This window comes from Prinia subflava, chromosome 1 (assembly GCF_021018805.1).
Source record: "Prinia subflava isolate CZ2003 ecotype Zambia chromosome 1, Cam_Psub_1.2, whole genome shotgun sequence".
NCBI classification, from domain to species: domain Eukaryota; kingdom Metazoa; phylum Chordata; class Aves; order Passeriformes; family Cisticolidae; genus Prinia; species Prinia subflava.
The window spans coordinates 146067416-146138377 of record NC_086247.1 but is presented as its reverse complement, the minus strand read 5'-3'; the positions used below and the strand labels follow the sequence as shown (position 1 = coordinate 146138377).

The window sequence follows — 70962 nt, the reverse complement described above, 5'->3', positions numbered from 1 at the left end:
CCTTTATGAGTCCTTGGTATTCGACAGCATTCTCTTTGCTCCCAGGGATCTGACAGGCTTTGTTCCAAGATATTTTCAATATTTAGAACATCGAAGAGATATTTAAAATATCAATTATCTTGTTTGGGTAAGTAGCCATTAAACATGCAGAGTAACTTGCTTGAACTGCAAGTCTGCAGGCTAAAAGTGCCTCGCATTTTATATGACATTCTTCATCCGTGCTTTTCAAATCATTTTACAAGTACTAATGAATAAAGTTTATTAACAATCCAGCAGAGGAGACAAGAACTGTTATCCTCTTTCCATGGCATGGAAATTGGGAGATATTTGTGTGTAATCTCGTTTGTGCTTGCTAGATGCCAAATGAACTCAAGTTCCTTTGCACCTCTCCAGCATGATAAAAATTCATTAAAATCATTCAATACATGCTTTAAACTCTGCCATGATGAGACCCTCGTTAAATGAGAATCAGATCCAACATCAGGTTCTGGCATCACTGTGACAGCCAGTCTGTGCTCCCGTTAATGACATGAGCATTGACCTCAGGCCCAGATTCCATCATATTTGGGAACAACAGAATAAAGGCCACAATTTTGACTTAAAAACCTTTGTTGGATTTTTTTTTTAATCTAGTGATTTTTCAGACTTCTATTCTGTGGATTTTGGGTGCACTCAAACTGTGTTTTTTTTATTCTCCTAATCTGATCTAAGTAATCAGGGGGTTGCAGCATTGCAAAAATTTTAAGACCAAAAATACCCCAACCCTCTAAGGGCCATTCTTAGCATCATTAAGTGAAATGTTGCAGCCCAGCATCTGCAAACATCTGCATGTGCTCAAGGTGATGCACTTACTGAATCTGTAAGAAAGACAATGTGAGGGGAGGGCACCTGCCCTTCTTCCCTGTGGGGTATGAATTTACCCTGCCACAGGTACTTTCTTGCCCAAACCCCAAACTGGCAGACTGAGACAGAGCTTGAAGTGATTATCCAAATTCAGAGTGTTCACCACAGTGATGCCTTTTCTTGCTCAGAAGCACACGTATTTCAGTTGCTAATTGTAGCCCCAATTATTCTCTCTCATCCCGTAGGGGAATAAACCAGCAAAGCAGTTGACCTACTAGTACATACACCCGGGAGGACCTTTCCCACGCAGGGTCTCCTCCAGTTTGGGATTTGGAGGGGACACTCAGGTCCCCACAGGTGTTAACTGCTCCCCAGGGGTCTCTCCTTGCAGAGCTCCAGCCGAGGGAGTTACACTCCTCACGTCAGTAGGTGCAGGATTTGTCCCAAGTGAAGGACAACTGTCACTTTATTAAATAGTGACATCAATGTTCGTCTGCCTGGCTGTGCCTCAGTTCACAGCTCTGCACTCAGAAACCAGAGCATCTCCTGATCAGGGAGACCACTTTCTGTAACCTCATCCCACACACTTTTTGCAGGCAGCAATACATCCCAGTGAGACTATTACACAAATAGGATGTTAAAATCTTATCTCAGATCTTGCTCAAACACGAGATTTTTGCAATCATAAATGCTAAAAATACCTCTCACATGTAAGAGCGATAACTGCAAGCAGGATTCAGGCTTGCCTGAAATTGCTGCAGTCCAGGCAGTTCATAGTTAACACATAACTCTCTTGACAAACAGCTCAGATGACAACATACCTATAATTATAGTTGTATCTGATCACGTCGCCTGGGGAAGGAGGAAGGTGATACTGCAAACGCAGAGGGGCTGCATCCTACTCGCTGTCTCCCAGCCAGAGCTCCAGACTCCCTTGGACCTCTCCAGGAATTACTGTTGGCTAGTCAGTCCTGGGAAGGGATCTGTGAGGGATGCTGGGCACTCACCTGTGCCTGCCTGGTTTTGGGAGCTGTGTGGAACCCACTCAGCGTGATGCTGGCAAATTAGAGCAGCCTGAAAACGCAGACAGGTCATAGAAGCAGGGTGGGCTTGAGCTTGCGTCTTCTGTCCCTGGGAGGTTTGCAGGGCTGGCAGATGGGAAGCCAAGCACTGACACCGTCGTCACTGCTGGCGTGGTGTCACTTGTGTGCCAGCTCCCCAGGGTGGGCCAGCGACCGTGGCTGTGCAAGGGACAGAGAGGCCAGCACATGACAGGGGGGATGGAGAGAGGCCACAGGGCAGGGGAGGCAGAGGGCTCTGTGTCCTCCCTTCTCAGGGTTCATCCTGCCAAGAGCCACCTTCCTGTGGAGTTGCCACATCAGCATCAGCCTGGGCCACCTCTTGGCTTGCCAACAGAGGTAATGCCCTTTGTACCCAGTCCTCAGTTTGGCAGTCTCTTTGCACCCTATGTGATGCACCCTTTGCACCCTAAATATGAGAAAACCCTGACACGACAGACCCAGCTGGGCAGGTTTCTGCCTGTCCCTTTTTTTCCCCAGGATGAGCACTTATCCCCATCAAATAAAACCAGATTGCATGCCCACTTTTTCAGGATGACTACTACCTCTAGCACGGAGTGAGCACTGGTACCCTCTATTTACACTGCTAGCAGAGAGATAAGGCTTCTCCTTGAATTTGCTCTAAATACTCACTAGATTCCCAGGACTAATATTTCCAGGATGAATATTCTTATACGATTTTGCAGCCTTCTTTTTTTGGCTGAGATAGCGATGTTCCCTAATGTGTAAATTTTCCTGTTTTTTCCCTATGCATAAACCTTAAACTCTATCAATAACTAATTGTTTCATGTGTCTCAGACAAAGTGTAATCAACAGAGAGAATGGTGGGGAAGTGTGAAATGACAGAGTGACATTCTATGCTTAAATAAGCAAACTACACCCAAATCAAACAATGGCTCGAAAATGTTTCCATAATAAGGGTGCATAAATTACCTCCTTTACTTGGAAAGCTCTTACTTGCATCTTACCAGCCACATTTGTAGTATTCACAAGAGCTGATACACTCCGATCATGATAGACATGCCTCTGTTACAGTAATTATAAAATGCTTTGTGAAAATATCATTGTGTCTACAGAGCTACTGAAGTTGTACTGGCTCCTTGGTGTTTGTTTATTGCCTCTGTGAATTTAAAAATATCATTAAAAAGAGCAAGAAGAGATACATTTGAAAGGAGACAGACCACTTTTTGATATTTATTCTCTGCAAGGGGAAAAAAGAAAATGTATCTCGGATTGTGCCAATGTGTGATGTTCACCATCTGGATAATGTAAAGGGGGTGTGATTCCTTGAAAAAAGAGGGGCAATAATTCCAGGTTGGTTGAAAACATTTTAAGAATTGATGATTTCTTGTGTAAGAGCTCAATCACAGGTGCATATATCCCTATGTACCAGAAGGGTCTGGGGGAAAGGAGGGTTTGTGTGAGAGGGCCAGAGGCACCCAGGGCTGGGTGCTGCAGGTGCTGCTGCCTCTGGCTCCACACAACCCCTCTGGACCCCGTGGAGGCAAGAGGATTGCTCCTCTCGCTTGCTCTCACCTCACAGTTTGAAAAGGGATTGCTAGGCAGTGCTTTTCTTTATTTTTGGCATCCTACAACTTGAAAAATAGCAACTTTTATTTTTATCTTTAAAGGAAAATCCTAAAATCTAAATCTAAAAGGAAAATGTGCAGTTTAACCAAAAGCAGAGCACTTACAATTATTTATTCAGTCTATAGATCTCATATATATATCATCATTTTATATATTTCCCCCCCTCAAACATTCTGTTTTAGTTGAATACATCTAATGAGGTAAAGCTGTAAGTAGTCATAATTCTTTCAGGGCTGACGAAACCCTGGGAAATAATTGTACTAATAAATGAAAGAGAAAACACAGTAATAAAAGAGATATGATTTGCTTTTAATTTTGTGGCTGCATTTATCATTACACCAAGGCAATATAAAGTATCTGACCTGAACATGATTTTGGTCCTTCTTACAATTGCTGGATTAATTAAAGAGACCATGTTAACTTTATTTCAATAGTGTAGAATCTCGGAGTATAAGTATTTTCAAAATTAAAATCAGTCAACATAAGTAAAAACCTTGAACAAATCTGAAATGCCTTAAAGGATTGCTCTGAATTTATTTTAACACACAGTGTAAGAGGAAAATGTATACTGCTATTTTTATTATAAAAGTGGATGTAGAGGAAGTTTGGAGAGAAATTGTCCACAAGCAGTGAAGTGCAAAGTGTGAAACATTAAATATACTCTTAGGAAAAAAAAAAAATAAAAGCCCAGTTTTAACAAGGCAAGAGGGTATGAATGCATGAACAGCATCAGCTCTATTTCAAATTAACCATAGCAAGCCCTTCCACGTACCTGGAAAACCTGATCCGAACGCTGAGATTTTGTATGTTAATTTATACTGCAGAGTTCTTAACATCTGACATTGGCTGTAACATTACAAGTTGTGCTATGACTTTATTAAGGGATGATTTCCAAAGCCCTAAAGAATACTTATTATGTTGTAATATATATTTCTGAAGAGGATTAGGTCTTTGATGCTAAAACCTAGACGTTTTAAAAGCGAGTTTACTGAAATGAAAAAGATTACATACATTCCTTTGTGTTGCACCAGGTAGAGCTTTTCCACCTTCATTTCAACTTCGTCTCGCAAACCTCAGTGGTATCACAACCGAGAAATGCATTTAAAATCCCTCAGAGTTTCATTACTGAAATGGGATATTCTAGAAAAGGACCCGGGGCTTGTGCTGAACCACAAACTGAATAGCTAACAATGGGAAAAAAATGGAGAAAAATACAAAAAATCCCATCCTGCAATGTGTTGATGTTAATATCAGACTGAGCAGCAGCTGGATTTCAAGGGCTGTGTCTGATTTTGGATGCCAGTCTTTTAAAAGGATTGAAAAAGTTGAATGAAGAGCAAGAACAATGAAAAAGTTTAGAAAACTTGACCTGTGAGAAAAGACTGATGAAACTGGGTTTCCTTAATTTAGGAAAGAGAGGACGAGTAATGGTTTTCCAGGATGTAAAAGGTTGTTGCAGAGAAAAACACCATCAGTTGTTCTCCAGATCCACTGGGGGTAGAATGAGAAATAATCAGCTTAATTTGCAGAAAAAAAAATGTAGGTTAGATATTAGCTAAAATGTCAAACTATAAAGAGAGTTAAGTACCTGGGAGTACTGTAAAAATCTGGCACTGGAGGTTTTTGAGGCTGGGTCAGAGGAGCAGTGGGGAATGCTCCAGGCTCAGGACCTGCCTCAGATGGGATTTTCAGACCAAGGGCATGTTGTCATTTTGCTTGAAATAGCCCATTTTTCTGTTTTAAACATAAGAAAAAACACTTTTCTTTTGGCATTCTTCCCTCAAATCATTGACATTTCAGCTCTCAGGTTAGTCCTTATTTTAAGATATACATTTATGTGTGTGTATATATAAATATATATATAAATAAATATATAAATATATATATATATAATATATATATATAAATATATATAAAAATACAGCTTTTAAATAGGAAAACTGAATGATTACCTTCTGCAAAAGCAGAAAGCTTCTTTTTTTCCCTTCTTGCAACCCTTGGCACTCTCATCTCCGGTACATGTTCCCCAGAGCCCAGCAGCCAAATCAAACTTGCCTTTCCCTGTGGGATGGCTCATAGATCTCTTGGTCCTCAGCACTGAAGTTTGCTGTATCCCTAAGGTCACTTGATGAGGAAATATTGGATATTGGTTGATACTGCCTTTCTCCTGCAGGGAAAATTCAACTTTTTGTTATTATGATAAAATTTATTTTCTCAGACGGGAACTTTCTCAGACACCCGTTTGAAAAAGTGCCATGAGTATGAGTCCCTTTACTTGGGGTTTTGCATCAAAAAGGAATGAAATCTTATTTTTTCTATGGAAAGGGGAAGGGAAAGGAGAAGGCGAGAGGGAAAGGGAAAGGGAAAGGGAAAGGGAAAGGGAAAGGGAAAGGGAAAGGGAAAGGGAAAGGGAAAGGGAAAGGGAAAGGGAAAGGGAAAGGGAAAGGGAAAGGGAAAGGGAAAGGGAAAGGGAAAGGGAAAGGGAAAGGGAAAGGGAAAGGGAAAGGTTTTTCTTTTTGAGAATTTGTAAAAAAAGTAAATCACACTTGGACAACCAAAGCATTTATTAATGTACATCACAAAGGCATTAAGCACAGATATCGATAAGAGACTGAGAAATCTAGAATGAGACTTTTACACTTTTAGCCTGACCCTACAGACAGTAGCTGCCATGCTCTGAAAGGGTTGTCAAGCATTGGCAAAGGCTGTCCAGTGCAGTGGTGAAGTCCCCATCTGTGAGGTATTTGTAAGACACTTAGATATGGCACTTGGGGACATGGTTAGTGATGGCCTTGGTGGTACTGAGGTAGTGGCTGGACTCAATAATCTCAGAAGTTTCTTTCAAGCTAAACCAATCTATGACTCTATTTTTTATTGGTAGTTGCAATGAGCACCAGACTTTGTGGGTGTCTCATGCAGGAATGCAAGGTCTCAGTGGGAGGGACCCTCATGAGATCATGGCCAATGGCTTAGGACAGGAGATCCTTCAGAGAAAGAATCCTGGTCCTTCCACTGAATCTGTCTTTTCTATTAAACTGGGTAAGATATAGAAAGTCAAGAAGAAGCTCTCCTTAGCCAGGGATCAGGTTTGATGGGGCTCCTCTGGGGGGATGCAGCTGCTGATTGCAGATCCACCAGTGCAGGCTCAGCCTCTTGCCTTGTATTGTCACCAGTTTTCGTGTTACAGAGACAAATGTCTTTGTCTTTATCAGGGCTGCTGGAAACTTGTATAAATCTTAAATGTATTTTAAATTTATGAGATGAAAAAAAAAAGGAGGGGGATGTGAATGGAGCACATTTGCACAGTAGCTCAACTTGAGAAGAAGTGTGTAAATCTGTACTCTTTTCATCCAGCTCTGTTCTCCTCTCAAAGAAAATCCCCAGTGAAATACTATTCAAAAAAAAAGAGTCACTTTCAAACACAGGAGATGACAGTGCTTTTAAAGCAGCATCTACATGCCCCAAATCCAGGGAAACCTTAAAGACAAAGCATGAATCTGTGTTCAAGCACTTTCAGACATGGAATAAAACTGGATGTGATGGAAAAGTTGCTTGCCAGGCACTGTGCACCAAACAAGCCCTGACTGTATCCTGGCTATTAAACCAAACAATTCATTTGCACATTGAAAAAGAACATAGATCTGCAAGAACTGGAACAAACATCCACAGGTGCTATTGGAAGTGAGGGTGCTGTGTTTAAGTGAGGTTTTACCACTTCACAGCCAGATCACCTCAAGGCACTCAACACTGTCAGGTTCTTCCCCAGCACAGGGGAGTTTGTGTCTGTGTACAGGATATTTCCCCACAGCTCCTACCTTTAAATTGTGTGTTTCACCATTTCTGTTGACCAGGTTCATCAAAGGATAACTTAGGATATAAGAAGCGTTTTAGAAAGGAAAATCTCTGTTTGCCCCAGCAGCAGAAAATCCCTGTTTAGAAACACACCCCATCACTTTGTCTTATTGATCCCCAATGTTGCCAATATTTGCAAAATTTCTGTAATAGATGTTCTCTCACTGTAACAAAGAGCTCTTATCATGACCCTTTCTTATTTAGTATTTCTCCACAACAAATTATTTTTTCTATAGAAAGAGAGTTAAAATAAGCTCCTCTTACTCTCTGCAAACCTTTGTATCAACTCCCAAAGATTCTTCCATTTACCTGGGTTCCCTGGCCCAGCTCCTCTTCCTGTTCCCCACCTTCTGTGAAGCACCCTTTCTCCACTTTCTCACCTTGACAAACACACTCACACATCACTGGGGAAAGAAAATAAGAAAAAGAAGAGAAAGGAAAAAAAATCAGGAAAATTTAAACAGGCACAAGAGTACCAATTTCCAGATTTTCCATTGTGTTGGTACTAGAACTGCAAAGATTTTTGTTTTCCATCCCTCTTTACTCCCCTGAGCATCCCTCTATCCCTCTGTTTGCATAGTGTCTCTCCCACTCCCATTCTCATTTCCATCTTTTTCTTTGACTTGCTGTTACCCAGGAGCTTCCCCCCATCTCTCCATGGTAGCTCACAGGCTGATCAGACACACAGGGAAAGGTTTGGCTGTGCCCAGCCTGTGTCTCTTCTGCCTGCCTCCTTCCCTGGGCTCAAAGGGTGTCCACCAAGCCATGACTTGGGTTTTAACCTCCCTTCCCTGGAACATTTATTGGCACCTGATTTAGCACCCCAAAACTGGGGCTTCAAAGGAGAAAGGGACATAACCTCAGCTCAGATATTTGATTTTTTTCTTCTTCTCTTTTCTGCTCCCTTCTCTCCATGCACACCTCAAGTGGGTCTGGCAGCCACGAATTGCTCCAGCCACTTTGTTGCATTCCCACTCCTTCACCAGATGCTGATGCTGTGGGCCATGAACATGCCCAGTTTGGTGTAGAAACAAGGAAGAAATGGTGAAAGACAGACCCAGCTTTACCATCACACACTCCAGCTTGTGGGGGTAAGCACCTTCTGGCGTGAGCTCTGCGTCTGTATTATTCTGCCGTTTCATAACTCAATCCTGCCAGCCTCTGAACTATTTTTATTGCTCTCCTCTGAATAATTTTCAATCTGTCACTATCTTTCAGGTAATACGGTGCCCATAATTAAATACTGCAGGCACTACGGCACCAGAGCCATATGCAGACGGACTATTACCTCCTTGTGCTGTGATGTCTTCAGCCCCAAATCAAATTGGCCTTTTTTTGCTGCCATATCTCAAGGCAAACTCATGTCTAATTTAGTCCACACTATCATCTCTAGATCTCTCACAGCATTACGGCTTCTCAGGGTTTTATCGCTGATTGAATATCTGGGTCTTAGATTATTTTTCCACAAATGTCGTAACTTCTATTTTCTGTGTTGAATCTCATTTTATTCTCCACTCATTTTCCCTGCCTTTTCAGATTCCTTTACATTATTTTTGCTTTCATACTTGGGATTTTCCAATCCACGCAGCTTAGTTCAGTTTGCATATTACATCCACAAAACATTCACTTTATCCTCTAGGTCAGTGAAACAGTTGGTAAACAAGCTCCCCATTCAGAGAATCATTTCAGCACATGCTTATAACCTTTAGGAGCCAACAGGTATGGGATGAAGCACCTGTTGGAACACTCATTAGTTTGGTAAGAGGGAGAGCAGCCTTCATATTTGATGTTCAGCAGGTTTCTGCTGTAGGGGAGGTGAGGGAGGGACAGGTGACATGGGGCAAAGGATGCAGCCAATGTTGCTGGTGAAGCAAACCCATCACAGGCTGCATCCACACATCCTCAGCTGCGTGGTCAGGGCCTGTGTCAGGGTTCTGCCCTGGTGAGATGCCACCAGAGGCTGCCCCAGATCAGCTCCTGGCCATTCCCCTGCTCTTTCTGCTGAGAGACGTTCGAAGCCACGTCAATCTGAATTAATGTTGGGAGTGAGACGCTGGGTGACAGCAGTGACTGTTTTATTAAAATCCAAGGACCCAACTGAGCACTCCTGAACTGTGCTCACATGAATAATCCCACGGATTTTGAGCATCAGACCTGAATTCACAAATTTTCTATTTCTAAAAAAGGGAACTCAGTGTTTGGCGGTCAAAATTTGCTTTATGTAAATCCATGCTGTTTCTTTTCCCTGTTAACCTCCAAATTCTCAATCCCACCGAAGTCAATTGAAAGATGCACTTTGGCTCTCAACCTCTTCAGATCTGGCTTCAAGGATTTATCTGCCTGGAGAAAAATATCTGGAATATCTACAGTGAAATAAAATCATTCCCAGCATCCAAAATACATTATTTGGATAATCTGATCTAAAGTAAAAAAGCATTTGTTTCTGGGAAACTCCATTCAGAAAAGATGTTGGTTATTTGGAAACAAAGCCTCATTATTTGGGGATATAGCACAGGGAGGTACTCCAGAATAGCTATTTCTTAGTCTGACTCTTTTTTTTTCAGGGATGCAGGGTGGTAGATGGTGACAGAGTGGCTTATTCTGGCCAAATTCCCTACACAGACAAGCTCAAACTGATGTTTGTTTTATGTTTGTCCTTTTACTTGAATTAGTGCAGTAGATCTGTTATCTTTTCTAGAAAAACACGACTATACCTGGCATCATAACATTTTCCTCCTAATTTTCCTACGGCTCTGCAGCTTTTCATTAAGAAAAGCAAATAAAGTGGCAGTGCTTTAGGAAATTTGTTAATTCCCTTAGTGTTGAAGAAATCCAGGTTAGGTAGTTTATATATACAGCCACATTTTGTAGACTCAGACTGAATTGCCTTTTTAATTCTGCTTGTCTTTAAGAAATTCCATTTCAGATCCTGTAGATATTTGGGTAAACAGGTTTGTTGTAGGATTACTTTGGAAAACCCAGTTTTAAGTAAAATTTAAGAATATTTGAGTGAAAAAAGCGATGATGTGATGCTGGAGAAGGCTGGCTGATGGAAAGCTGGTTCCTGATGGGGAGGCTTCCATCCCCTGGCTCAGGGAAGATGAACACAGACTCTGACCTCTCCATCCACTCAGATGAACCCACTTGGCCCTTGGAGGAGCAAATGCTCACAGTGAACAACTTGGCATCAACATGCACCTCACAAATAGTTTTCATAAAACATCATACAAGAGTATTTAATAACTGACATCTCAGAAAGCTGTAATACCCTTCCAGACAGCCCATGACCAAAAAGGAGGAAAAAAAATGAACAGGTAATTTGCTACATGTTTTTCCAGTGTTTTTACCTTTGTCTGCTTATTTGTTTTATTAAGTTTCCTGACCTTCCTATAAAAATTGCATCAATTAATGTTATTCTTATTAAGAATAATCTATTTTTAAAAAGTTCATCAGTCCAGCCATTTTTTGATTCACCCTCAATTTAATCCCCTTCTAATTAATTAATAGGCCTGCTGTCTCTCTAGAATGTTTTTTTCCTTTTGATATAAATTTTAAAACGCTTTTAAAGTTCTTTGGTTTGCTTTAAATACTTCCCCCCTTGCCTTATCCTTATTATTTCCCCTATAATCCCTAACTGAATTTGAGTATGCTTGTTTGATTCCTTCTCCTGCCCCCTCTTGCTTTCTAATTTTGACTACAGCTTTTTTCTTTTTTTTTCTTTTTTTTTTAATTAAAAAAATTAAAGCCTCAGATCTTTGCATAGTCCCTTATGAAGCCACATTGGCCTCTTCTTGTTCTCTCTGTTCCTCATTTTGAGAGGAGCAGGAGTCTCTTGCAGCTTAATTATGGTTTCTTGCAGGAGTCCCCCTGCTTCCCCTTGCACTGGTGGCTGTACAGTATTCCTCCTTCTCCTCCTCCTCCTCCTCTTTTCTCTCCTCCTCCTCCTTCTCCTCTGCAGACTTTTGTTAAATACAGTATGCACAGCACATACCAACCTTTGAGATCCACCAGATTTCTCCCTCATTGGTATATAAAAATACCTGCCTAAAGATTCACACCCAGGCAGGGATTTTCCTGTCCTTTGCCTTCTTTCTGGAATTAAATCCACTTCCAGAAGGACCACAGGATGCTGCTCCTTTTGTTAGCTTCAGCGTCCTTTTTTTAAAAAAATTGTTTTCCAGCAACTGTGGCTTCAAGGTCACAACTGATCTATGGCCAATGTTTTGGCACAATTCATACATTTCACCTGAATACAGCTGAAACAAGGGCCAGATTCTGTGCAGGGGTAAATCTCTGCAGCCTTTTACTCCCTTAGACCCGTTTTCTGCAGGCAGCAGATGCAGCTCAAAGTTCCTCGAGACACTTGGGAGCGATTTCAAAGCCCTTCTAATTTTCCTGATAATATTGGCACTCCTGGGTGCTGATTTCCTGGTAGCTTAATTTTTTTTTCCTTCTATATATATAAACCTGCCAATGTTGATAGCTTGAGTTTCTGGAATCAACTCTCAGTCCTCATGAAGCTATTTTAATTAGAATGGGAGGGCTCTGTTAACTAAAAGTGGAAGAAATATTGATATGAGGATGCTCTGAAATGTGCTCAGCCTAGCGAGCATCTTGTAACTCCTTGTGAATGCTGAACTACAAGAAATTTTAGACAGAGTTCAGGGTGGGTAACTTTTTCTCTCTTTTTTTCCCCCCCCTGTCTTTTCTCCTCTAACTTTTCCTTCCTTTTTATACTCCCCCCTCCCACCTTTTTTTGTTTTTTCCTCCTTCTTCCCTTTCCCCTCCATCATCTACTATTACCACCTAAAATCTTTTGTTCTCACATCTGTAACACAGCCCTCTCCAGCCACCCTTTTCCCAGTAAACCCAGAAGGTTTGCAGCACCTTCCCCCTCCCCTGAGCCCCCATTCGGTGCCTTACACTCCTGTCCTATTTGTCCACATCCACTTGGGTTTAGCCGCTCGCTCTTTCTCCGTGCCGAGCCCTCGGCCCGGTTCCCCCGGAGCTGCCCGCGGCCCCTGGCTGGCTGTGCAGCCGGGATGGGAGCGGGGAGCCGGGCTGAGCCTTTCCTCCCGTCCCGGCGATCGCTGTCGCTGCCTTTTCCCCTCCACGCTCCGCTGCCTTTCCCCTCTCTGCTGCCTCGCTTGGCTCTCACAGCCACAGCCCCGCACGGCGCTGCCTCTCTTCCCCTGCAGGGACACTTCGCCTCTGCCTCTGCGGCAGATTTTTGGCCATTTGGGGTTGGGTTTTTTGCCATCTACTGTCTGGCTGGGCTTTTTTTATTTTTTATTTTTTATTTTTTTTTCCCAGAGTGAGCGTTGTTGTGCAGGCTGCCCCAATATTGATTCCCAGTCCTCCCGGACTCTTATTTTATTTCATTCAATGTTGGCACCATATGGCAGCTATGGCAACTGAATACATAACCCTATTCAGTTTCTGACTCCAGCCTGGTCTGTTAAAGGGCTTCAAGTTCTGATCTGGAGGGAAAAAAAAGTGATTCCTATAGCACATAGTGGTAGAGAAGTTCAGACAACACTTTGCTGCCTTTAGAGTTCTCCTTTTCTGGTATGACAAATGAAAAAATAAAAACATAGACATATTTTACAGGGTTCCAAATAGGGCAAAGATATATGCTATTGAAAGAGTAACAGGTTAGTTTGAATCAATAAAACAGTTAATAGCATGTATAAAATCACAGTGTGTGTAGGGCCCATGAGCAACATATTTGTGGTTATTTTCGTTTCACTTTATTTGCAGAGAAAGCTGTAACCCACTGCTTCTCAGGAAGCCAGCTGCTAATAAAGAACATGGCTAATAAAGGCCAGAAATAAATGTCTGAGGGAAATATTTAAAAGCATGCCAGTGACTTAGGGACATATGTCAGTTGGGACACATCATTTATTTAGGCATTTTCAGAAATTGCAAGTGGAGCGAGCACTCGCTCACATGAGTAGTTTTACTTGTGCACTGCCTTTGAATTCAAGTTAAGGTTACTCATGTGCATAACTCTCCTCAGGACTGGGCCCTACGGCTGTTCCTTCCTCCTGAAAAGATACTGAGGGAACTAATTTTTCTGATGATTAATCTCAAACGCTGCACCTGCAGTGCCTGCTTTCACTTGAATGAGGAGAGATTGATTTATCTAGCTATCTTTCTGTCTGTCTCGTTATCCATCTCCCGTAGCATCGCAGTACCTCGGAAAATGATGACGAACTTATCTTCCCAACAGCCATGTGGGGCAGGACGGAATTATCTCCACTTGCCAGATGGGGAGATCGAGGTAGGAATCAGCAAAGTGACATGCCTGAGGTCATGTAAGAAGTTAGTGTCAGAGGCAGGCAGTGCAAAGAGCTTCCTGGACTCCCAGACCCGTGCCGTAATTCCCGTGCCATCCAACAGTTTTTTAGATCCCTGGCAAAGAATTAACAAATCCTGCTGCTTGAACCCAGCTCCACTTCCTGGAGGAGCAAACCTCGCTGTGGTACAGCACTGCTGATATCCTGCACTGCTGCTTGAGCAGAGAGCTGCCAAACACACCTGCCCTGGCAAGGGAGCTGCAGGGGGATAGGAGAAAGAAGCAGCTTTTCCTATGCTTTAAGAATACATAAAATATCACTATCAGAGTTTGGATAAAAAGTAGAAATCTCCTGATGTTTCTCCTGCCATCCCTGTGGTGCAGGACTCCAGCTGGCAGGAGCAGTGGGGAGAGTGAGTATGGGGGGCTGGTCAGGGGGAGCCCAGGGGCATGGGCAGAGCAGGGTTGGGGTCTCCTTTGGGTGGGCGAATATGTGAGGGGCCAGTTGGGTGCTCCCACTGGTGCCTTTTTCCCAACCTGGAAATGAAACTCGAGATTATTTTAGAGAGGAGGTAACAGAAAAGGGGATAATTTTAGAGAGGAGGTAATAGAAAAGGGGATTTTTATTTGAAAGCCTTCAAAGGCAGTTACGGAAAGATGTCAACAAACCCTGCCCCTTCCAGGGGTGAATACAGTTTTATAGGTTTTAGGAAATTATCATAATTAATAAAAAGCACCAATTAGGAGGACAAATGGTGATGTAATTCTCCCCCAGGTCAAGCCCCTTCTCTAGGGTCCCTCCCTCAGCATTGGCTGTACTTTGTCCATGGAAATGTATCTTGAAGAGTTGTTCTTGGCATTGGTAGAACCAAGGTTTTTCTAGCCAGGAAGAAGCAAGACAGGATAAGGACCTTGTACGTACCCCCCAGAGCTTGGAGTTCTGGAATTTTTTTGTCGTTCTGCCTAAGGAAAGGCCATTGAAAAGTACTGGGGAAACTAGGCACTAATACAATACAGAGCTACAAATATATGTGTGAAGAATACAGGAAACATATAAAAGAAAAAAAGGCAAAACCCAAACAGCATCACCACCACTTGATGAATAAATGGCAATCCAGTCCTGGCCGTGCTGCATGGAGAGAGAGCCCTTGATGCAATGTTTTTGCAGGAATATTTCAACATTTGTGGGTGTAATTCCCTGGCAGTACTGAGGGCTTTTCACACAGACATGCAAGTCCATCCATCTTCCAAGGTGAACCTTGGTAGATGTGGTACACCTGGAGGAACTTGTGCTTTTTGTCTGACTCCAAATCACAGCTCAAATGCAGGTTCCTCTTAGGTATAACTCAGTCTCTGACATCCCTGGTGCTTCCCATCCTGCTCTGTGAGTCCCAACCAGCTGCAGTGCAGATCTGACCTGCTCCAGACAGCACCTGACTTCATGGTGATGCCACCAGGAGCATGCCATGAGAGAGGTCATCTGACAAACTCTCAGGAGTGCCACTGTCAGAGGAGGGGACATTTTTACAGGTATTTTTAAAGGCAGACACCAGTCAGAGCACTGAGCCCAGAGCAGTGACACTGAAGTTTCAGGGTTGACAAAATGAACTCCTACAGCTGAAAGCAAAACAGCATTAAGTGATGTTCCAAAAGCACCAGTTTTAACTGACTTTTATCCTGTTCCAGAGCCCAGTAGCATCTCCTACTTTCAGCACCAGGACACTGCAGTGCCCACCAGCTGGTGGTGGTGGCACTGTGACACTTGGACATGTCTTATCCAGGTGCCAATGAGGCTGCTGGGGACAGCACAGCCCACAGAAAACCAGCCTCATTCTCCTGCCCCAGCCCCAGGCATGTCCAAGGGGATATCTCTGCTGAAGGCACTAACTTTTCCAGGCATGTCAGCTCCATTGCTTTCAACAGTGCTACAAGCATGGAGGACCTCACCTTTCTTTTTTCTTAATGTGTGTCTAATGTGCAGTCGATGGGGATAGTTATCCTGTCAGGGGCCTGGCGTGAGCGGGGCCTGATAGGCCCTGGCAGCCAGCAATAGCTCTTCTCACTCCGCTTTGTAGTGTGCACCCAAGAATTACAAACCTGGGCCCAATACAAATAAATAATTAAGTGCATTTCCCGGGGCAAGAAAATGAAGACTTGGAGCTGTGGCCAGAATGAATAAGTACGAGACCTCCAGGCCTGCGGTGCACGCGTGACTGACAGTGGGTTTCTTGCAGCCATCACATCAAAGGCTCCAGGAAACCGCTGTGCTGGGTGTCACTGAGAGGAGAGGAGAGGTCCTCCAGAGGGGGACACCCTGCAGGACAGGTGGGGGCTGTAAAGCAGTCCATAGTGCTTGGAAAATAGTGAAAACTTTACAGGAAAATTTGCTGTTCTTCAGGCGGCGCCATCAGTTCTAGCATGGTGGTCTTTGAGTGAAGAGGAGGGTAAGGGCCTTCCTCTCCCCAGCATCAAAGGTGGAGGGTGGGCTGCAAAAACCAGATGTACAGATGGTACAAACCAGATGTACCCCAAGGGAGAAGAGAATTGTCATCTGTGTCCCCAAAAAGCTCCTGGCTCCCTCCAGGGCTGGGTCTCCTCCCATCTGCCACCTTCCACCTACTCTTCCTGTTCCACTCCTGTTGGGACTCAGGGTGTTCTTATCTCCTCAGAAACATTGCTACAAGCCTTAAGAAGAGAAGGACCTCTAATCCCCAGCGCTAAAGATCTTCCCATCATGTGGGATGCTGGGGGTGTCTGGAACTGCCCCTTGATACTTGGGAGGTGTGCTGGGAAAATGGGTCAACACAAAAGCCATCCTTTTCTGGACTATATTTGGGATGTCTCCTAAATGTACTTCCAATATATAAAGCATGGAGATGGTTTGGCATGGGCAGCAAGAATGCTTTACACACATCTCTGTGCTCAGGTTTCTCCCACAGAGGGAAGGAGCCAAAATTAGGCTCCCCAAAAATTCATCCATTCCTGCAGCCAGGCTATTTTGGGGCCAGCTAGAGTCTCTCTAGAGGTCTCTCCATTTTGGAACACGTCACCTTTGGGGCGAGGTCTGAATGCTGCAGCAGGCTGACACAGCACAAAACACTGCCAAGGCATCACTCAGGTCTGCACACTCACCACCAGCTCCATCACAGGCTATTGTAAAACAGACATCTCATATCCCTGTTTGAGTTTGCATTTTGGCCTTACCATTTTCAACAAACTGAGTTTTTTCTCCTCTCTCCCTATAAGCTGGCTTAAACTCAGCTTTTATTTAATTTCCTTCAGGGATATTGGTTTCTGTTTGATTTTGTAAACAACTTTTCTCACTTTTGAGTAGAAAAGAAGTGCAGTCCAGTGTTTCCTGCATGCCACAGGCGTGATTACAGTACCACTTGCACTACTGTTATGGTTGTTTGGGGGAAGAACTCTCAACACGTTCTTAGTTTTGAACAACTTTGCTAGTTTGTTCAGTTCTTATTGAAAATTCCTCTAAAAGGTAATTCTTAAAAAAAACCCCAAACAAAACATGTTAACAACAGTACCTAATTTTGCCTGGTACATGTAAATCTCTGTGCTTCTGTGCTCAACTGGTTTGGGTTTTCTGCCACCAGTTCCCGGTAACCCTTGTGCCTTGTGTAGTCCTACTCTAATTCCTGATCCACATTAAACCTTATCTCTCTCTTTATTCTCCTGTTCCCTCACTCCTTAGGTTCTATTCAGCTTTTCTGACTCTGCCTCAGCCTTTCTCTCCTTTTCTACAGCCTGGCTCCTCCCCAGGGTTTCCCCTTTTCCTTCTCCCTGGGATTTTGGAGCCTGTCCTGGAGATGACACAAGACCTCACAAGGACACAGCTTCAGAGGTGACAGTGGCATGGAGTCTTCATTTGCAGAAAACGTAGGGACCAAACCTGAGCCCTTTGGACATGTGTGAGCCTTGGAGCAACAAACGAGCTGTGTAATGTCAAAGGTTGGTGCTTCCACTGTCACCACACCCATCTGGCACCATTCAATTCACAGCTTTTCTTTGTGATCCAAGGATTCATGTCTTCTGAAGCTACAAACTTCTCTGGACAAGCTTCTTCTGATCTGCTCTTGGGTTTGCTACAGAAGAAGAGAGCCAGATGTTGAGATGGTTGTTGTGATTCCAGGTCTCAGAGGCACAAAAAGCAGAACTAAATTTGAAAAATCCCACTCTTATTGATTTCTGAAGCATTTTGTCCATCAGGAAGTTTGGAGCCATGCTATCCTGGAGCAGAGCTTTGTGTTTTCCTTCCTAATTTTTTTTTTTCAGATCTTTCCCCTTTGTAGGAGGTAGATGGAAAATACATTGAAAACAGAAAACCTAACCTATGTATTTTAGGTATAATTCATTCATCATCCAAGATGGGATCCAGAACAAGAGCTGCTAGAGAGGGTACCTGGTGATGTGAAGACTGTTCCTAGGCCTGGGAACTTGCAGACAAATAGAAAGACGTTTCTGTTGATATGGACAATGTCCATGCAGTGAAAAAAATCTGATTATTTTTTCTTAACTTGTGCAAGAAAACCTCAAGATATTAAACGAGTTGCCTTGATTTGTTAATGAATTTTTATATGAAGATCTCAGCTCTTTATGTGTTTCTACAACCCAGCTTTCCAAGAATCATTCATTCTTAAAAAGTCTAAGACAACTCCTGTATTCTGTCTCTGAGAACTGCCTTCAGGTAGTAGAGAACAATGAAAAAGTCTTTTGAAATAGAAATGCTTAGATTTTCTGAAGTGTGTTTTAAATGAGCTCTGTGTGTCCCACTGAGGTTCATTCATCTCTTCTATCCAGATTCAAGGAATCAAAAGTTAAAGCATGGCAAAGAGTAACACTCTTAGTGAAGAAATAGTTGTAGTCAGAAATATTATTTGGACAACTAGTCAATGAGAAAAACTCTTCCCTGTAATCATGTCAAGATGCTGGGTTCATTTCTCCTTTGGGAACATCAAGAGTAAGTTCAGTTAAATCCCTGCAATTTTCCTGGTATTAAATAAGTCTCATCAAGAAGAGAATGAGGCACTTAAAACTTTTAGGCAAGTGCTATGTCACAATGCATGGCTAAACTCCTTCCAGTCTGTAGAACTGGAACAGAGTACATACTACCTGAAAGGTGTTCTGGACACCTTCTGGAGATATTCCCATAAACATTAGCCAAACAGGACCTCCCATACAAACCTGTGGCTTATACACAGTCTGAAAACCTGAAAACATTGCTCTAAATGGCCACTCACTGTGGGGATTTGAAGAGAATCTCAGAACACCCCTGGTGGCTCCAGCCACATTCTGGATGCAAAGATCTGGCCATATCCAAGCTACCACAAAACGTCAGCTATGTGCTTATTTTCCTTGAGCCATCCTGTAAATAAATGACCAGAAGGACAGGTCATACAATCACTCCTTCCTTACAGTTTGTGGCAACTGGAAGAGTCTGGACAACAATCCAGCTTGGATGTGGCTCTGAACAACGTGCTCTGGTGGAAGGTGTCCCTGCCCATGGCAGAGGGTGGGAACTGCATGATCTTTAAAGTCCCTTCCAACACAATCCATTCTATAATTCTGTGATAATTCTCCCTGTGTGTTTCATGTGCTTAGAACTCACTCATTAATTTCTTGCACAGTCAAGACAAGGTCTTGATCTCCATGGGGCAGGTGCAGCGTTGTCCCCACAGACACCAACTTACTGCTGAGACCCCTGACAAGGGAGTGGAACCCACCTGCCTTCCTGAATGCAGCCATGACAAATCAGCTTCCAGTCAAGGTAAACTAATGTTTTATTAAAAACTGTTGTCACATAGAACTAAAATCCAAAGCTGTGAAGTATAAAAGAGGCTTTCAAGCAATCTTCCCTTGAACTGTGGCAGCTTAAGTCTTGTTGCCATTGCTGAAGTGCATCAGGAAATCATTTGAAGGGCTCAAAGGTTAAGAATCTGTGTTTTCATCTGCACAGAAAGGTGAAAGATCAGATGGCTGACCTCAGCTATTTGTGTTTTGTCTTTTTATCATCAACTTCAAATGACTCAAGGAGCTGTTCATTCAGTTTCACAAGGGCAGGGCTTTCCTAGACATATCCAGGGTTGTTTACAGGCTTTTCAGGAGAGATGGAAGACCCCTCCCAAAGAGAAACAGCCAGAGGTTGTGATAATCTTTGTTATTTCCATCACTGCATTGTTTCAGGAGCCCCCTGACCAACGTGTAACAAGAAATATGAGCTCAGTCCCTACTATTTGGAGAAGGAAAAGAGGTGGAATCAAATAAGCAGATTGGACAGGAGAATGGAGGAACATCTCCCATGATGGAGACTTTGCAAAGTCAGTCAGAGGTGAGTGACTGCTTGTGCCTACACTGCATCCCATCTGGTGTTCACTAAGGAGAGAGCAGCTCTCTCTTATTCCATATGTGGGTACTCCAAGGCTCTCCTCCAGTACTTTTTAAACCTCCACAGTGCAGCAGTTCTAGTCAGAATGAACAAGGGTGACAAAAATTCCCACCGAGAAGAAGTAGTCTTAACCTAAAAAGACTCTTCTTATCATGGAGAGAAGATATCTATTCCTTCCTAGGTATCTCACTTTCCTATTCCTTAGGGATTCTGTGTGGGAAAGGGCTGCAGGCAGATAGACATTCATCCCTTTTTTGAGTCTGAGAAACAGCAGACAGGAAGCTTTCCTGAGAACTTAAGGATTGACTGTATAGGAGAAGAATATACATGGTGAATATGTGAGGGTCACTCATTTTAGGAAGACAAGGCAATCTGAAGGCAGGAAATTCCCTGTGCACTATGCTATCACACCAGAAAGCCTCACAACCACAACCTGCCCTAGTTCACATCTTTCCAAATGTTCTCACTCCCCTCAGGTGTCCCCAGCACCAGTGTGGCTCGGCCCAGAATGACCTTGGCTGTCATCCTTCCATGTGCTGCCTTGAAGTGTCCTGGCTGTGCTCAGCACCACCAGCTGATTTCTCACCCTCGTTTCAAGCCTGAAAGATAGCTGTTCCCCCAGTAAAGTGCTCTGGAGTGCTCAGGCTGCCCTGAGGAGGAGCACAGTCAAAGGCCATATGAAACATGACTCAGCCTCAGAAAACACCAAGTATCTTGAAATTTCTTTTATGATCTGACCTGGTCATGTAAATTTAAGTCTTTGAAAGTCAAAACAAAATTACTCTGAGAAAACCAACCTCACATATTCCCACAATCCCTGGGATTCAGGCATCATTATCAACTTGTAAGGCTGTGCCATCACCAGGTGACCACAAATCCCAAATGGCTAAGACGTGGCTAGGAAGGCTCTGCTTAACACAGAGTCAAAGCCCATGCCAGGTAGGTGAGTGCTAAAGTACCAGGTGAGGGTTGGGGTTTAATTAAGCATGGGAAGCTTCTTTAGGAAAGGCAGCATCACCGACTGGGGACTGGGGGCTGGCACCACTGCCTGCACTGGGATTAGGCACAGGGGACAGGAAGGGAGGAAGGAGGAAGGAAGGTGTCTGAAACCATAAAACCTTCCAAACCTAGATAGTTCAGATTTATATTCTGAAATTCACTGGCGATAGGGGAATTTGGAGGGAAGGACACACATGAAGGATAGTGAGAAGCAAAGCCACACAGCAGGCACTTCTCCAGCTCCTCTCTACCTTTAGCCATGGGGGCCTAAGGCATGCAGAGGCTCATGCAAGGCGCTGGGGTGCTCTCTTTGCATCCATTAATCATAAATTTCACAGATTAGGAGTGACACTGATTCTTCTTCTTCCAGAAGAGTCAAGAGCTGGATGAAATGGACCATATTTTGCAGTTCACTTTGTGTGCTGCAATGGGCAGAGCAGTGGGCTGGGTGCACAACCACACTGTCCTGCTTCTGGTCAACAAAGCTGAGCACAGCTCAGAAAGCCCCTAATTCAGCTAATTGCAGTGAAAATGTGAATGTTTAGTCATCATGATATCAGTTATATGGGGAAAGAAGTTGAGACAAGGCTCCATCTACTTTGGTATCAGTAAACAGGCTTTTAATCAACCTTTTTTGTCCCCTAATAATACTTTCTAGTAATTTACCATCCCTGTGGAGGCCAGAAGAGATGGCCATGTGGTTAAGACCTGGCCATGGCAAGGCAAAGGTGTTTAATGTCTGCCATTCTCAACCTGTGTTAATGAGGGAGCAGTGATCCTGCATCGGCTGCTGTGTGATGAGCACTGGGTGAATTAACTCTGCTGCTTGTGCAAGGCCAGGCACGGGGTATCCCAGTCCTGGCCAGGGCTGAGAGCCACCCCTCCAACACAGCTCCTAAAGAACAACAGTCACAATGAAGCTCAAACTCAAACAGGTCAGCTCAAGGTGAGCTGTGTGACACATCCGGCACAGTGCTCAACCTTCACTTTCCGGTGTCATGCTGAAGATGACAACCCAGCCCTCAGTCCCCATCAACAGCAAATGGCTGGTGCTGACCTTGTGTTTGGTGTGTTTGGTCCTGACAACTGTGGCAGCCAAACATTGCTCCTGTGCCTTTATAAGGCTGGTGCTGCCTGGAGCTTGGCCCCAGCCTCAGGAATTTGCAGAATTGATCAATATGTGCAGCCAGATAAATACACACCTGCCAAGCACCAAGGCTTTCTGAACTCTCACCTTTTGCTCATATCACATTTAAAATGACAAGGAATTTTTTTTTTCTTTTTTTTTTCCTTCCATTTATGAAACACTGCCATCTTGAAATCTTTTTCTTTCTTCCTTCATTAATGTCTGTGTCACCTCAAGGGTTGTTGTAATTCCTTATTGGCTGCTCTTCTAGAATTTCCTTTAAGAAAACTTCAGCTAGTTTTCAATGTGGCTGTGAGGTTAACTAGAAATAGAAAATGTCATGAACATTGCTGGATATATATCCCTTCTGCTTCCCTGCCACTAAGCCAGCTTTTCATAAAGTTTGAAACCGATATTAATATTTAACTTTTAACTCACAAGATCTTTCATGGTCTCAGCTCTGCTTAATTAGCTGACATTTAGCTCCCTCTATTCCACAGCATACACCTAGGAGTCCTTGGGTACTGGTTTATTAACATTCCCCAAAGTAGATTGGAGCAGGCGGTTACCAGAACCTTTATCAATTGCTCCCGAAGGCGATGGAATTTATTGCTGAATGCCATTAAACCAGCCAGGTCTGTAAATATAGTTAAAGGCACGAAGACATTCTTGTTTTCCAAAGCTTCTCGCTCAGTTTAAATGAGCTTTGTGAATTGGTCTCTCCTTTTCTCCCACTCTTTCGCACGCAGCCTTGCTGAGGCGCTCCTGAAGAAAGGCTCTGCATTAACCTGTGTTGCATTAAGCACAGTTCTGCTGTTGGTGTTGCATTAAGCACAGTTGTGCTGTTAATCAACGCTCGTGCAGCGATCGGCGCCGCTGCAGCCCTGCTCCGGCACCGGCACGGCTGCGGGGAACTTGCCGAGAGCAGCAACTCCACTTTGCAGTTATTTCCTAACCTTTCACACTTTCCCTCGCTAAAGGCTTTCCTTGTCCTCATCCCGTCTCAGGAATCCTCATGCTCAAACAACAGAAGGTGTAACTGCTGGGTTTACATCCACTCTGTGCCTCAAGAGCATCCCAAGAGCTTTTCTCTCCTCGTCCCCTTCCCCACCCCTGGCTGGTCTCCCATTGCCACCTCCACCCTGCCAGTGGCAGAGGTGCTCCTGAGAATTCCAAGAGACTCATTCCAGAAATAACTGTATCCAACCCAGCACTAAAAGCAAGGACAATTTTCAGAGACCAACACAATTTAGGATCACTCACAACTCCATAACCAAAATGCTAATTACCTACTTAAGCCCCAGAACAAAGTACGCTGCACTCGGTTGTGTACACCATAATTACAAGGTATTCCTCACTGCTCCTGCTGTAAGACACACTAATAGTATTTCATTTAATATGAATCTGGCTCTCCTCATTTCTGGTAAACTTCATATGTATTAGGAAGAACAGACGAGTTAATATTTTGCTCATAAAATTCTAACATGCTTGTTCTTTATGTCAGTGAAACAGAGACAAGCAAGATGCGTTTTGTAAAATCTGTATTTTGATGAAGCTATCTCAAATGTTAGACCACAAGGACAAATATGAATCAAAAACATGACTAGTTAGGGGATAACCTTGTTTTAGGGCTTATCTTAATAAATAAACCGTCGATCTTGACAATTTAGGATCTTGAGTCATCCAATTTAGGATCTTGCTTCATCCTCAGTAAAATGAACTCAGTGACCTACACTCATTCAGCATAAGCCACATTTGAAATAAAATCTATCACCAGGAAAGTGCTCCTTCCCTGGTATATTTGGCATGAAAATGAAATTAACTGTTTTTTTAAAAAAATATGAACAGTCCTCATGAACTGGGGAACCCAAGTCTCCCCAGGTCAAATGTGACAGCTCTATCCCAAGTCAACAGACTAAAGCTACTTGCTCTGGGCAAAGATCTGGTCCCGCTTCCTTAGACTTTACACTTCTGTTGCACTGATAAAAGGCAAGATCATGCCTTTGGATACATCTCTGACTTCATCAGAGTAGGGTGAGGTAAATAAGGGAGAAAAGACAGGGTTTGAAGTCAGGACACATTTCCTTGCTTTTCCATATAGGTTTTGAGATGCTCATTTCTTGGAGGGAACCAAGGACACCAGCGGAGGACAGTTACATAAATATCTGGATAGATGGGACTCCAAGCAGTTCATGTCATGTCACATCATATATATCATATCCTTTTACCTAATTTGCTAATTCACAGATGATAAAAAGCATGAATCTCCTTTTTTTTTTTTTCTTTTTTTTTTAATTGAGCACTTCTTATTGAACCCAATATGAGCTTGGCTTCACAAAGATCCTCATAAATTTTAAGTTTGCATTTCAGTCAGTATCTGCTTCAATAAAGTGATAGTGAAACAATCTAAGTATTTACCCCAAAAATAAACACCCCAGGGCTGGGGAGAGCAGGTATCAGATGTGATCCACTACAGCACTACCCCAGCTGCACCAGGCTACATCAGGATGAGACTGGAGTGATACCGGGGTGAATTTACCCCGTATCTTAACACAGATGCAAAAAGCAACAGACACCAAAATTCTCTGGCAGTTCTGCAGTGTGAAATTCAAAGACAGATTGCACAAGTGTAAATGTGTAAATCACAGTTTAAAGAAAGGCTTTCCTTCTGAGGGAGGGATGTCTCACTGCTACCATCTCGAGCGTTTTCTCAGCACAAACCACACCAGCCACATTGGTTGAATGCTTGCACTGAGCACAGCACTCGAGGACTTGATGCTCAGCAAAAATTCCAGCCAGGTTACTCAAGAACACTTTCATAACACAACTATGATCAGTTTTGAGGGCATATCAAAGCACAAGACAGCACTTAAAATTTAAAGAGACATTCTAACCTACCTGCCCGAAATAATTTAGCAGTTGCTGTTACAGAAAGCACAAAAGTATCCTCATTACAAAATACAAAGGGGAAAAAACCCCCAAAATTGCTCCCTGTTGCCACCTTACTTTATTTATTTTGATCTTTTTATAATGGTCAGCCACTTGCACTATGCTGTTCTCCTAGATAATCCCTTTTCTTAGTTACTTTTATGGATTTTTCATGTTGACTGATAAAAGGAGGATGCTGGAGAAAGGTAAAATATTTTTAAATTTGGGGGAAAAAAATATATCATTAAAATAAGGTGAGAATTAGCTAGACTTTGAAATAGCTGCACAGAATCCCAGTAGCTGTCTTCTTTTTATGTGATATGGTAACATGTTTTTTTAAACATACTTTGAGACAAATCTGTCTTTTCTATCCACTCAAAAATCACCAGATTTAACAGAATGGAAACAGGAGGGAAATCTGAACATTTCCCATTAGTTTGATATGTTTGTCTTAGTTTTGTGCACAATAAGAAACATTTTCCTGCTCTCAGACTTTAAACAGAGCCAGCTGATTGTGAGTTTTGTAGGTGAGGTGAGCTCAGTATCCACAGTAAAGAACCCACCTCAGCCTAAACTGACTGTTCAGAAGCAGAATGTAATAGAAGGGGAGTTCAGAGATTTGAAAGTTTCTTTAAAAATTGCTGTTTACATACACATCAAAGAAGGTGTTGGATTGGATTAAGTGTGAAGAAAGTCTTCGTTAAATACTGAAGGCATTATTTCCATTTTATAGAGGACAGCTGCTCCACGATACTTAAATTATAACTTTGATAAAGCATTCTGCAAAATTGGTCTGTCAATAGGATATGGCAGAGAATGTTCCACCTGAAGCAAAAACTTCAGTCTTTTTGAAAACATTAAATCAGACAACAAATCTTTGTGTTACAGATTTAGGGGACAAGACATTAAACTGCTGTAAATCAGCATTGTTTTAATTGCTTCTGTAAAGCTCCAGCAATTTACATGCACTGAAGGACGGATTGTGTTGTTGAAATATTTAACTTTAGAAATATTGCAAAAATCTATAAATAAACTTTAAAATTATGTGATATTTATTTACAGATTTTTAATCAGAGAGGGGTTTTGTTTCTCATGATACAATTCATAATTTTATATTCTTCATTGTTTATTCAATCTGTAATAAAGGTGACCTATGCATTTTCAGAACTTTTTCTTCGTTATAAAGCTCACTTTTGCCAGAAATTTTCTACTGCTTTGAATGAAATAGCCTTGTTATCTTATAACCTTGGCTAAGTAGTTAACATCTTTTTAAACAGAGTTTTTATAGAGTATTGGAGCCTGAAGCAGATATTCTCCCATTTTATCTTCTGGAGACACAGCAACAACCTGAACTGAGTCCCATCTCTGGGTGAGATTTATGACCAAATGTTTTATACTGATTAATAAATATTTTGGACATAAAAAACCACCCCAATGATGAAAGGCATAACTTCTGTCAGGAATATTTTGATGTTTTTTGCCATTTCTTCAGCAAGAAAGCTTTAATTAAAAAAAAGTTATTACACTATGTGGTGCTCATGTTGAGTGAACGTTTATATCAGGATCAGGAGGACTTTGATATGGAAATTTTAAAGGAATGGCTTGTTTTAAGGACTGCACACTCTCTACTAAGTTATTTTACCTTTAAAAGGACAAATTATTTCAAAAGTTTGCCATCATCATCTCAATAACAGAGACAGAAACTTTGCAGCTCTTAGCTATAAATTCTAAACTCTTTCTGGTCTGGAAATACAGATGAAAAAGTCATCTGTTATACGCATGAAAAAAAATAATAGATTTTTGGAGTTCTCTGAGTTGTCTTTTTCTGCTGGAGCATGAGGCTCAGTTTTTACAGACTCCAACTCTGTGACAATTAGACGTTGGTTTTATGAAAATCAGCACAAGTGAAATGAATAGCTTGGGGTAAATAAAAACCTGAACATAGAAATAAGGTTGAAAACCAGTTGCCCATTAAACTCCACATTCTCATCCAAAGTGCACTTTCTCCTCTGCACATTCTGTATCAAAATATCAGAAACAGAAAAACACTTAAAATACCACTACTACTACTAATAATAATTAAACCCCCCCTGTGGAATGTGGGCACATTCAGAGAATGTGTTAAAAGTAGAAACCAGTGGAGATATTGCAATAGCAAAAATTAACTACAAAAGAAAAAGCTGATATTCTCATCCTATTTCAGTCTGCAAAGAGGAGCTGATCTCTTCAGCAGCCTCTGCTCGGGCACCTAAGGTAGGAAAAGTTCCATGTGATTTACTGATGTCCTGAAGAGTAAGGCTTTGCTGAAAGTGCCTGTTTCTTTAATCAAAAACACACATTTTTCAAACTAGGAAAACACAAGTATTCTACTCGAAGCACTTCCACCAGCGAATGTGTGAAGGTGAGAATTAGAACACGTTAAACAACTTTGAGCAATAAATCAGGAATGAGGGATATTTTCTGTTGAATCAGATAAAGAAGGATTTTTTTAAAAAAGAGTAAAGCAATCTATTTTTTCTCAACCCTTGTCCTCAAATGTGCTAAATAATTCAGTGTCTGACTCTTCCCTTACAGGGCAGGGACACAACTTGTGCATCCCCATGCGAGAGGGCATTTTTGCAAAGCTCTGAAAACTCTGGCTCATTTGAATTGAAAAATTATCCCACCACGTTGGGCTCTCCAGTGATTGTCACATCACATAATCACAGTTTATGGAGTTTTTTTTAAACAGTTGCTGGAAAACCACCTAGGAAGCACCCAAGCTCTCATGGTGAACCTGTCGCTGCCCAGGTGGGTTTCACATCTGGCTTTGGGCTCTTGCTGGTGCTCCTGTGGGTGAGTTTGCCCATGGATCACCCTTGGAGAACAGACCCCAGCATATTGCACAATATCACACTAATAAATACAGAAAATATCCTGGTTTTGTCTCCGGAGGGGCCCACGTTAGTCTTCAAATTAATTTCCCTGGTCTTCCCAGTATGACCTCATTGCTGCAGCTAAAATCTGATGGTATTTTTAGATCAAACTTTGTATTTTAAAACAAGGAGTGTTACAGCCCAATTCTTTAATAAACCCCACCGATATGGATCCTCCAGTCCCTTGTAGCATTTGGAGAAATGCGTGCTCACAGATCCTATTTCAAGGCAGGGGCGCAAAGGCTAATCTCTCTCTCTCCCGTTCTTTTTCCTAGTTGCACAGGGAGAAAAACGTGAGAAAATATGTAATTCCAGAGTGCTGTGGCAGCATTAAACTACAGCTTCTCATCCCATATTTTGCCTTTTCAAACCGCAGCCTTGCAGAGAGTGTTAAGGTGAGCGGTAAATGACTTAATGGCAGCTTAATATTCTGCACATACCCATAACAGACATTTTAGTTGCTTTTAATTGATGTAGCTGCTAGCTTTGTTAAACTCTCCAGGAGAGTAGTTCTCACTGGGAATGAGCCTCCTAGAAAGTATCAGTTTGCAAAAACACAATAGTTTGAGCGATAATTGTGCAGAAAAAGACTTCTGGATCTCTTTGCAGTTGAATAAGAGCATTTTGTTTCACTTTTGTATAACTCAACATCGGGTGCCTAAATTATAGTCAAACTTTCCAAACAGCTAAATAAAGAAACATGCGGTAAGTCACTTTTAAGATAAAATGGGGATTCTAAGATTTTAACCAAACAGAACATTTTTATGTGCTGTGAGCACATAAAAAGAAAATTATGTAGGAGAAGTCCTGCTGTTACTTAAACAGTAGCTTTCAGCACTCATAAAATACGTGGTGTTAAATTATTTTCCACTTATAAATCAGCTGGCTCTGGTCTGTACATTAGCACAAGCTTTAACTCATTTCTGGCTCCTTACTGGCCTTCACATAACTCCATTTAACCCTGAATGAAATGCTGCTGGCATAGCACTGAGCCCCAACCATCACAACTAAAAATATATATAACCCCAGAAATAGCACCCAGAAAATGATTGCAATCAGCAAAGAAAATTAGAGGGCAATTTAAAAAAAAAATCCGCGTTATTCCACTGGGCCGACTGGCAACCGCGCCTCTGTTTGGGTGTGAGGGGGTAATAAAAAAAAAAAAGGTAATCTTCTTGAAAATTAACTTTTGGTTTTTTTAAGCTTGTAAAAATAGTCGAGGATCTGAAGGTGCGTCTCAGCAGGTTTTGCCTGCCTGTCTAGCACTGAGACTTTTTGCCTGATCAAAGAATACATGACAGCGAATGGATCTATGCTTGTAAATATCAAACGGTTTGATCACGCTAAAAGACTTTATTGAAGTTCCCCACTTTTTAATCAAACAAGAAACATCCACCTCCAGTAGCCATAAAAAATAATAAAAAAAAGAATCCTGCTATGATATTAGAAATAAAGAAAAGTACGAAATGGGGCTTGTGGAGAAGGGGTTTGCTTACCCTAATATGGGGCTCCCATTAATGTCGTGTTTGTACAGAAAACTGCAACTCTTATTATTTTACCACAGAACAGCAGAAAAAGGATTTGATTACACCAATATTAAGTCTGCAATGGCCCACAAGAAATAAGCCATGTTCACTTACACAGCCTTTTAAAAGAAAATTAAAAGCATAATAATGAAATGAATACATCACTGACTTGGTTTGTTGTTTTTTTTTTCTCTCCTGCTTTATGGTGAAATCCACAGCATCAAAATCTACAACTGGCCTGTGGAGAGGTTTTCTATACTATTTCTGTCACTTAGTATGATAATTTGCACCACCTCCCCCCCAAAAAAAAGAAGTTAAAAATGCCGTTCTGAATGAACACATGGAGCTCTGAATAAAAGAAGCCAATAATTTACAGTAGGATGATAAGAGTGTAATATTGCTTTAATATAACGTATTAATGAAAATTGCCATTGTGAGATAGATAAGACCTAATAATATAAGTCTCATTGTGTTCTGTGAGTTGGAGGCTTTAGTAAGTTATATGTTGGTGCTGTGTGGCTGGCGTGAAGCCTGACACAATTTCCAACACTCGCCATTTCCAGTGCCACCGAAGCCTGAATTTATTTTCCCTGGAAAAACCCAAGCAGACACTTCCCTGCTCTGTCAGGTGCTACTGTGCTTCTCTGCCATCTTCTGCCTGCTGCACAGTTATTGAAAACATATTTTCGTTATTTTTAATGCAATTTAATACATTTATTTTCATCCCATTTTAAATGTTGGGCAAACTAGATTTTAAAGAAGTCCCTGTGGCTTTTTTTTACTCTGTACTCTTTAATGCACTGACATTTTTAAAATGGGTGATGGGGCGATACGGGGAATGGCAGATTAATTTCTTGCCCTTATTTTATATCAGTGTAGCTCAGCATCGCTCTGCAGTGTTCCTGCTGCTTTTGCAAGCATCCTATATTTGCAAGGAAGAAGACTTGCACTTCTGTTTATTAAATGGCAGCTTGTTTATCTGTGCTAATTGCCAGGAAGAAAACTAAACTACTTTCCCCTCTGCGGACCACTATTTATAGTCAGGAAGAGCAGCCCTGCTCATATGCAGGGGGGTATTTGTGTGAAGGAGGTTAACGTGCAGTTACAGCAATCTCTTCTGCCAGGAGGGAGGCAATTGTCTTCCTCATGTAAGAGGGCTGGGTGAGAGCACAGTGTGGGTTTTAAACCCAAAATGTCTTTCAGGGAGGGGGGAGAAAGCTTTTGAGCATATCCATGAAAAAAAAAAAAAAGAGAGATTTTCAACTGCATGGGCTTTGATACTTTCATACCAATATTTTGCCTGTGCCTTAGGAAAATATTTTTATAGTGTTACTGAAGATGCAAAAACCTGCAATTTGTTCTCCAGAACATTTAGAGGCTGCTATAAGAGGACCCAAGAAGGAAAGGGGATTTATCCCAGTCTCCTCTTCTCTGAGAAAATCACTCTGGAAGCTGATGATTTTTCTACACTACCCCACAGACTCTTCTGGGTTTTGTTTCTGAAATGCTCAGAAAGTTTTTCTGTGCAAAACCCACTACCAGAAATCCTGCTGTCCATTTTGGAGGAAGTATGTTGTTTTCAAAATAATTTGGTACTCGCTGTGTCTGTTCTGCCAACCAAGAGTAGCTCCATGAAGGCAGAGATGACAAATTGGAAATATTTGTAATAAATCAAATCTGTTCTGGAAAGTTTATTATTTGGAGTTTATTTGTCCGAGAAGATTATAGAGAGAACTTTGTGTCTTTACGGATGGAGTTCTCCTGTGCTCCACACTACGTGTTTTCAATAAGTATTACAAATACCCATGTGTTAAAGTATACAAACTTACTTCTATGAAGTTCTTTTCCACCCTCTAGTACATTTCATGGGGCCCCTTTCTTACACCCTAAATGCTTATAGCCTTTAAATCTCAAACCCACAAACCATGATTTACAAGCGTTGATTCGGAGATTGATATTTTCATGCATATGCTAGCACTGAAGGCAGCACACTGAGGAGGGATAACCCAGTTTCCTTTATAATATCTTATAATACTTAGTGTCTCAAGTTATGTGCTTTTTACATGAAAATAAAACTTAAAAAAATACCCCAAAACACTGAAAATGAGGGAAAGAAACAGACAAATGGAGAAAGATTTTAAATAAGCTATAATTAATTTTTGAAAGCATTTTCTTACTTTGTCAGCATTGAAAAGAGGCCTTACTTATATGGAATTATATATCTTACAGAACAAGAAAACATTAAATGATTATAAAATACATTTTACCCCAGAGGTGATGGCGGTGGGCTGGCCAGCCCTTCTAAGGACAGCTCCTGTCTGATGACAACGAAGAGTTCACCTAAAAATGAACAGCACATTTCTAAACCTGCCCTCTCATGGTTCCCAGTTCAGCTTAGTGGCTGCAATTAACAATTAAACAGAAGAAACAAATGCCTGTATTTTGTTGCAAGAGTGTTAGTTTCATTTCTGACCTGGAAATGACAGCACAGACACACAAGGAGCAAAAAGTCATGTAACACTGAGAGGAAAACATACCACATTAGCTGGGATGCTCAAACCATGCTGCATTAATATGCACAAAAGACTTAAGATAATTAAAAGCCTTTAAGAAAGGGGATGTTTGGTTGTTTGGGCTTGTTTGGTTTTTTTTAAAGCCATGTAGTGTCATTGCTTATTCAACAACAGCCCAGTTCTCCTGCAAAGCAGTACGCTGGGTTTGAAAAAAACACCCAACCCCACACGGCTGTAGAGAGAGCACATGTTACATCAGACACAGTACCTGATTTTTCACTGCACAGCTTGTCAGCTAGATAGTCTGCCTCTTGGGCGATAAGTGAGAATATTTCATCTTCATACTCCTCTACGATACTTTCCCACTGTAAGGATGAAAAAAAAAAAAAAAAAAAAAGGAGGATACTCGTGCTGTGCCGCTTTTTTTTTCCTTTTTTTTTTTAGGGTTTTTTTTTTTTTTTAAGCTACAAACGAGCAGGGCGGCTGCGAGCAGCCCTCGGCTCACTCCGCTCTCCCTGCCCTGCTCAGCATGGGGATGAATGGGGGCTGCCTGAGAATTCATGCCACCAAATATTACTTAAACTTCATGCCCAGCCTCACTTGTTTCAAAACCACATTCATGAACCGGGTGGGGGATACCCCTCCAAAAGGCATTTCACTCGGTTAGGGACACCACCTCCCCCCCGCCCCTTTCAACACGGACTCATGGAGGAGGCACTCGAAATTTAAATGAAACGAGCCCATTTCGCAGTGTGATATTAGTGGTGACGATGTGCCATAAACACAGCTCCCCGGCCTGGCAGATGCAGCTCTGATTTCAGTGCAGACAGAGCAGGCAGAGAGCTGCCGAGCTCCCCCTCAGCCCAGCATTTCGGGAGCTGCTGGCGATTCACCCCCGTGCCCCAAAACGCGTCTCCATCCCCTGGGATGCGGGGTGAGTGCAGGTCCGGGGGGCTGCACCACCAGCCTGGCGTTTGGCACCTTGGAGAAGTCGGGGTGCGTGTTGAGAGGGAATTCCTGTCTCCAAAACACAGCCACAAACAAGGGCAAGCCCTTTAACGTGGGCAGAGAAAAAGCAGAGTGCAAGAAAACCTGTCGTACACACACAAACACACACACACACTGAAATAAAGGCCCTTTGCTGTGCTTGACTGAAAAAATCAAAGCAATACCTGCCAGGACACGCAATCACCGTGAGCTGGCAGTGACAGAGCAGGGCTGTGCCTGTGCTCCTCACTCTCACTCTGCCTGCTTCTTTCAGCTGCTCACAAGGCCACGGCCAGCACAACCCCCTGGCTTTTCAGGGCCTTTTTTTTGTTTGTTTGTTTTTTTCACTTTCCACAACGGTTAAAAAAAAAAGCCCCAAAATCATTAAAGAAAATATATAAAATACAATTTTGAAGGAGGTGCTGGCATGAAGCCAGGCAGAGCACCTCAGTGTTTTTAGCAGAATTAGCTGAGAAAAAGCCATCTCTAGACCACAAGGCCTCAGGAAAAAAAAAAAAAAATGACATCCCTCCCCTCCTCCCCTAATTTGTCTATAAATATTTGAAACTCCGGTTAGCGATCTGGATTTTAGCCACTCGTACAATTCCCTTATTTCCTGGACATAAATCTGCAGAGAGTTTGTTTTTTTTTTTTCTGGGAAATGCTAATTTCTATTTAATCACTTAGAAAAAATAACCACAAGTAAAATGTAGTTTACAGCTGTTGAAATTTAGAAAATTTGTAACGTATAAAGCATCTGGTCTAATCTGTGGGTTACTTCTGCCTTTTGTAAATGCTTTATTCATATTTATGAAGCCCTAAATAGATCCAAATATGTTTCTAAATAACATTACAAAGCATCTGACAAAATGCAGTGTTATCACAAAATACTCAGCCAGTTTCTGTGAGGAACCAGTACAGACCATGTTAAAATACGGCAAGAATATTAAAACAAGGCATGACCTGCATGAATTTCCTAGTGATGAGAAAGAGTGGGCACACTGACACAGCTGTGGCTGGAAAATAAAAGGTTACTTGTTTGTTCTGTTGGCCTACCCCAAATTTCAAAGGTTGGCAAGCATCAGATTAAATACTGATTATTTTTTTTTCTATAGGCTGCATAGATTTTTCTCCCCTTGCCTAGGAGTAAATCCATCCCATCTCCTTTTCTGTCCCAACAACTCTGTTAAGTTGCTCTCTGACTTTACTAAAGAAATCTTATGGAGGGAAAAAACAGATTTTTTTTTTTTTTTTGCTTATTACATCACCAGAACCCCACACTTCATACAGATAACTCCTAGTTAGATGGCAGAAAGCACAAAAAGAGCGTCCCTCTCGCTACGTAGAACCATCGACACGTTACATTACACACATAATTAAAAACGTCAGCTCCAGAGAAGGTGGCCCTGGAGAACCTGCGTGGGCCCTTCAGCTCCCACCCCGCGCCCCTCGCCCTCCTCCACAGCCATCCTCCCGCTTGGAAACCTCCCAGCAGCCCGAAGACACCACGGCGAAGGGACACGGCCGGCGGACGGTCGGGCCATGAAAGCCCTTGGCGCTCCAGCCACTTGTTTCTCTGGTTGAAGAGGAGTTTGCCAAAGTCCTGGGCTCTCAGTTGTTGCTCTGTCTTTTTAGCCGCTGCTCGCCAGCTCAGATGCAGCTGTTTAATACCTCCCAGGGGTTTTGTGCAGAAAATAATAGCTTACAAAACCTAGCTTCTCCCAGGTTCTACTATTTCAGCTTTATTTCCGAACAGCTGGTCCGTGTCTTTGTCCATCCCCTTTCCCTCCCGGCCGCGGCGAGAATTCAGCAGGAAACCTCTGGCCGCTACCTATGCCCTGAGAGCCACCACCGCTGGTGGTGGGGGTCAAAGAGCAACCCTCGCCCTTGGAAACGGGGACAAAAAAAACCCCCAAACTTCGCGCCCCGTCTAGACAGGTCAAGGTGCAAGATGCTCCTCTCCCTGTTGCATCTTCCGGAAAGGGGCGTGAACCGGAGCCAAGTGCACAGCAAACACCCGCGCCGCATCCCTGCCCCTTTAGAAGACTTCTTTTTTTTTTTTTTTTTTTCCCCTTCTTCTTCTTTTTCTCTCCACCCTCTGCTGATCAAAGTAGGAAGTTTTCATGACAACCATAGTCAAAGGGCCTGCATCGCAAATGAACTCGATTTCGGCGATGTTGATATATCCCGGCTCCATTGTCTCTTTTCAGACACAGTATGAACCCTTCCGGTCTCAATGATTACATTACAGAAGGACTTTCACATGTGGGCTTCATTTGCACAAAGGAGTTGCCTTGCTTCACCACCATCTGGCCACAAATCAGATAAATAAAGGCAGGAGAATTAAAATTAAAGCTTAGAGGGGTTTTTTTTTCCTCTCTCTCCCCCTTCGTCTTCTTCTTGCACCAGGCCCATTATGAAATCCCTCCCTCCCCCAGTCACATACGGATGGGGAGTCTACTTTTTATGAAAACTGGGAAGAGCAAAAACAGTGTCTAAAAAAAAAAAAGGACACAAAAAAAAAAAGTCTGGGAAAAGCAAAAAAGTGCCTAGCAGAAAAAAAAAAGGACCAAAAGAAAAAATAAAAGCAGCATTTTAATCCCAACCCTGTTTGTAGGACCGCATAATTTATTTTACAGTAAAGACAGTCTCTTACAAAACCACATTTTGCTATTAAAATTCCATGACATCCACTGGGATGCAAATTTTTTTTCAGGAAAACAGAATGTTTTGCAAACTGGAAAGAAAAGCTGGTGGAGGCAGAAGGTGGTGGCAGAAGTGAAGTTTGAAACTTGTGCTCCAAACTCTGCTGCTTCTTCCTCATGCTGGGACAGGGACTGCAGAGGCTGAGGCAGCTCAGGCACAGAGCAAGCATTTTCCCCCCCAAAATTCCTAGAAAAATGTGGCAGTTTCTGAAGGTAAAAAATAAAAACACCTGTGAACAGAAGGAAGGTTTTATAGCCCTTACGACAGAAGGTGGGACTCGACCTCACAGTCTAGTTTCAGCCCTGGCATCCCTTTTACTGAGGTCAGTGTTGCTCTGGGAGGGATTGGGTTGTTTTTTTTTTTTGCAATCTGCTCTAGCAATAAATTGCACTAAATTTCATCCCCTTTCTATGTTTACATCCAGGACAGTAACTTTAGTTGATGGGGAAAGGCATTTTTCATGCCTGTGTTTCTTTTCACATAGAGAGATTCAGCAGCAGAAGGGTTTTACTCTCCAAATTTTGGAAAAAAATGTTTTCCTATGGCTATACTGAAACCAATATTCAGGTGTGTAGTCATATCTCCTGCAGCCCTTTCCTGTGGCTTCCTGGCTGGTCAGGAATGTGAGTGGGGCTGAGCCAAAACCCATGGATGCCACAGGGTACCCTGCCCAAACACAGGGCTCTCCCTTCTCCTGAACATTATCATGTGAAGCACAGCCAAGGACTGAGCTGGAAGAAAATGTATCCAACATCAGAAAGGAAAAATGAACCCTCAGAATTCATGCGATGATCCCCACAAATTTACAGAGAGGGTTTTGCTGTGTGAACTTTCTTTTGGATGCACCAAAAGTAAGTTTTTGTACGTGTACTAGCACTTCTGTGATGTGGTTCAGGCTTTTATTTAGTATCATATTTAGATTTGGGCTGTATTCTCTTGTTACAGTAACGAAAAGTATTTGATAGATAGCATAGACATAGAGAAGATAAAAAAAAGCACAAGAGATTAACTTGCCAAGAGCTGGATTTACAATTTTTTTTTGTTTCTAATAAATTATAAATTATGCTTAATCTCTGCATAACTTTGCCTTCCCTCATATGTTTGGAGTCAGATTAACAGTTTGAGTAGGAACTATAGTTCGTATGGGCCTGTTTATTCTAAACCCATGAATGCAGAAGCTGCCAAGACTACCTACTAGTTTTTGCTGTCTGTTTGTTGGGTCTTACTGAGGGAAATTTTTGCAGACATAAATGCAACTGGAATTTAAGTTAAGTATTTTTTTGCTGAGCTGTGCTCTGCCCGGTGTACAGGGCTCCAGGCAGTTGAGAGTGCTCTTTCTGCAAGTGTTTTAATAGTAAGAGAGGAATAAGTATTTGGACAAGTGGTGGAAAACTAAAGCCTTTCTTTCTATACTGTGAAGATTTTGAATAGTACTTGTCAATAAAGCAACTCCTATTGTAATTGTACCGGAGACATGGGCCTCCACCCCGAAAAAGCTGTCTCAGAGATACTAACCTCATTAAAATATGAATGAAAAGGCAGCCATCATTGTAATGGGAGAAAACCATGTACTCAGCAACAAACTTTATCTTCTATCCAGTGCAAAAGTATAAATATGATTTTTCATTGCATTTGATGAGGCGATTGATGAACACACAATTTTCGTTTTTGAATTTTCACATAAGTCACAAAATTTGCTCCTTCCATCCCTGATTTTTCTACTGAGCATTTCAAAATTGGAAGCACCTTCAAATCATTTGAAATCTTTAAAAAGAAGAAAAAAAAAAAAAGGTCTTTGTTTCTTTGGGGCATTTTTTTGAAGGTTGAAGGAAACTTTTGCGTTTGTTTTTGTGGGTTTTTTCTTCTTTTTTTTCCAGAATATCTCATCCAATTTCAAAAGAAAACAGGAGAATTCATTACAGACTACTGTGACAACACCTTAATAACAGTCAATTATAGGGTGTTCAAATGCCTGTTCATTACTATGTCTCTGTTAATCTAGTCCTAAATTTCTTGCTTGATAGATACCACAACTGGCCAAGAATACAATTGCATTACAAAGTGCAATGAAAAATATACAAAATGTAACTGCAGGAAGGAGGCAGTTTCAAAATAATCGAACTGTCAATCTAACATTTGTCAAAATAATTAGACATATCTGGTCATTTTTTTTATAAAATATGGACAGACTTGGAATGGATAATATGGGAAGGTTTAGGTTTAAATAGGAATTGTTTCAATGACTTGGAAATAAGTCTTTTAAAATGTTTCATGTAGTTTAATCATTATCTTTTCATCCACAAAAGTGTTCAAATCATTTTTGATATTAGTTAAAAGTCAATATTTAGAAGTGAAAATTCAAACCTCCTTTGCTCTAGGCTAAAACAGGAGCAACATGAATGCTGAGCTACTCTAAAGGCTGATGGGATATATAATTAGCTATTATGTTAATTGAATCCACTGTGAGTTTGTTGTATGAGATTTCTTCATATAATATGCAAATAGCTTCGAAGGTTTAGTTTTATTAGACAATATAATTAGAAATCTTCTAAAGGACTGAATTCTAATGAGGTGTAATAAAGCTTTGTAAAATATCTGTTTGCTGGGTGAGCAGACCACCTGGGCTTAATCAATACCAGGAAGTTTGTTGTGTAATGGCACATTTTAAAGAAAGTTTAAGAATTTACCTTTCTAGTGCCATTCATCATAGTTTTATTTTAGAGGCAAGGAAGGAAATTAAATTCTTGTAATAAGTAAGGAGGTGAAATTCTTGTAATCTGAGGGAGGGGAAGTAACTTAAAAAATAAACTACTTGAATCCTGCTTATTTAAAAGAAAATAAAAATAAATAATAATAAAAAACCCTCTCCCAGCTGTAGCATCAGTTATGTGTCCAGTTATCTTAAAGATCCTTAAAGTGAAATGTTACATGAGCAAAGTTAGCCATTATTCCTGCCATTAAATGCCTGCTTCAAGCAGATGTACATACTTTAGCTTCTGTAGTGTAACTAATCAGCGTAACTTCACTTTTAGTAAAATAGCCCAACATGTTAATATGTGGAATTAAACACTCTCTTCTAAAGAAAGAAATTCACACCAGGGTATTCCAGAGCCGGTCCTGAATTCCACCTTCACATTCCACTTGCTTTAAGACCACCACCAAAGAGAAAGCTTAAATTATTTTAGTTAATGCCAGAATGCCAAAAATGTGTAATCTCTCTTCTAAATTGCCTTGCTCACAATTTAGACTGTGCCAAGGCTGCACTACTCAGTCTTAATATTAATTGAAAATAATAAAGACAGGATACTTTGCACTGGTGTAGCATTCAGAGAAGGGCATTTTTTCCCCTCCCTGTCAACAATAATCAGTAGCAACACATTACAAAAAAATCAGAAGTGCTGATTTAAGCAGTGGATTTAACCAAACCCAGAGGAAGCATGATCCCAGGCCTGCCAGCCTGCTGGGGAGGAGAGGCAGGAGACAGCACAAACTGCAGCCAGGCTGAGGCTACCTAGCAAATGTTTCATTTCTTTGTGCCTTACCCAAATACTTCTGGCCCTGTGCTTCACAGAGACGCTCTCTGAAATGCCAAAAATCTGACAAACCCACACTTAATAAAGGCGATTAATATATTGCTGTGAATATATTATAAATGGACCATGCTTTGCATTGCTTACTATAAAATTGTCATACCTAGGTCTGGGTGGAGGCCTGCATGATACCAGTAGATGCCCATTAACACTTTTCTGATCCATGCACATGAAATCTGCAGCAGCAAGTGCCTGTTCCTCTGAATAATGAGAATCTCAGCATGATAGAAAAGGATGATACTGTACACATCATTTTCAGCTGAAAGAAAAAAAAATCATTGAGTTTGTTTTTCCAGGTTCTGCCTTAAGCTGTCCCAAAGTTGTTAGTGATCTCTCAGAAAATCCCCCCACTCCCCACCACCATTTGAGGAAACAAATAGTCAGTCAAAACCAACCTTCCTCCCCAAATGTGAACTTTATTCACACTCTGTTTTTATTTCTTAGATTCAAAGCGTCTGGAGAAGATAGCCTGGAGCAGCCTTCAGAAATCAGGACTGTGCCCTGGAGAATTAGTGTCAGAAGAGGATGTTACCTGTTTGCCTTGCCTGCTATCCTCCCCTTATCCCCTAAGGGAACAAAACCAGGCTGATTCTGCCTAATGTTAATTAAATCACTCTGTTAATTAGAAGTAAGGTGCTTTAGCAACAAGTAAACAAAGGGCCCCTTTCTTCCCTTGCTCTGCAGGATGGCCTCAAATGCATTTAAATGTTGACTGGATAAACTCAGGAAGCAAAAGGGACTGAGGAGGAACCCATGTGCTTTGATCATCCTTCCCCACCTCTTCCTCAGGCACAGGAGCTCTCCTAATGAAGGGCTGCCTGCAAGGGATGCTGGATACTGCTAGGAAAGACTGGCTGGGCAGAGAACCTGGGAAGAACTATGTGTGACAGAGTGCTCTACAAAGGAAAGAAAATATGAGATAAAACTGAGTTTGATAGTCTCTTGTGCTGGAGATGAACAGCCTGTCTTGGATTGAGTGCACCCTGTCCTGGGCCTCACCCCGCCTCACCCAGGGCTGGACAGCACACTGTGGAGATTCCCTGGGGGAAAGAGGGCTAAGATGAAGTGCTGACCCGCTGGGATTCCCATGGGATACAGATCTGGGCAGTAACTGCATCCCTGGAGCCATCGGTGCCCAGATCAGGGAACACACTCCTCACTGGCCCCAGCAATGTCACCTCCTCCCTGGGGGTGACACCCTGGACTTCCTGAACTTCTTCCTTCATCCCTGGTGGCAGGTGAGCCGAAAGGGTTGCTACTCCCTGGTGCTCAAAATAAAACAGCAAGTTCTCCTCACTGCTCTGTTAAAGTTGTAATTTTAAAGCAGCCCCGTGCCTGTCAGGGGTCAGGCTGCGACTGGAACGCAGGAAATGGCGCCGATAAAGGGAAACCCCGCTGGAAAATCTTAACCAGTCTTATACACGACAGGAGATAACATTTTCTAATCTGTGGACAATTTCTATGCTTCACAGACTTCCCTGCTAAAACCTCAGAGTTCCACGAACTGCTCTGTCCTCCCCTGCCAACAGTCTCTGCTGAGGGAGGCAGGCCCTGAGGCTCCCCTCGGGAAATCCTCCACATCCTCCACAGCCCCCATCCACTGCTGCCTGCACGCTCCCAGGCCTAGGAAGGGGTGGCAGGTTTCAGCTACTTGGCTGCAGCCCTCTAAGACCACCTATAGACTTAAGCCTGTTAAATTAACCTTAATACCTTCATTATTCCTCTGCTGGATGGTAACCATCTGGCCATGCCTTCGCGTTACAGTTAACCTAGGCTCCTGCTTAGGTTTCAGCTGGAATCCTGGGTTTTGCCCTCACTGTCACAGCAGTGATGGAGGCTGGGACAGGTTTAAGCTGGTACACGTCTCCACAGGATCAGTAGGGATGTGGATTGAGGAATCCTATTCCAGCTTACCCCAGAGCTGTGCCAACTGTACAGTGACTGCACACTGCTGATCCTCTGCCTGGCCTTCAGTACCCACACTCATCCTTCCATGAGGGCAAGGCTCTGGAACAACAAGGGTCTCTATGTAAATGATCCTTTTATCTTGGCTTTTCTCTTTGCCTGGAGACTCAGTTAAAGCAGTTCCATTTCCATGTAAAACCACCTCTAACATGACATTAGCAGCATGGATGCTACTCAAGCTAGAGCTCTCCACGTTACCTTAGGGGATGGATTTTGTTTCCCCTGCCCATTCCATCCTCATTCACTCCACTGTGTCTGAAGCTACTGACACACCCCTGACCCCTGGACACTTCTCACAGCCCCTTTACTGAGCCCTCCTCTAGCACAGGACCTTTTCTGCCCTCAGGGTCCCATGAGCACATCCCCACTTTTACCAGAAAATCACAGAATCACAGGATCAATGAGGCTGGAAAGACCTCAGTGATCATTAAGTCCAACCTGTGACTGAAAACCACCATGTCAAGTGACCGTGGTACTGAGTGCCATGTCCAGTCTTCATCCATAAACATCTCCAGGGATGGTGACTTCACCACCTCCCTGGACAATCCATTGCAGTGCCTAAATGATGAAATACATTCTTGTGGACAGCAGCTTTGGGTGAGGTTGCCCATCCTCAGTCAACAGCAGCAGATTTTTTTCCCTTTCCTATCTCAGGACAGAAGACAGTACATCCTTTCTCTGCCTGAGAAAGCTCCTCCCAACTCTGTTAGGCCACCCCAGCCCAGTGACACAAGACTTCTGAGGAGGGAGCCATAAACTAGCAGACAGAAAAATGACTTTGCTAAAGAAAGAGAGCCCTGGCTGGGCTGCCATGCCTTCTTATCACATCTCATCACTTATGATTTCTCTTTTATTTCTTTATGGGGCTTTCCATTGCATGCTGCACTGGCTTTTGCATGTCCAGGAAACAAGAAGTGAGCAGGAGGTTACTTGAAGGATGTTGCTGGGTCACAAAGTGCTACAGAGCCATGGCAAATTGTCCATTTGAGGTGTGTTTGAAAACATTGCACAGAATCATGTTATTCTCCACCTACAGCCAGTGTTCAAAGCATTGATCCTTTGACTCCAGCAGGACATAAGTGTATACCTATAACCTTAACTATGTGTGTTATATATTAAATATTTGTGTCAAGATTATAGAGCGTATCCAAGCACACTGGATCCAAAATGTCCAGAAGAGCCCCCCTCCAATTCTGCAGCACAAAATAAATCTCTGAGTGTGCCTGTCCTGAGAAAGAGCATCCAAGTACAATTTAAGTCTGCCTGAATGATGGACCAGGAGCCGAGGTGATTCAGGTGAGCTCTGCACACAGAGCAATTGGCTGCCCAGGAGATGTATGTACTTTATGCCAGGTTTCCTATGGCAGTGCAGATTCCCAGCCTATGTCTTGTTGGTATAAATCCTGCTCAAAACTGGGGAGAGTGGCATGTCCCAGTTGCAGAGCCCTGCTCCTGCCTTCTGCTAGAGACAGCTGTGACTCACAAGGCTGGGATGCCTGGGACATGGACAAGGAGCACAAAAGTCATGGCCCAAAGAGCATTGCCAGCATCTCAGCAGCCATGAGAGAACCAGATACTGCCTCTTCCTTCAACAAAAGGAAGGACAAAAACAAGGTTTGCCCCTTGAAAAAAAACAAGGGCATTTAGCATCTGTGAAAGGTATTCTAGGAATGCTGAAGCTTTTGTGGATTTTTTACCTTGTCTTTTTCCAAAAAATATCTACTGCAAACATTTAGAGCTTTCCTCCAACACATCTGCCCGCATACCTGCCCAGAGGAAGCCAGCAGAAATTCATAACCTCACCTATGAGCAATCCAAACTGAGCTTCCCTACCCCCAAAAAATTGACTCCGAGTAACTCAGTGGTGAAAAGAGCCCCAGTTGATAAATAAACATCACCGAGAAATTCTGTGCAGACTTATCAGCTATCACTTACCAGAGGCACAGGGGATTATCACCCCAGCTGGCAGGAGTGGCCACCTCCCTGCTGCACTCACAGGTACCAAAGGTCAGCTCCTTCCAGCCACTTGCTGGGACTCCCTGCCTTTCTCCAGGGAATTAACCCCCATTCTGCAGAAAACTAAGAGCTGGCTTTACTTAAACACTGGGAAATGTTTATACACGTAGGGAAATTAACAGTAAGAACTAGTTTGTGGTTTTGTCTTACGGGGATGGCTGTCCCTAAAGCATCCCTTGTGTACAGCTGGTGGGGCAAAGCCCAAGTCTGTCCGGTTTTCTGTTCAATGCACAAAGGTATTTGATAAAACTGGATGTTATTTTAGTTAAAAGAAAATATGGAGAACAGTTGGTTTCTTGAACTAATGCTAATTTTCTGAGTTAAGCCTTTCTAATTTCTAGCTTGGTTTCCAGAATGTTTCTAGGGATGGTGTACCCAAATATTCCAAGCACATGCATATTTTATGGGCCATCTGCTCTAAGGATATATTTGATAGTGCCTTAGATACAGCTGTGCAACTTTTCCAGATCACCCTACACATTTACAGTGCTTTTTTTTTTAATAGTAAAAGTGAATAGAAATCTCTAAATACCAAAATCATCTGTTTTCAAAGCAAATGGCAATTAAAGGGGATGATTGCACATTGAAAAATGTGCAAAAGCAGGCATACCTGCATGCCATGAGCTCAACACCATGAGCATAAATCCGTGTTGGACCCCAGCACCCCCAAACACTCTCCTGTCCCCGGCTCCCCATCCTGCAGCAACAGACTCCACGTGACGTTCAGGAGATGATTATGAGCACATTACCCCACCTAGCACTGCTGAGGAAAGGCTCCCACGCTGAAGGGAGTCACAAATAATTAAATGTTTCAAAACACAATGGATATGACATGCTTTCAAAATAGCATCTATAGAATCACTTCCACTAGGGCGAGGAGCTCTCGGGAGGAAAAGCCCTTTCACTCACTTCAGTTGATTACCTGTGTAAAAGGGCTTAATTTCTCTGGAGCCTTTCCTTTCCAAATCACCTCTTTTCACCAACGCCATTGCAGCAGGAGTGGCAGGCACTCCTACAGCCCATGAGGTGATGCTTCCCCAGACAGATCTATGAGGACGTGGGTCCTGGCTAGACTTAATTTTTAACATGCAATTAAAGAAAAAAAAAAAAAAAAAAAAAGAGAAGAATTGGGAAAAAATTGCCCTTCTTGGTTTTATGTAGCTAACTGGCAAAATGCCCAAGCTATTTACCAGAAGGACTGACTATGATTAAGTCTTCAGGATGTTTCAGCTTTTTCCTGGAAATCATCTTTTCCATCCCAATTCTGCTAACCTAGATCTTTTGAGAGATGCCCCTTTTTTGCTCAGTTTGACAAGCAGAAGGTTCCTGAAGGATTTTGACATCCCCTGGCTGACAGCCAGGCCAGCTCCTGGCCTCCTTCAACACCCATTTGGGAAGAAGGGGTTGCCCAGCACCCTCGGCCATGGTACCCCATGAGTCACTTCCAGACTAAAATCTTGCATTTCTTTGGCTCCTGGGTTTGTGTCCTAAACTGGCGATGCCATTTTCAAATGCATTTTCATGGGAGATGCTGGATGGTCTGTGGTTTTCAAAGACTGCCTGACTTCTTTCAGTGAAGAAACAATTGTTGGGGAATGCAAATGCAATTGCTCTTTAAGAGAACCTCAGTCAGGTGAAAATAATTTCCTTAAAAACTCTCTCAATGTGTTATAATCAACAAATACATTAAATACTTCAAGAAAAAAAAAAAAGGTATGCCATTATAAAGCTGTGTAAAACCACCAGATCCCCAAAATTGTAGGGAGAGACAGTGCAGGACACAAGGAAATGATATCAACTTTTATCACCTGAGGTGAGCTGTGATCAATTTCCCATAATCAATGATTTGATAAACTGTCCCTCCACCCCTTCCAGCCTATGGCTAAATCAGGCTCTGTGTCCCATTGACAGCAATAGTATTCTTCATTTATTCTGATGGAAGCCAGATCAGGTCACAGGATACTTCTGTGTTTATTACCTTAATGTGCTCTTAATTCTTTGGTAGTGTATATTTATATCTGGGCTTCCTGGGGGGTTTATGATCTTTTTAAGGATAATTACAACCTGCTAGGAAAATGCCCTTAAGTTCTATAAATATATTCTCAACTCTGATCTTCATTTTACACAGATGTTGTCTCTGGGATTTTCTCTCATTTAAAAACATAAAATTTAAAAGGGAGAAAAGGAGTGAGAAAAGGGAGTGAATAAGGGAGTGAGATTAAGAAATATGAGATTTTTGGTAGGCATGCATTGCTAGAGTGTTCTTGGATTTGTGGGCTTTCCCAAGGACTTTATGAGACCTAAAATTTTTACCAGCTTGAGACAAAAGAGGATAAATCACATGTATTTTCTAGAGAAACTTGATGGAGATAAATACAGCCAGTTTGGGCTTTCTTGTTGTTGACTTTGCATTTCGGAGGGAAGGTTGTGTGTTGGCTGACTGATAAAAAAAGGATGTTAGTGTCCCAGTGTGAGCACAGGCATGAGGCTGCTGCCAATAGAAATGTAACTCGAAGAGAAAAGACACAGGTTTTAATACCTGTGAGTTTGAATTTGGCATTTACTGGGCACCTTTTTCCCTGTGAGATTGTGCTTGCCCAGCTGCCCCCACGCCCTCTGATGCAAATCCCCATTTGTGCTGGTGCTTTCTTCAACACCTTTGAGCTCTCTCTTGGGGGAAATCTCTCTTCAGAAAAACTCAAATCACTGAGCAACCAAACAACTTGAAACTTCAATAGTGAAAGAGAGAAGAACAAAAGAAGAATAATTAAGCATTAAAAATCCTATGTGAAAATGACTTCATTCTCAAGTGGGTATAAAACTAATATACGTGTGGGACATTTGAAGAACACCAAAGGCTCATGAGATACTGCGATGAAATTTAGACCACAGCTAATTTTATCTTCTCTGATGGAATGGGCTTTCCTTTTATCCTCTGGTGTCCAAATTTTCTGTGCAAACTCTGATTTTCTCTATTTGAAATATACCTATTTATATTAATAAAATTGTTGTGATTAGAAACACCTTTGAGCAAAAGCTGATTTCTGTAATGTCTTTGTGCTGGGTCATGTAGAGTTGGTTGCTCCATGGCTCAGACTGTTGGCAGTACTGAGGTGCCAGCACTCAGCAGCAGCTTCTTAATGCACCCTTTTCTTTTTTTGCATCTCATTCCTTCAGGAGAGGTGGTGTAAGCACCACAAAATGGGATCATTGAAGAAAAATCTATTTGCTTTGTAACAAAAGAAAAAAAAATCATTTCCTGTGAAAGTTTCTGTTTAGCTTCCATACAACAAAACCTTGGAAAGGTCTGGGAGCTAGGAGGGATCTGTTTCCTTCTCCAAAATCCTGCACAGCAGCTCTCCACAGAGGAGGTGGCATGGTGACAGCGAGTGGTGGCACCAGGCTCCACATCCTTGCCCTGCTGCCAAGCAGGTGAGTCACAGAGTCACTTATGGCTCTGTCCCCTCATCAAACTCTTCAGAAACAGCTACTCTGCTTCTGTGTACATGCCAGGGGCTGAGCTTGGCTTGGATGGAAATTTTTGGTTCCATTTGGATTGTTTTGATGGATTTGGGGAAGCAGACTGCAAGGATGATCTGTGTCTGTCTGTTGGACTTTGTCTTCAGCTTCAGCTCCTCACAAGGAGTGCACACCAGTAAAATGGGTGGCTCCCAGGGTGGGAGATTAAAGCCATTCACACCCCAGGGGATATTGGAAGTGACAAGAATACCTAGGAAGAGCTTTAGAAGTACAGCTTATCCTCCTCACTTTGCCAGTCTGCCTTTTGCTGAGAGCTGCTTGGGAGTGGATTTCCCACTGGATTAATTAATTCTAATTATGGCCTTCCATCATCTACCCATAAATTGGCTTGGTGTGGATGTAGGTGAGATTTCAAGTAGGGGCTACACATTAAATATACATATCTATATGTGTACATCTGCATGTGTGTGTACATGCACCAGCAATTCTCCATCTGGGTCTGCATGGGATCGGAGCTGGATGCTGTGTGCACACACCAGCAAAGGAAATTCCTGTCTCCATTGAATGGAACCAGGCCAACAGGAAGGCAAAGAGCAGCATTTTATGAGTGACCTGTACTCAGTGTTGGGGTTTGACCAGATTCCTTTTTTCTTGGTTGTTTTTTCAGCAGTCACACCCAGTCACTGCTTTCCCCCAACATTCAATGTCAGTTTAGATTCTGGGTTAATTTTCACCTCTCAGTGGTCCCAGTGTGCTCCAGGATCTCAGCACCATCTCTTGGGATGCAGCAGTGCCTTTGAGGCTGTCCTCAGGGCTGCTGCAAACTCTGCTAAAAGCACCCACAGCCTGCACTTCCACCACACTGCAGAGCACAAAAGGGATGGGTGTATACGGGACACTGACAAATAAATTCATATCAACCATGCTGCTGAAAATAACACACTGGTGAGGGCCTGAAGGGTGCCAAGCCAAAATGATTACTGTAAATCTTCCATCTGCAACTCACCCCACTGAGTATGGAATGTGAAATGTGTCTTTGCTTGATGAACCCAACTTCCCAGACTGAACCAAGGGGCTGGGGCTGTACCAGTCTTGCAATTTCCTGCCCTGGGAAGCACCGAGCAGGCAATATTCTCCCTGCCAACATGAAGGTCTTGTAGTGTCAGCAGGGAGCTCAGACACTGCCACATCCCTTGGGGATGTGTGTGGAAATACCAGAAACCAGGCTTGGCCAAGTGTTTTCTTCTTCCCAGGAAAAGTTCTGAAGAAAAGTGCTTTTAGTGCAATATTTTGCTCAAGGAGATTAAAAAAAAAATAAAATAAAAAATTATCCAGATTATCTAAAGGGAGAGGAGGATTAAAGAGATAATTCTCCTTTTCCTGATACTCTGCTGTAAATCTTCTAGCACAACAGTTGCAGTAAGTATCAGCTACTGTTTGTAATCCATATGTGTGGAGCCATGTGTGTTACAGTCTGGATTAAAGGCAACCAGAGCCCATCTGATCTTGGTTGTCAATAAATCCTACAGAACCCAGAACGACTTGGAGGAATCTCAGGAATTGAAAAGTTATAGTTACGTCTTTGGCCTATAATATTACCAGTGATTCATAGAAAGTTTAATACTGATGACTTAAAGGAAACTCTAGTCAAACATAACTACACTGAAAATGCTCAGAAAGGGTCTGTTTTGGGAGTGTCAAATGTGAATTGCAGGAAATTTCTAAAGAAAATAAGAGCTAGTCTTTTATAAGCTTATTTTTGAGTGAAAAACAAATATTTACAGGATTATGTAATTTTCATGATGCTTATGACAGCATTTCCCCTTTAACGATTTTTTGCAAGATCTGGACAAGTAAAGCTCAAAAAGCCTCATTAGTTTGTCTAAGTTAAGGAAATAAATGGCAAAACAGCTCTTCTTTAAACCTCAAATCCACAACTCCTCCCACAACTCACCTAAACCAAGAGCAAATTTGTCCTTGTGGGGGTTTTTTTGGGTTTTTTTGTTTGTTTGTTTTTTTGTTTGTTTGTTTGTTTGTTTTGGTTTGGTTTTTTGTTTGTTTTGGGGGGGGGGCAGGGTTTGGTTGGGTGGGGTTTTTTTGGGTTTTGTTTTTGTTTTTGTTTTGTGGCAAAAAAAGGAAAACTGATCTGAGTTTTGCAAAGAGGTACTCCTAGCTTAAAAAACAAAACAAAACAACTCTGATTTTCCTCTGTCTCTGAGTGCTGGTGGGGTCATCTTTGGGTGCATCTTTTTGGGAAAGCACTGCCCCGAAAGAGTGCCTGCCCTGCAGCCCAGAGGTGTAAAGGCAGAAGTGCAGTCCAGACCTCTGGGTGCCTCAGGGAGCCTTCTATGCCTTGGCTGATTCTCTGCATTTCTCTGGACAAGGGCACATCACCATCACACACACAGAGCAGGGTTTGTTGTCCTCAGTTACCTTTTTATAAACCAGGAGAGAATGGGACTGTGCACTCAAGACTTTAAGTTCCAGAGTGTGAAATAATTAAATACAGGGGTTTTTTCTGCCCCCTCCCCTTTTTTATTGTTGTTTGTTGTGATTTTTTTGTTGTTGTTTGTTTGCTGTTCATTTTACAGCTCCATGCTGCACCTGGAAGCAAAATTCCTTCCTTTTTGATTTTCAGAGTCCAGGTATAACAGATGTACTGAAAAGGATGGTACTGAACCCTGAGATGCTCTGCTTAAGCACGTCCAAAGTCCATCCTCACTTGTTTCACCATGCAGAGGTGGAAACCCAAGGAGCTCCCCCTCAGGTGTGGGAGCCCATGGCCAGGGCAGCTCCCAGGGCTGACACTGCACAGGGACAGGGAAAAGCCCTGATGGATCCCAGCACAGTGTGCTGCTATTTCCCCCCTTGTTGTCTTTTGGGCTCACAAAGTGCCACCTAGGTGTTTCCTGCTGCTCTCATGAGATGCTTCAATGGCTGCACAAGTCATTTTCCCAGTCTTTTTTACAAGAGAAACGCCTTTATTTGATTGCAGGAGTGAGATCTGCCGGATATTTTTGCGGCTGAGAGACCAGCAATCAAATCAGGCAGATGCAGCACAGAGGAAATAAGGACTTGATGCCAGGGAGATGACACCACAAACCATATGACATTTTAGACTCAGGAAATGAAAATCCCAAGGAGACTCTGAAGAAATGGAAAGTCACTTAACATTTTGATATTTCTGTATCAAAATCTCCAGGTTACAGCCAACACTAGCCTTCAGCAATTTAGGAAGCTTAGCAGCACCACGAGGAAACAAAGATGAAGACAGCAGGGGCAGTGGGTGGTTTACTTGCCAGCAGATGGGTGGTGGACAGTGGTGTACAACCCTCAAAGGCAGACAGGTTACAAGTCAAGCTATTGTATAAAAAATCTTCCTTGCATCTAGTCTTCAGCTTAAAACATTAACTCTTATCCTATCTCATAGCCCTCTCTTCTTCAGCTTAAAAAACCCAAACACTCTCAGCCTGGTGGAGAGGGGTTCCATCCCTCTGATCATCTTCATGACCCTCTTTTGAATATGCTCCAGCAGGTCCATGTCATTCCTTTGCTGATTAAAGACATTTGGGAAGCTGCCACAGGGTAGAACATGCAGCTGATGGGACCTCTGTGCATAGGAGTTAATTGTCCCAAAGGTGGCACCAATATCTGTCTAGTTTTGGGAACAAGAAGATGACAGAGAAGAGGGAGGAAATAATCTTTCCCCACATCACTGAGAAAAGGGGATGCTCTGCACAGAAGCAGAAGTCAGTTTTGGGTGTCATTACATTAATATTCCCTGAAATGCCTCCAAAAACTTGTGGAGATTCCAGCATAGCTTAGCTACAGTTATCACTTATGGCAATTTGTCATCCGAGGCACTGAAATCCAGGCCAGTCTCCTTTCAGGATATAGGGACAGAGAAGATATGGCTGCACTTGGGCATCCTGACCAGGGTTAGGACAAGGGTGGTGTCAAGAAGAGATCAAACTAAGGCCAGGATGTGCCACAGCTTTGTGGATTTCAGAGCTGACTTCAGCCAAGAGCTACCTTGGCACAGGTGAGTGTGTCCTGCATCACTGCTGCTTGGGCATTCCTGGGGCTGCCCAAACCCTGTTTTTGTGCTGCTGTTGTGGAGGTAGCTGCAATCAGCTGGACCAAGCACAGTGCAGAGGCACACAGAGAGAGATATCTGAGTGTCTGCTGGTTTCCCTGGTGGTATTTCCCATCCTGAGTCACACAGATTTATCCTGAGTCACACAGGCCCCATGACAGCAGAGTCAATCCTGTGGCTAGTTCAGGCTGAGTAAGACATGAGATGGGTGTGCTGCTGAATTCTTTAAACTAAACACAAATTAGACCAACATATATGTCAGAGCAGTTATTTGATGACTATTTCACTGTGAAGACCTCACGGAATATCAAAGGGTCTAAGTTTCAATGCCCTGAGGTTAGACAAAAAAGCTCAAAGAAACACAGAGCAGAAAAGCATCCCTGACAGGGGACTTTGGGGACAGGTAACAAAGAAAAGCAATCTGTATATGGACTGTGTGATAAAGCATCCCAATATTTCTGGACAAAATGCCTGTTCAAGAAGTTGAATAGTATTTGTCTCTGAAAAAATAGTATTTGTCTCTAAGGGTGCAGCACTAGAGGGAAAATAAGTGGAAGTGAGATTCATTAAAGAAAACACAAGAATGGGATGTGCTCACTGCGTGGTTATGGCACTGCTGAAGGGTGTTCAGGGAAATGTCAAGAGCAAATTTCCCTTTTTGCTTCCACAGCCCAGTTAAGATCTGTTTGTGGAAGACCATAAGCAACAAAACTGATCAGCAAGTAAATGAGGGGTCCTTAATTCCCGCCAAGCCTCCTGGATCATTTTCCTTTAAAGGCTCTAAAATGCGTGGGACTTCTGACAGATGAAAGCAGAATTGGCTCATTTGTTGAATGCAAACTGAAACCCCTCAAAAGCATTAAGTCCTATTAGTTGTGTCCCATTAAAAAAAAAAAAAAAAAAAAGCCCAGCTCAGAAGTGAGCCTGCAGGTTTGTGCTGTGGAAGACACAAAGGATGAGCTTCATCGAGCTTGACTCTGCAGAGCCAGGCTCTCCATGTCAAGGCTGTGAGAGCATTTCACAGCTCCAGTGAGTAAACAACTCTGTACCTGGTGACACAGAAGGTGATGTCTGTCTAGTTTCTTCAACACTTTGATTCAGCCCTTCAGGGGGGCTCAGGCTGGGAAATGTGGAAAGCTAGGGAGTGAAAGCTAGCCAGGAGAAACAGAGCAGGCAGAGCAGAGAGCTTACAGCAGGAAACAGCAAATGTCTTCAGTGAGCACTGAGACCCAGGCAGTCCACACCCTCTTCAGTTCCAAATCTACAGATGTATCTTGGATATCTTGATAGCAAATGATAGAAATAAGGAAGCCATATATATAAAGGAACTAAAAGAGAGGTCCAAACGTACTACATTACAGGTCTCTTCACACTGACTAGTCAGGGATGTTCTGGATGAATGTTTTTATTCTGGCAAAAGGTTCTCTCTGTACTCCTTGATCCTGCCTGCAGTATCCCAGTATCCAGTGCCTGGCAGAAATGGGGCCATGAAGCAGTTGCTAGAGTTGGGGTACAGTCACTGAGCTGGTGATCTATAGGTAGCAGAGCTTACAAAGAGCTGTGCATTGCACAGGAATTACAAGCTCTGGTTTGCAACAACAAATGGAGAACTGCAATAAAGACTTGCTCTATGTCTAGGCATTAGGGAATTCATTTTGTGCTCCCTACCCAGTTTACCTTGGCTTTGGAACAAATAGATTAGTATTGTGCAAAGGAAATTCTGAAATCTGAAAGCCTAGGAATATTGTCTCACTCATAAGATCACAAAGTAGATATTCTTGCCATGAAGAGATGAGTCTGTCTAGAATGAAAGCAAAATCTTTCCATTGTTGAACTCACATACACCTCTGGTTGAATTGACATTAATATCTCTGCTTGCTTCAAATTTTTCACTAAAGGATCTAGTAACTGGGGACACTACATAAAACACAAATATAACTTTTTATGGAAGGGGAAGGAGATGCTTGCCAGTACAGCTTTTCTGGACAGTCTTCCAGGAAAGGATTAGGAACTATGGATGGTATTTCCATAAGCTCTTGCTTTTGGCCTGACTCTGACTCCCAGAGAAGCTGATGGTAAATCTGCCATTGTATCCATGAGGAACAGACTTGAGGCAGCACTGAGCAAACTGAAGATTCCAGCCTTTGACTCAGGAGTGTAAATATTTTGCTTTTATGCAGAGAGATTAGTAAATTCAGGGATGTTATTCAAAAGACACTTTGGTAGCTGCTTCACTGAGCAGCGTCCATACACACTGAGCATACTTATCTCCCCCAGTTTTAAAAACTGCTTCTTGTCTTTAAGGGACAAGGACATAAACCACAAAGGCAGCTGCAGTCAGTGTTGTAATCTCAGCACAAAGGAGACAAACAGTTCACAGACACATTATTCCCTTTGCACCCCTTGGGATGCTCCCCCCTCAGGGAAATTCGTGGCTGCAGGAATGGGTGCTAGGAAATACCAATGCTGCTGCTGGCACAGCTGCCTGGTTCTCTGCAAAAGGTGGAGGAGTTGATCTCTCCTCTTGTTGATGTGTTGTTTCTAATGGGAAAGGAAAAGAACTGTAAAGGAGAAAAGGTAAATCCCTGTTCATGTTCAGAGCGAGAAATATTGTTGGGTATTGAGAGAATTTAATCCACTCAGTAGAAAAATGCCTGTCTGAAAAGGTATCCAATAAAGATGTTCAGATGTGCTTAAATGAGTTGCAGAGTGGATTTTTCTGAGTTGTCTGTCCAACATATGTAGCAAAGATAGCAGATGAGAGCAACACTTCTTACCTTGTAGCTATAGCAGGAGCCAGAGTAGTCACAAAAAGCTTAGATATCCACAGACACTGCTGCCCGAAGATGCCTCATGCACTCAGTGTTAGAGGAAAAAATGGGATTTCAGGCTGACATTTCAGGCAGTCAGAAGAATATGTTTGTGCTTTCCTGAAGCACTTCATTTGAGAAAAAGAGCTTACACATCCATACCATACTTAACCTGTATAGTCTGCCTTGGCTAGGAAGCTCTTCTGCCTTATTGCTAAAAGTTGGAATTTGACAATTAGCTGAAGAAAAAGATAAATCTTCATCTTCTAAGGTTGGTTTATTTGGGTGGGGTTTTTTAGGGGTTTTTTTGGGGGGGTGGGGTTTTTTTGGGTTTTTTGTTGTTGTGGTTTTTGGGGGGGAGGTTGTGTGTTGCTTTTGTTTGGGTTTTTGTTTTTGTTTGTTTGTTTGGGGGGTTTTGTTTGTTTGGGTTTTTTGGGGGTTTATTTTTGAGACTTATCAGGATTCTCTATCTGGTCTTAAAAAAAAAAAAAAAAAGCAACAATGGAACTTGTCAAAGAATTCAATTCAGACAAATACCCCGATTTGAAATTTGTGTGTCTGGAGACTCTTCCTCTACCTGATAAACAGAAGTAGCCATCAGCTGGCACAGTAATGTAAGGTGGAGAACACTGTAGCAAAGTCGTGGTGTGAAACTTGAAGGGGGGGAATTGCAAGAAGCATTTATATAGCAGCAGTTTCATTACTTGGAGCTTTTCCCAAACAAGCTTGGTAACATCATGGCTAGCAGAAGTGACATTCTGAAGAATTGACATTTTACTTAAATATTTTGCTCCTGCTGCAAGATCTGACCCTACAGTTACATTTAACCTGCCCAGAGTATTAGCTGAAGAGCCACCTTTCATGTCACACACTAGATTAAATCCTGTTCAATGACTTCTCTGAGTGTCCAAGGCAGCATTAAGAAGTCCATCCATCTCTATGCTTTGGTCTGACAGACACTTTCCTCAATGAGTTTTTGCAACAGAAAACTTTTGCTTCTTGGGAAAAAAAACCCTCAAGAAGTCAAAATTCAGAGTAAAGACTTGAGAGAAATCTTCAGAAAACCCATGTGACAAAAAGGGGTGGGCAGTAGCAGAGGTTTTCAGTCCTTCTATCTCCTGTACACTTTTGGAGAGCTCTAAAAAAGTGACAAGGTACTAATTTGAATAATAGTCTGAGCTTATTTACTCTCATTCATGTTACACCTAGATAGATCCAGAGGATATCTAATACCTGTCCACCAAAGTGATTTACATGAAATAGGATAGCTCCCTAATTTAATTTGTTTTAATGGAATCCTCAGTGATATCCACCCTTGGCAGAAGTGCACACTGGTGGAGCACCTGAAATGGGAAATACCTCTCCACCTGAAACTGAGAAGCTGATCTATCTGAGTAGGACTAAGCTGATCTTTTTCCTTTCAGTTTGCTTATGCCTGTCCCATCAGACCAGCTGAAACAAAGAGCCCAGGAGAGCCTGTTGCCCTTAGACACGAGTCAGAATCTTCACAAATCACTACTCTGGCTACTGAAGCCATTACTCATGGATTCATGAAGTCTTCTCATCATTCTGGAGATAAATGCTGGATTTCGAACTGGCACTTGAAATGCCAACCACAGCTGGCATCAATACCACAGGCCCATGTGTCATCACCAAGTGTGATATCCACTCACAGAGACAAGGAAACCTCTCCCAGTCAGACAGGGAGAGAGCTGGCAGAAAGCAGGAAGAAGAAGAGATGACAGGAATTACTGCTCTTCCCTCACAGGAACAGATCAGAATCTGCCATAAGTTTCTGTGAAAACTGGATTCTTTTTCAGTATGGACACTTTTTTCCTGTATGGTCATCGCAAACTTTTGTCAACTTCCTGCTGAGGTGACAATTCTCATGCAATCCTGCTTGTCTCCACTTCTTTGGCTACATCTGCCTGCATTTATAGTGAGCTCAAGATCCTCTAGAAACAAGTTTCTTGGTGTTTGCTCCAGCACTCCCTCGAGTCAGAAACCTTGACTAAAATCCACAATAACTGTCTGATGAATTTCTCCTCCTTAAAACCAGAGTTAACGCTACCATGACCCAGAAAGAGAAGAATTTGTCAGATCAAACAGCAGAGATCAGCCATGGGGCATGGGGGAGAGTCACCCTCCAGATGCAGCGTGGAAGAACCATGCCAGGGGAATGTGAAAAGCAGCCTCCTTTGGGAACTGAGTCAGACACAGAGCCCTGCTCTGCTGGTTCCTCTCCACACAGCTGGAAATTGGACAGAAAAGGATTGTACTGCCATGACCCAAAGCAGATGAAAAGGGATTTCATTCACACCCTGCTATTTCAATGCCCTGGCTTAAAAATGCAATATTTGAGCAACAGGAATGACAAAGTGGTGTTACATAACTACAGAGTAGATTTTCTGGACAACATCCAATGACATTCTTCTGAAAACAATTACAAGTAGTCATTTCCCTCCAAAATGGGGAAAAACCCCTTGCCCCAGTCCTTGGATGTGATTCAGGGCAGAGCTGAGGTGCTGGTACCAAGAGCTGCATCTTACCCCACACCCTGCCCTTGGCCTGCTCACCAACAGTCAGGTGGTGCTTTATCCTCTTGCTGTTCAAGGACTCCAGACATTTCCATATGGTTTGAACTCCTGCCAATACTATAACTTGATTTTTTTTTTTTACTGATGTCTGACTAATCTGTGAGTTTGCTCTGTGATTTGCTGATGGATTTCTGAAAGAACTCCATCCATGTATTGGCACCAATGCCTGGCCTGATGTGCCCATGATGGCCAGTAATCTCCTTTCTTCTTCATTTTGCTGTCACCTTTGTGTACCAATAGTATTTTTTTTTCCTTCTGGATGGATTTCACCCTTGAGATTTGTCCTCATTAGTCCTCATCAGGAGGAAAAAAATCTTCCCAAAATAGTTCTAGTGGCTACTTGTGTCCTTCACCTCTAAGACACTGAGCTTGTTCTTCCCCTCCAACTCACATGGGCCCTCCTCAAGAAAGGATCTGGAGCATCCCTGAGAGTTAGGGTATGCAGGGAATTAAGAGGTGGGGACAAGGAAGCTGGGATGGGATGGTTTGGTTTGATTCACAAGCAATCCTTTGCTTTCTTTTTTTTCCACCCAGAAAAAGCAAACCCAAGCACCCCAGCCCATGCTGTGCTATGGGACCCAGCCCAGTGGGCCAGCCTGGCTAACCTCCCATAAGGGGAGCATCAGGATACATGGAACCACAAAATCATAGAATGGTATGGCTTGTAAGGGACCTTAAAGATCATCAAGTTCCATCCCCTGCCATGGGCAGGGACACTTATTTATAAAGATGCTTCCTTTCATCTCTGCCTGACAGCCCCATTTCCCTGTGAAACCTGCAGAGGAGCCAGCCTCAGTGCACACTTTGGTAAGAAAAGCTCTGTGAACAGAGAGTCACCTCAAAAGGAAAGTGCTGCTCAAAATGAAAGGCACACACCTTGTATTTGGTAAAACCTTGTGTTCAGACATTTGTGCCACATGGAAATTTGGTGGCTGGAAATCCTGGCCAAGCCCTGTCCCACCCACCTCTGCAGGGTTTGTACAATGGCTACAGGATTTGCCTCCAGGCATTGGCAGTGGTTTGCTTGGAGGATCATGCAGGTAAACAGAGTGAAAGTATTTTTCTTTTACTGTAGGGATGCTGCAGAGGACAGGGGCACCTGCTCCTGCCTCCAGACTCTCTGGAGGCTGCAGCAGCCACTGGCTCTTGGCACAGCAAAGGCACTGCGGTGTAACTGTTGTTTTAGAGAAACAATGGCTATGGATTGTGTTGCTCAGTTTGCAATGTGAAAGAAAATCTTGGGCTTAAATAAAATCAGAGTTTGGCAGCTCTGAGATGGAACTGCAGCTCTGCCTAAATTCCCTATAACTCCCTGACTCTGAAAGGTTTCAGAGCCGTGTTGCCTTCAGCCTGCTGAAAGAGCTAGGGGAAAAGGCACCCCTGAGCAAAATACTTCCCCTGAAACATGTTTATCCTTGCTCTCACCTGATCAGGGCATCTCCCTTCCTGATGCTGCTGTCACCACCACCTGTGCATGTACAGATGATGCTGTGGGAATGAGTGAGGGGTTGAGTTCACATCACTGAGCAAGTGTGTGTGCAACCAAGGGTGGGCAGTGAGAGAGAGTCAGCCTGGACAGGGCTTTCCTCACCAGCCTGGCCTGGGTGCCCAACAAGGTTTTATTCTCAGTGCTTCCTGATATGATAGACCTCCTCTGGCTCGCTCTCTTTTTAACTTCCTCTGACATTTTGGGCTGTTCTGTACTGGGGATTTCATTCAAATTGTTTGAGGATGTGAATTTAGAGAGGAATAATTATTCTTGATTAACTCCCCGTGTGGACAGTCTTGTTCCAAAATAAAAGTGCTTTATTTCATTATGAGTTTGAGTCCAAGAAAATCACTAGGTTGTTTTTCCTAAAATAAAGGATAGATACAAAATGAAGAATACTTTCCCCCCCTCAATTTCTTGAAAAATGCAAGGACTTTTGATTGTTATGCAAGTTTTAACTGAAAATTGCTGTATGTTATTATGTATAATTTGCACCTCTGATAAACTGCACGCTGTTAAAATTATTGTTCCATGAAAATAATTACACAGCAGCCAACATAATTAGACAAGCAGCACAAAATCAGAGGCAGAAATGTAGGGCGATACTGTGACTGGGAGAGCTGTTTATAGGGAGGTTGCTCTGAGATGTATTTTATTCTGTCCACACTTTCACACAGAGCCTGATTTACTGAAATCAAAACTGATTACTGAATGTAACAAGCCTCACAAAAATTTGAACAAAAAAGGGTTCTCAACTTTAGCATGAATTTTCTGTTTAAAAAAAAAAAAAAAAAGGCAAGACAGAAGATGGATCCCAGAATAATCAATACTTTTCTGGGGAAAATCTGAAATTGGGATGCCAAAAAATGTCCAGCAGTACCAATAGTGGAGGCACTGATGCTGCTGCCTGTGGTATCCAGAAGGGAGAGCTGGTGTCAGGCAGGGTTCTGGCTGCCAAGTGTCACACATGGGCTCAGGCACAGATCTTGTACCATCCATATCACTGAACTCATCTCAAATATCACTATTTAAGAATATTTTATGGGGACAGTGCAGGATGCAGTGAGCAGTTTAGGGTGAAGCATGTTTAGCATGAATCCAGACCCAATCCATGTCATATCTTTGTTCATAGGGCTGGTCCCTGCCTTGTTGGGTAGCAGGACAGACCTGTCCATATGACTCTTCCCAAATATTGCTCTGTCTAGGTGCAATCCAGCCTTGCACAGAAATGTTCTCCTGGAACTAAAACGTTTGCCCTAATGAAATTGTCATCAGAGCTGCTTTGTGTGATTCTTCGAAAAACCTGTTGTCCTCAGCAAATCAGCATTTTCTGCATTAAAACCAGAGGAAAAAAACCCAACCTACCTAAAGCAACCAAAACCCTTGTGTGAATCAGTAGATGGGAAATCTTATTCTGAGGCTTCCCAGACAGTAGGAGCTACCCCCACTGGCCAGTGGAAAACACAAAGCACAGGCTTTTCTCAGCCTCCTTTTTTCCACCCAGCAGCAGTGAAGAGCCAGCAGCCCCTGGATCCCAGCCCTGATTTTCAGAACACAGGGGAACATGCTGGGATCAGGGTAGTACAGAGCTTTAGAAGATGGCTCATGTGCATAAAAATAGGCAGAGTTCTGCAGAAACAGAGCCTAGAATTGAGACTTCTGCAATGACATCATGAGGAGTGGGAATCTTAATGCTCCCAGAGAATGTTTTTTGTCTTTGCTTTTTTGACATTACTTTTAATATTGGGTTTCACTGCCCCTTCTCCTTTACAAAGATGGAAGAGCAATGAATAGACAGGAGGTGATTATGCCACTCTTTTAAAACATACTGTACATGTTACACATTTAACACCTCAGCTGAGAAAAGAAAACCTACTTATTATATTTATCCATTTTTCATGTTCATTTCAATGTACATTACAAACCCCTACTCACACACACCAAGACAAATCTTTCCCTTCTTCTTGAAGACCAATATCCTAATAAAATGCATTCTTTTAATTGTCTGGCTCATCAACCAAAACAGATCATGGCCATGTGTGTTTAACTGCCCATCTCACCATCCTGGTCACCTCTGCCAGGTCCAGAATGAGAGGAAACTGTTCTACTTCTTTGGCCACAGATTGTGGTGGGAGGGAAGGCAGGGGGTGCAGAGACCTCGCTGTGGGGTGGAATTGGATGTGCCAGATGCAAACATCTGAGCTCAGGAGCTCAGGAAAGATCTGCAGTGCCACGCTTTAGGTACAGCCCTAGTAACTCCAGGGACTGTTAGTAGAACTTGGGCTTTCTGAGGCCTGAGCTATTCTGAAAACAGGAGTTCGGGATGCTTTTGTAAATTTTAGTCAAGGTGAATTTGTACTGAAGTCTAAATCCACAGTTAATTACAATGAAGAATAAATGGTTCTGAAGAGATTAGGGATGAGCTTTTGAAGGAGGCCTCTGAATTTTAAGTAACCAATTCTCTTTGAAAGTTACTGGATTTGGGCTTTTAACTCCCTTGCTCACTTTTGAAGATCCAAACCAAGGTTTAAAATTCATTCTGTTAACAAGCTAGCCGATATTTCTTTCCTGGGAAAGCAGTCTTCTGTTATCCTAAAATTAAGACAACAGAGGTCTGCATTTTTTGTTTTATTCTCCAAGGCTAATAATGAAACAATATAGAAATTGTAAAAAATAAACTACAGCAATTTAGATATTTAGTTTTCAAATCAGTTGACAGGCACAGCAAGGAAATGGTTTTGCCTCTGAAGAAATAAATGTAATAAAATACTGTTTAAATAATGTTTAAGTGATGTGATGAAAGATGGGTTCACGAACCCTCTGTTATGTTAACAATTAGCATTGCAGGACATGGATTTTGTTTAAGAAATGTGTACTGCTAATACTGGGGTCAACATATGAATAAACAAGAATGGCACTGTGCACTAGAGTCAGGCTCTATTGATATCTGCTTGGCTATCTGTACTGCTTTATTTATCATGCCAGGATCTGCTGCAGTCAGGTCCTGTGTGTCCGTGTGTCCACAGGCAGGTACGGGCAGCCATCCAAACTCTTGCCCACATCGAGGCATGGTGGAGTTGAAACTGGATGATCTTTAAGGTCCCTTCAAACCCAAACCGTTCTGTGGTTTGTGCTCTGGAGTGGGTTTTTGCTCAGAGTGAGGAAGAGCCACATGTCAGCCCAGTACTGAAGTCTGACCTGTGCAGTTTGAGGCAGCCAAGCCCACGGGTTGGGGCACTGACCTGGGACCACCCCAGAAGCTTGTTCTGCTACAGACTAAGCATGCAATGCCAGCCAAGCCACTGTGCTCAATTCTCACATTCTCTTGTAAGTTGTGAGTCTTACTTACCATGAGCTGGTCTCCTGCTGTTGGCCACAAGGGTACCCTGAGCGTGGAGCTCTCACTGACAAGAAGGATAAACTCCTTGGAGTTGGACTTCAGAGGACTCAGATGCCTTGGACAGCTTCTGATCCTCTCACTTCCAGCTGCCTTGGAAAGCTTCTGCCTCTTTCCAGATGTATCCTTGGACAGCTTGATCCTCAGTCCTCCTCAGTAATGGCTTGAGGATCAACATAACTGCTAAAGACAGGCCTGACAATCATGAGAAGGCTCTGCTGTTTATAAAGAAGCAGCTTCCATCTTCTTATGCCTTACATAGTCTCTTAAGCCTTTGAGCTTACACTTGGGAATGATGGAAAGGATTATTATCTGAGTCAACAACGATCCTCTGGAATATTTGCTAAATGACCCAGCTCACCAAACATTTTCAGGGTTTTTTTATGTGTATGGAGGACAATCTGTAATTTCCATGATGCAAAACCCACAGAGTAAGCCAAGCTTTGCTCCTGGAGGTTGGCAATGTGACAGCTTGGCCCAGGAAAAGGCTGATGACCCTCAGCTCCCACCATGGGCAGTGGAAGTTGAAGATATCCAGCAACCACAGGAAGCCCACAGATGGCAACAGGCACTATTTGGACCTCAGTGCAATGCCTGGTTAGATAACAGTCCCTCTCTAGGTAGGGCATATATTCTCTCTTTCATTCTTTCTTTTTCTTTCTCTGTCTTAATAATGCATGTAGCTCTGATTTATTTTTTATCAAGATTAACAATGGAACAATACCACTTCAAATATTAAAAAGGCAAAGAAATGTAGGTACTGAAAAGGAAGGAAAATACCTCAATTTCAAGCCTAAAGATTACTTTGGGTCCCAGAGGAAGCAGAAGCAATTTAGTGGCTGATACCCTTAGCAAGAAAAAAGGTTGTAAGATTAAGACCAACTGCTGTTTGGATAAGTGGTTGGTAATTGCACATATCAGCAATTATGTGCTGTCATATCATTTTTCTGCTACCTTACTCCTCTCTTGTGTCCCGTCAGGGTTTACTTGGAATGACCCTCCATCTATGGTCCTCTTTGGATTCACCTTCTTAATGTCATACCACAGTGCCTCGCATGTTCAAAGAAAAAAGAAGTCATTATTACGGGAGGTGCCTGGTGGAGGTGCTCCTCTTCACAGATGTAGCTAGAGGCTACTGCTGTAATAACCAGGCTTCCAGGGAGAGAAAGAAAGAAAGGCCTCCTGAACCTGCAAAACCCCTCTTTGTCCTCCATCCTCGCAGTGGGAACAGGGGTGTGTGAGGGGAGGGTTTGAGTGGGGAGAGGTTTGAGTGGGGTGGGAGAGGGTTTTCTGTGAGCATGGCTCAGGTGCCATCCCACCCCGGAGGGTCTCCAGGTGACATTGGAGGGGCTCAGGGGAGCTGGGTGCTCTGAGCCTTGCCTTGTCAGGGCAGTACAGGTTATATTGAATCCTCTTCAAATGAGAAAGGGGAGTTTCTATTCCATACATGTAGGCTGCTTATAACTCCTGCCCCATCTGGGGGTGTTTTGGGGGTAACAGAGGCTGGCCCTTGAGCTGAGCTCTGGGGCTGACTTCTGTAGCTTGCCAGAGGCTTTGCACCACTCAGAAAAGCAAACACCATCAGAAACACCTTTTTCCTCACAGAAGTAACTGATTCCCCAGTAAAGTGTCAAAAGATAACAAAGTCTGTTCCAGCTAAACTCATCTGTTCGTTGCCTGAGGGAAGCCTCCAGCTTATATGGCAGCGGGTGCTCCCATGGAGCAGAAAATATTTAGCTCGCTAATCAGACTCAGGCAGGAGGTGTAGGTGTGGCTGCCTGCAGAGTGCCTGCAGTAGGTCTGGAGAGGACAGACACTAGCTGGCTTTCCAGTGTCCCATACTGACCTACAGGGATGCCTCTGAGGTCTTTACAGGGTGTTTTACACAGGGATCCCACCACACAAGCAGAGCCAGCCCTGTCTCTGCAAGGGCCAGCAGGGTGGGAAGGCCTGGGAGGGACCAGCAAACTCTGGTGTCAGGCTGTGGGAGATGCCTAACCACAGCCAAATGCAGGAGTCTCAGCAGGGATAGTGAGGTGCTACCTCACAGCTCATGGAAGAGCTAATACCCTTTGAAAAGCAGATAAAAGATTCATCAGCACAGATGAAGATATGAGGGCTTGAGCTTAGACAGCCTGTAGCTCCTGCCAAAAAATTGTGTGGAAGGTAGAAATGAATTTAAAAGGTTGAGTGGGGGCCAGCAAGTCAATAACTGAATAATCCCACCCAGATAGGAAACCAAAGCATAAACAAGAGTCTCCATGTACTGACAAGTTAGCACTGGTTGCACTCTGGAAAGGATCCTAAAATAACAGAGATTCCTGTAGACAGAATAAACACATCTCTCAGTTGTCATCCTGAGCAGAGGGTAATTGCCTAGATGTCTGATTGACTCGCTGCTAGAACTAAATATGTACTTCTCTGACATGCTGTCACCTCCTTCACAGTACGTCTGAGACTTTTCAGTAAAGCACATCAGGAATCAAAGCAAATGTCCACAAGGAAAGATGCATCTCGACCTTGAACTTTAATCACTGGCAAAGGGCTGAAAATGTATTTAAAGAGAAGTTACTGCATTCCTGAGAGTGACATTTAATCTCAGAATTCCCTGGGGGCTTGTGCACATATGACCCAAGCCCCAAGAGAGGAACAGGGAGCTGCAGGCCCTGTCTGAGCTCCCTGGGGGCTGGCACTGGCTCCCTGAGCTCCCCAGGCACACCACAGCAGGGTCCTCAGCTCCCCCTCGGGTCCCCACTCCTTTCCAGGGGGTTCCTTCTGGGTTTCCTTCAGCATGCCTCTTCCCAGTTTGCACTCCTGGAAGACATGGAGGAGCAGAGTTCCTAAATTAATCCTCCTTCTAGTTTTGGCAGCTCTTTTACCCTGAACAAGAGTGTTTGATGGCTTCTCAAAACCACTACAAGGCTCTTGGTTAATGATTCTAATCCAGTGCTGAGCAGTCCTGTCCACCCTGCCCATGCTTTGCTGCCTTCCCACCTCAGAGCCAGTCTTGGTGTCAGCTCTGTTAAACTTTTATTTACAGAAATGCAAGAGAACCTACTCAAAAGCTTTAATATTGGAATATTAATATGAATATTCAATAAGCCCTGGAAGTTGCAGGAGCTGGACTACTGTCAGCACAATACTGATTTTCAGAAGCAAAGTGACCTGGCCAAATCCTAGGCTGGTCCAGCTGTGGAAAGAATGGTGTGCTGGTTTAGAGTTCAATCCATAATAAATATAAAAAACACTATACTAAATGCAATGCAGTGTGAATTCATGAAGGTTGTTGACTCGGTATTACACTCTAACATGTAAGAGACTTGCATTTTACTCTGTAGTATGTGACAGGTTTGGCACTGAATTCAACCAAAATTAACCTGGCATATCATATGTGAAAGGAAAATATATTAAAAAACATGCCTTTAATGGTAACTGCAAAAGAAAACCATCAGTAATTTAAGGTAACTTTGAAAGAGTCCTGGTTCTAAGTCCTTGGTCTTTCATTTTTTGCATCTGGAGAAAAAAAAATCAGATCATCAGAAGGCACAGACATTTGATATGTGATTGGATGGAGCCCTGAGCAACCCCATCTAGTGAGTGGCATCCCTGCCCATGGCAGGAGAGTTGTAACCAGATCATCTTTGAGGTCCCTTCCAACCAAAAACATTCTGTGACTCTCTGATTAACAGCAAAAGGAAACCATGGATGTGGGGTGACCTGCATCACTCATCAACTGCACTTGGGCAGCTGGTGTGGCTGGACATGAAATAACTCCTCACCAAATGAGGAATGCCAGGACAACTTCCATGCAGGCTGCACTGGAACCAGGCAAAGCGGCTGGTGTGAAACCTGGGGGAAATCTGAGAGTGCCAGGTGGGAAGGAGGAGGTCACAGCACCTCCCACGGCCAGTCTGCTCCAGTCCCTGCTGTGAAACTGCCTCCAGGAGAGCAGCCCAGCACTGCCACCAGGGGATGGGGCAGGAGAGGCTCTCAGAAGCTCTGCACAGGAATCGTGGCATGGGGTGGGTGGAAGGGCAGGTTCTCTTTTCTCTCCCCAATGAAAGAGACACAGGAAACTCAGGAGGGCTCAGGCACATGGTGAGGCAGAGGAAACCATGCACCTCAAACCCGAGCTGGTGGCCCAAGAACAAGACTAATTTCTCTATCTCTCTGCATTTGAGAATTCGCCCTGGAGGGAACTGAATCCCAGGTCAGAGTGAGGTTGTGAGGGTGGTTTACAAACCCATCCCCTCCCCTCCAGCCTGTGCAGGAAAAAAAAAATCATTTTCTAACAGAAACTTTGACAGAGCCATCACCTTGTGAACACTGCAAATATATATATAAAGCAACTTGTCTAATACATGTTCAAGATAAAAGTTTGAGTTGTCAGAAAATTTTATCTGAGAAAAAACAGGCATTCATGTACAAGAGGATAACTTGAAACTATCTATCCATCTATTAAACTCCAAGCTTTAGGTAGATAGAGAAATCAAGCAGAAGCTAAAGCAGGCAGACACATGTAAAATGATTTCTGAAGGCAGAACAGGACATTTCTAGAAGTACTGCTAAACTGAGTTTAGGGGGGAAAGTGGCAATTACCCAGCCCATGCCTTCTGCCCTCACATGCATGGCCCCAGGAGTGAAGTGATTCACTCTGCTGAGAGAGGAAAACGTGCCCCAGGGGCCTGGGGTGGAAGGATGGCACCCATCTCCACTGCAGCCAGCTCTTCTTCTACTCATCCTTCTCTTTTCTTTTAATTTAGGAATAATACAACAATCCAGGGGGAGCTGGGTTAGAAAGGCGTGCAGAACAGGCAGGAAGAGTCCAGCCCAAGCAGAAGATGAGGTGCCCAGTTGGTGCTCCCTTGGTCTGATTTCATATCAGGACATTGACATGACAGGGAATAAGTCCAGTGATTTAAAACCAATATAAATGAGTCCTAGCTTGGGCCTACCTTACAGCAAATTCCCTTTTCCTCCAAAATGGTATTTGTCATGAAGAACCTTCTCTCACAGAGACTGCCAGGCCAGAAGGCTTCCTCCATTCATTCACATATTAAAATTCAACAGATGATGAAGGAGAAGGAATTACTGGAGAAGCAATAGGAGTTTTCTTAGTTAAGTTCATTCATTTTCTTTTTTCTCAGTAAAGTCTATGCTCAACAGTAACCTGATTATTCATACGGATATGAATTAACTTCAAGTGATTTAACACAGTCAAAAAGAATGAAAAAATGCAATGGGAAAGAAATGTGTGGTACTTCACAAGCAGAGAGCCCCATCATTTCAGCTGGGCTGTGTCTGTCTCTCTGTTAGAGGAGGGGTTTGTGCACAGAGCCAAGCACTGAGCAACACCTTGAGGCAGTGCTCAAGTGCAGGGTGCTGCTCCCCTGCCCTGGGCAGAGTTCAGAGTTCTGTCCCAGCAGCAAAGTTGTCTGTTCCAGCTTCATCTCCATGATTGCTAAGGGGCTGATGGGTGCTCTTTTTCACCCAGACCCATCTGCACAGAAGATGGATCCTGAAGATGACATTTTAAACTTCCATTTTCCCTTCAAGTGCCATTTGGATTGTTTTTTGCCTCTCCCACATTGTCTCACATTAGCTATATTCAACTACAGGGAGTATCAGAAAATATTACCTCAGCTTGAGAATAGGTTTGCTCTCAAGTGACACTTTCCAATACTTCTGATTTATACCCTTTCCCTGCATTGATCTGCTGGGAGATTTCGTCAGCTATATCTGACATAAACACTGTATTACTCTGTATTGCATTATACCCTAGAAATCCACTCAAATCCCTTTGCTCCTCAAATTAAAGCAATATGCATTACAGTGTCCTGATTTCCTTCTATTCTTGCATTTGCATTTTTGTATCATGCTCTAGATTACTCATGTATATTTTGGCATAAGCATCTCCCTGCTCATTTAAGAATATTGCCTTTAATCTTCATTATACCTTGAAGCACACAAAACCCTGGCCCCAAAGGACACATGGAGACTTTTAGTTCCCACAGTGGCTGAATTTCTGTGGAAGTTATTTAAAGCAAATGCTGTGTTGTTCAGAAGCCCAAGCCCTGTTCCAGGGCAATCCCACGGACACCCACAGTGTCCCTCTGGTCTCCCTGCTCCCCACAGCACACGAGCTTTGTCTGCCACGCTGCAGATCACCTTGGCTTTGGGGAGGGACTCCTCCTCCTTCCACAGTGGTGCAGACTGCAACTCTGCAGCCAAAAGGTTTTAGTTGTGTGGCTGTGCTGGGGTGCATGAACTCCTCAGTGGTTTAACCACGCAGTTCAATTGCCTGCAAGCAGCGTTTTGGTGGCAGAAATGGAGTAGCAGCTGCAGGCTGTACTTTTGCTGCAAGAGATTGGGTGTGTTCACTGCATCATTCTTATTCACTTTAAGTACCTCTGGACCATCAGAATAATCTATTGCTGTATTTCTTACAAAACATAATTCTACCAGAGAACCATGAATAATATATCACATATTTTGGTAGGATTTTTTGGTGGGTCTGCCTTACTTCCCAGATTTTTTCCATGGTAGGACTCCATGTCGGTCCAATGCCTACCTACCCCAGTCAGATACTAATGGTTATACTGGAAATGGATTCAGTCAGAGCCCTGAGCTCAGTAAAACTACATGACTTATATGAAAGGTCAAAAAATTCCTTCAAAGAGGAGCTTCTGATTTTTCTGAGATAGGATATAGGCGTGTTGGTTCAGAAATGCTGTTTGATATTCAGACATACTCATTATTCTAGACTTTCCTGATCTATAAAATCCCCCAGAATGTGGACTGAAGCAAAGTTGGTAGGAAAAGATGCCTATAATTTGGAGACAAGTAATTCTTTCCATAAGTGGGATGGAAGACCCAGATTTCATTCCAGGTAATACTGAGGCCATCATATTCAAAGAACTCTATTGTTTTCTTCTCTTATTTTCAAACATCCAAGATATCCAAGATTTGGTTTAAAGATCTGAGCACAACAGACTGCAGGCAATCAGAGCCAAGGTGCACAGAGACAATGGGTGGGCTCTCAAGAAATATTTGAAAGCTACAGTCCTTTACCAAGAGCAGTCCTTTACCTTTATCAAGAAACCCACAGTGCCATGTGCAAGCCATGACCCATCCCCGTGAGCACTGACATATGGGTCCAGTGTCACCAAAAAAATGGAATATTGATCATAGTACTTGGAAAGGAGAAGCCTCTGTATAAAGCAAACAAGAAAAGCACTGTCACCTGGAGTCACAGGGGAAATGTGTCTGCACTTTCCACATCAGCATAGGAAATTTCCTCCTCCACTTGTGTTTAGGCAATGCTTTCATGCAGAGCCACTGCTCAGTCCAGCATTGCTCCAGTAATGCAAAACTTTTCCTTGGAGGACAGCAACATCATGTCTGTGAGGACAGCATGTCCTGAAATCTCCCACAAAATGCCCTTCCCTGGCCTGTTCACATTCAAGGGCAAAAGATAATATTACTGCTGAAAATTAATAAACTTGTATGTCCAAGCAGAAGAGACAAACCTCTGGTAATGTCCACAGGGCAAAAACCAAAAGGGATAGACAAATAGAAGAGGGCAACAAAAAACAGTTACATTGTGCCTACAAGAGCAAGTAAAATACCATTGAATGTTCATTAAGATTTGTTCCACAGTTCAGAAAATTCCCTCCAGTAATATAATGGGTGATAATTCAATTTATTTATGTTTTTAAGGCATGAAGACCAGCTTTAATTTCCCTCAACTGTGCCTCTATTATTATTAATCTACTTATCTTCTAAAAAGATCGTCTAAACTACACTTCAATAGGGAATGTGATCTTTGGCCATGTAGGGCTTTGCAATTATCCAGTTCTGAATGAACTTGTTGTTGAAACATTTTTTAAGTCTAATGAAAACATTAGATCAATTCCTCGCAGTGATAGCTGTCATTAAATCAATAGTGTGTGTAAGTCCATTATACTGATATTTGACACGAACTGCCGAAGGTCTGCTAACAATGAACCCATGCTGAAGTGTGTCCTCTGCTAGGCATATTTTATATGAGATAAAAATCTGTTAAGTCTACAGTAACTGAAACTTTTCTTCTTCAACTAAAATAAACAGAGATGTGAAATGTTGCTGTAGCTCACACTAGGACCACCATGATCACCCAGGTTTTGGAGCTGGTCCTTTTATCACACCTCTATCACAGCTGTGCTCTCAAATCAGTCAGAAAAGCTTTTTATGATTGTTTATCTGTGTGGCCTACAAAGAACAGGCAGAGGTTTCATAATAGAGCTCTGACAGAGGATTTGATCGTGCCTCCTCCCAAAGCAACAGCACTGTCACCAACTCAGTGAAAGATGGATTGCTCCTCAAGGCCCTGGGAAATGGAGGAAGAATCTCCTGGCTGAGGATCTTCTCAAGGAGGAACAGCATCTTTGCATCCCAGAGCAGCAGCTGGAAGGGGAGGGAAGCACAACAACAGCCATTTCTCCACGGAAAGGAGCAGTGTCATTGTGCATGCCATGATATTGCAAATGGGAGAGATAACTGAAGGACCTCTGGCTCTGTGGTGTAAAAATATTTTCCAGTGCCCTGCAAATTCAATTTCTCCACTCCTTCCACGTGTGCTTCAGCAACAACCTCAACACAATCCTGTGAGATTGTGATGTCTGATGTAATGTATTATGGGACTCTTACATGAGAGAAATATAAAACTTAGAAAATGGCTAGCTGATGGAAATGAAGACTGCTCAGCCTGCCATTTCTTGAGATTTATAAACCTAACAATTTTTCAGTAGTAGGTGGCAACATTTGCTCACAGGCAAGAGAGCTGTGAGTACACAAGTGCAATGGGAAATAACAGTCAGTGGCAGACACTGACAACTTGCTGGCTCAAAAGATCACTTTAAACTGAAAATTCAAACTAATTAATTTTGGATATGTTAAAGATTTACTGCGAAGTGAGCAGAAGACCACTTAATTTTTGGAAATTTGGTCATTAGAAGATATATTTTTTCACAAACAAATGCAATAATTGATAGGGGGAAAACCCCCAAAATCCCACATTTTATTTGCTGCAGATAATCCCAACCAGTATCAAAGTGGAGCGAGCCCCAAGCAGCGACGGGTCCTGCCCTGCCCTGCCCTGTGCGATGGCTCCCACTAATGGCAGCAAGGGAAAGCTCGGGCACTCCCAACGGAGCACAGACAAAAAAACCCTCTGCAAATCCTTCTTCAACCCATTTTTGGTGTTTGGTTTTAAATTTCTGAAAATACAGTCACCAACTAGATTTTCATGAATTTTTTTCTACTGTCAGAATATGAGCATGATAGAAAATAATCTGAATATTAATCTCCTTAGATGGGTTTTATCTCACCATCAGACACCTGCAATGGACACTTCTAGAGATACAAGGGAGCAAGATCCAGGGTGTGATTCCAATTGATGGTCTGACCTATTTCAGGCATGAATTCGATTTTCCTACTAAATTCTATCTTGACTACACATGGAGTTGGGGCAACTGGGCCAGACATGTGATGGAGATGGCTTCAGCATGATTGCAGGGTGGTGTCACACAGAAAACACCATCTTTTCTGTGCTCAGCCAGGGAGGAAAACCTGAATTTCATTTCATGGCTGAAATGAGAACCCTATGCAGGACTCCCTTCTAGGGAGCTCAGACTGTGGGATCAGGGCCATGGGATGGAGGTTCTTGTTTATGGCTGGGGAGAGTTTAAACCCCCTTATTCTGGGGTCTTGGGACTTTGGTCAA

The 70962-nt window shown here is 42.8% G+C and overlaps 1 protein-coding gene across 1 annotated transcript; it reads right to left on the bottom strand.

Moving 5' to 3' along the window:
- Nucleotides 1–31853: 31853 nt before the first annotated feature.
- On the bottom strand, nucleotides 31854–65828 carry CNPY1 (canopy FGF signaling regulator 1). Its single transcript, XM_063391999.1, has 3 exons — nucleotides 65823–65828; nucleotides 62154–62249; nucleotides 31854–32500 (listed from the first exon to the last, which is right to left on the bottom strand). The coding sequence occupies exons 1-3, from the start codon at nucleotides 65826–65828 to the stop codon at nucleotides 32231–32233; spliced, it is 372 nt and encodes a 123-aa protein (XP_063248069.1). The 3' UTR covers nucleotides 31854–32230.
- Nucleotides 65829–70962: the final 5134 nt, after the last annotated feature.

Bases quoted from the DNA above. Each gene is read 5' to 3' on its own strand.
- CNPY1 (XM_063391999.1), bottom strand. The intron at 32,501-62,153 runs GTAGCAGAAAAA...CCCTAAAAAAAA, and splicing joins GGACACAAGAGAGGAGTAAG to AAAGGAAAAAAAAAGCGGCA.